This window comes from Equus asinus, chromosome 2, assembly GCF_041296235.1.
Source record: "Equus asinus isolate D_3611 breed Donkey chromosome 2, EquAss-T2T_v2, whole genome shotgun sequence".
NCBI classification, from domain to species: Eukaryota; Metazoa; Chordata; class Mammalia; order Perissodactyla; family Equidae; genus Equus; species Equus asinus.
Genome location: NC_091791.1, coordinates 100148944 through 100221032, shown reverse-complemented (window position 1 = coordinate 100221032; position 72089 = coordinate 100148944). Strand labels below are relative to the sequence as shown.

The 72089-nt window shown below is 45.7% G+C and overlaps 2 protein-coding genes and 1 pseudogene across 3 annotated transcripts in view; 1 reads left to right on the top strand and 2 right to left on the bottom strand.

Annotated features, from left to right (window-relative positions):
• Window positions 1–16524: 16524 nt before the first annotated feature.
• On the bottom strand, window positions 16525–64814 carry AP3S2 (adaptor related protein complex 3 subunit sigma 2). Of its 2 annotated transcripts, XM_014842574.3 has the most exons (6): window positions 64657–64814; window positions 61323–61414; window positions 60511–60622; window positions 47493–47564; window positions 19824–19931; window positions 16525–18234 (listed from the first exon to the last, which is right to left on the bottom strand). In XM_014842574.3, the coding sequence occupies exons 1-6, from the start codon at window positions 64723–64725 to the stop codon at window positions 18106–18108; spliced, it is 582 nt and encodes a 193-aa protein (XP_014698060.1). In that variant the 5' UTR covers window positions 64726–64814; the 3' UTR covers window positions 16525–18105. The 2 variants fall into 2 exon arrangements, with proteins under 2 accessions (XP_014698060.1, XP_044617244.1); XM_044761309.2 differs by lacking the exon at window positions 47493–47564.
• Window positions 48081–53299, top strand: LOC106831974 (arginine/serine-rich coiled-coil protein 2 pseudogene; annotated as a pseudogene).
• Window positions 64815–71448: 6634 nt separating the features above from the next.
• The window catches only part of ARPIN (actin related protein 2/3 complex inhibitor), a 9671-nt gene continuing 9030 nt past the window's right edge, over window positions 71449–72089 (bottom strand). The window contains exon 6 of the mRNA XM_044761318.2: window positions 71449–72089. This exon is cut by the window's right edge and continues 118 nt beyond it. The gene's annotated coding sequence lies outside the window, so the exon portion shown is untranslated.

Sequence of the window (72089 nt, the reverse complement as noted above, 5' to 3'; positions counted from 1 at the left end):
ACATAAAAAAATAAAAATTTCTGCATCGCAAAAACTACCACAAGCCAAGTCAAAAGAAAAACTTTAAACTGGGGAGAAACTGCAACTCATAACGTAGGCAAAGGGCTGATTTCTCTAATATATAAAGAGTTCCCAGAAGTCATTTAAAAATGAACCAACTATGACTCAAATGGAGGAGAATGGGCAAAGGCTATGAAGAAACAGTTACTGGAAAAGGGGAAATTCAAACGGGACCTTAAACACGTGAAAAGATGCACAATAACGCTCTTAAAAAGACAATTGAAAAGTATGTCTCCTAACATACTGTTCTTCACTTACCAGATCAGTGGAGATTAAAAACATGGTGACACGCACCATTTGCAAGAGCAGGAGGAGGAGCACTCCTGCTCTACCGGCCAGTGTGTAAACTGACTCAGCCGCCAGAGGCCAGTTGGCACCGTCCATCCATCGTGAACACGTGCCCGCCTTGAGCCAGCACTTCCGCCCCCAGAAACTGACCCTGCAGACACCCTCACACACAAGAGCGAAACGGTGTGTGTACAGGGCTCGTCCCTGCAACACTGTCCGTGCTGGAAGGCAGCCAAATGTGTGCCCGTTGAGATGGGGCAGCTGAACTCCGCTCCACATCCACGCAAGGGGAGGGATGGAGCTAGAAAAAAGAACTAGGATGCTCCCTAGGAAACAACCTCCAAGGCATGTTGTTAAGTAATAAAACCTGAGCGCAGATCATTGTTCAAGTAGCTTAGCTATTGTATTTTGAAAGGGGGAAAGCACATAATTCGCTTTTATATGTGTATATAATGACCCTAAAGATACACAAGACGCTGGTAACACTGGTCATTTCCCAGGGAAGGACCTGGCCAGCTGGAGAACGAAGTCTTCAGTGTATTCTTTTGTTCTTCTGAGTGTTGAACCCTGTGAATAGGCTGTCTATTCAAAATATAAATAAGATTGAAAGTGCAAGACAAAAAGACCAGAGGATTAACAGATTTTATGATAGAAAAGGTTTTAAGGTCTTGTGTTTGTGGATGAAATGATTTGATGTCTGGGGTTTGCTTTGAAATAATCCCGGTGAGGAGGCAGAAGTCAGCCTGGCTGCTCAGTACAGCGTGACTTACAACAGAGGGGAATCAAAGCCAGCTCATGTTCAGGAATGAGGGCTGGGTCAATAAACGACAGCCCTTCACATGGAGGACTGCCACGCCACCATTGCAAAAATAAGAAGTCATGTTTTAAGAGGACTAGAAGAATCTGTTTGGCTTGGTTTGGTTAATAATCGTGGAGAGGAAAGACCTCTCTGAGTAGCATATGAAGCTCAGAAGCCACAAAAGGAAAGACTGAGAAACTCGACTACGCACCAGCAACCACCTCCGGATTGCAAAAGCCACCACAAGCAAGGCTGACAGGGAGCTTCACAGTGGGCGCAAAGCTGCCTCATCTCCGTCACGGCTGGAGCTGGGAGGTGGGCGAGGGGGCAGTTCATCATGCTATTGCTACTCCTTTTGAGTATGTTTTAAAATTTCCACAATAAGAAGTTAAAAAATTATTTAAGTATATGGAAACTTCCGTATAGCAAAAGACAACTGTTACCCTGGAGTATAATATTTGCAACACATATAACAAAGGATTAATATTGTCGATGAAAATAATCCATAACCAATCTATAAATGAAAATGTGGGTGAGTTTATTCTGAGCTTAAATCTGAGGATTATAACCCGGGAGAGTCTTTCCACAAAGGAACAGAGCACTCCAAAGAAGTGGGGGTACACAGTGTGGTTACATACCCTCAAAGAGGATGTTTCACATATGATTGAAATGTCACTCCCACAATAGTCACGAGGCTGCTCTGTCAGCACAGCGATTGATGGAAACGACAGATAGGTCTGCCGTCTCAGTGAACGCCGCAGAGTGGCAGGTGTGTTGCCTCGAGCTGGGAGGTCACAGATGAGCGCTGCAATCAGTTCCCAGCCTAAAGAAAGATGCTTAATCCCCAAGGAGATACCAACGTTGGGAGGGGGAGGGGAGTTGCACCTTTATCTCAAAATGTCTAAGCAGATATACAATGCATGCTCAATGGCCAGAGTCAGGCCGTTTTGGAAAAACAAAGTCAGGCCAAATTAGGTTTATACCAAATGGCTTCCTCATATACTCCAATATATCCTATTGCTTGCCCTTTTTATTTGTCAATATCAATAATGTTCAAACTGGTCCTATAAGGTAATTTTTAAAAACAAAGACACCACAGTTGAAAACTGGGCAAAGGATTAGATTCAAAAAGTCACGGAAGAGGGGGACCAGCCTGGTGGCGCAGTGGTTAAGTGCGCATGGTCCGCTTTGGTGGCCCAGGGTTCGCCGGTTTGGATCCCGGGTGCAGACACGGCACCACCTGGCAAGCCGTGCTGCGGCAGGCGTCCCACGTATAAAGTAGAGGAAGATGGGCACAATGTTAGCTCAGGGCCAGTCTTCCTCAGCAAAAAGAGGAGGATTGGCGGCAGATGTTAGCTCAGGGCTATTCTTCCTCAAAAAAACAACAACAAAAAAGTCACATAAGAGGAAATAAAAGAGGCCAGTTGACACATGAAGAGATGCTCAACCTTAGTCGTATTTAGGAAACACAGTTTCAGAAGAATGCGCCGCCAGCTTTTGCCCACGACACTGGCACAGGTGTAGACAAGTGAGAGCGAACATCTAGGGCGGCCAGGGCAGGGGCAGCGGCACACACGGGCCGGGAGCGCTTGTGAATGCTCTGAGCACTTGAGGCAGTAAAATGGCAAGATCTGTTAAAAATGGAAATGCGCATACCCTTTGATCCCGTGACCCCGCGGTGGGGAATTTGTCCTAAGCCCAGGGGGAACCCAACCAGAACTGAAGGAAGAGTAGCAGGACGTTTAGTGCAACAGTCCTTGTCACACGGGGGAAAAGGCCGAGGTGTCCATAGTGTGCCATTTAAACAATTACACGCCCCCAGGAAGCACTACACAGCAGTTAGAGAGAAGGAGTTAACTCTGGATGCGTTACCTTGGGGTGATGTCCATAGTATATTTTTAAGTGCAAAAAGCAAGTGTCAAAGTAACGCATTTCCTAGTATCCCACCTTCCCAAGGACTCGGTGCACGCACACCGTGTCGTGTCACAAGTGTTGGGATGGAGCGGGAACGCACCTGCCAAATGATTACCCAGATGGGGCTCAGGTCGACTTGATGCGGTGGGATTCCGGAGACGACCATTCATCCTTAGGCACTGGTGTCTGCTTCAAACTGATGGAACAAACTTATACTATTTCTGCAGCGACCACCAAACCATTAAAATACTATTTAAAAAAGAAAAGCAGACAAGAAAGCATTGGGAAGGGGGAGACAGTAGGGGCTGGGCCCTGCCTGTACCACGTGGGGCCCTCAGTGCCCCTGCACCTGCTCTGAGCTCGAGGCGTGGGCAGAGCTGGGGAGAGGGCTGGACCTCAGGAAGGGCAGGGACCAGCTGGAGGAGCTCAGCCAGCCTCCCTGGAATCCCCTCCTCTGAGCTGCAGGCCCTTGGGGACAGGCCACCTCTCCCCGTGAGTTCAGAAATAGTTGGGAGTAGAAGGGAGAGGGCTGCAGACTCCTGGGCTCCCAGCCCTGAGGACCCAGGGCCCTCAGTTTCCTCACCCCTCACTGCCTCCTTCCCTACGCGCTCCTCCCTCTCCCAGGGGAGCAGTGTGTCCTAGGACTGAGCACCTCCTGTGAGCAGGTGACTCAACTCAGGCCAACGCAGCCCCTGCCCAGGAGCAGGGAGACAGTGAAGAGGGAAAGGGTTATGATTATTCATTCACTCATTTGGTCTGTCAGTCAGTCAAGAAACATTTAAGGAACACATACTGCGTGTGGCACCGAGCTCAGCTCTGGGGAGCCAGGCGGTCCCAGTCCTGGGGGACTCACGATCTACCTGGGCAATGGCAGCAGGGATCACAAACTTGAGGGTGCCAGGGCTGGGTCTGCCCTGTTTTTGCCATGCCCAGGGCCTAGCACCGGAGTTGGCACTTATCAGGTGAACAGATAAACCAAGCCCCACACGACTGTCACGACAGTGAGCAGGAGGTCTCCTGGGCAGGTGGAGGAAGGGGGTCCCAGGCGGATGGAGCAGCACACGCAAAGGCAGGGGGTCAGGGGCGTGGCCGGGCATGAGGACTGGACCTCCGAAGCTGGGATGCCCAGATACAGAGTTAAGGGTGGAGAACGTGGAGGAAAGGGCACTGATGGAGTCACAGTTGCCGTTTAGAGTCAGCCTCTGGGGACGGTTTGGGGACCGGCTTGGAGGGGAATCAGATGGGAGGCAGGGAGGGCAGGTGGGAGGGGGCAGGGTGGGGACCGAGGGCTTGGAGGAGGGGGCTGTTCCGGGATGTTTAGGCTCGGGGGCTGGGAACTGGGGCGGGGGCAGGCTCCTGGAGGGAGAGCAGGAGGCAGCTAGAGCTGCTGCTGGGGCTGCGGTGCTGGGTCAGGGCTTCCTGGAGCTGAGATGTTTTTATTATTTCTCCTGGCTGTTGTTTTCAAGAATTCAGTTTGGGTTTTATTATAAAATTAATTAAAAACACATTTTTCGAAAAAAGGAGGACAAAGAGCAGCTTTTAGAGCAATCCCTCTTGGCCAGGCAGGAAGAGGGAAAGGGCCTGCTGATGTGACGTTGGGCTCAGCGGGGTCCCAGCCGTGGAAGAGACAGAAGGGACCCGGAGCCCAGCAGGAGGGACAGAGGGCCCCGAGGCAGGGTGAGAAGGAGGGACAGGCCAGGCTGGGCAGGAAGGCGGAGTGACCCTGCACCCCTTGCCAGGCTCCATCCTCGGCTCCCTCAGCAGGCCCCACCCGTGCATGGACTGCCCCCCGCATGGCGCTCAGTAGGAGGCCGGCTTTGCAGTCGGACACATGGCTTCCCCTCGGGGTCTGACACTTACACGCTGGGCAACTGACCCCAGGTGGTGACGGACCCCAAGCCTTCACCTCCTCACTGTCAAACGGGGACAGTCCCTCAGAGAGCTGCTGTGGGAATGAAACGAGAAAACATGCACAGGGTTACCAACGGCCGCCCACGGAAGCCCACAGCAACGCACTCCAGGACGCCGTCTGAGAAGGGTCTGTCCTCAACCAGTTGGCATGGCCCCTCTGGCCGTGCCCCTCCCTAGAGGCATCAGCCCCACTCCCCAGGAATCCTCGGCTCTGGGGCAGCCCCCCTTGCCTCCTCTGCCATCCCTCCCGGGTCCCTTCCCAGGCCCTGCCATCTTTGGAAAGTGCCCCACCTGGACCAGCTCTCCCACCCTCCTCTGAGCTCCCGGCCTCTGCCCCCGTCTTTCCTCCCATCACCTCTGCAGGCCCACCTCTGCCCGCCCAGCCTGAGGCCCTCCACCTGGCAGCCCCGGTCCCTGGCTCCCCCTCAATGCCCGGGCTGCCAGCCTGTGAGCCTCCTGGCCGGAGGCGCAGCCCCAAGCAGGGGAGAGAGGTCTGTAATGCGCCCATCTTCACCCACTGGATCGTTTCCAGAGCTTCCATGACAAATTACCACAAACCAACAGCTTAGACACAGAAAGTCATCCTCTTACCGTCTGGGGCCAGAAGTCTGAAACCCAGGGTCGATCAGGGCCACGCTCCCCGCGGAGCCTGCGGGGCAGGTCGTTCCGTGCCTCTGCCAGCTCCTGGGGGTGCCAGGCGTCGTGGCCTGTGGCTGCAGCACTCCCACCTCTGCCTCCGTGGTGATGTGGGCTTCTCCGCTGTGTGTCTCTTACAAAGACGCTTGTACTGGCGTTCGGGCTCGCCCGAGCAATCCAAGATGATCTCGTCCCAGATCCTTAACTTGATGACACAAACACCCTCTTCCCAAATGAGTCCCCATTCGCTGGCTCTGGGGGTTAGGACGGGGACATATCTTCTCCAGGGCCACCACTCAACCGCCTCACCCAGCAGGGCCCTGCAGTCTTCCTCAGCCCCTAGGCCTCTCCCGGGCCAGCCTCCGTCCCCTCCCCACCTGGCTCACCTACAGCAGGCCACCTCTCACCCCACACCCGCATCACAGCCTCCCCCACCTCCAGCATCAGAGAGAAAATCAAGACGTCCTTCCACCCGCCTTGGGGGCCTCACCCTCCTGGGCCCTGGAGACCTGTTTCATCTCCTCTCGCCTCCCGGAGCTTCCTCCTCTAGCTCCGACAGCCTGAGACCATTTCTAGAATTCCCTTCTGTGAAACCCCAGACACCAGACAGGCTGGCGCCTTCCAGCTCAGGGACCTAGGGGACCCTCAGGCTGCAGCATTCCTGGAACTGGCCTCCTTGGAGCCCTCTGGAGGCTGAGGCCTCCACCAGCCCAGCATGGCCCCAGGCTGTTTTGAGAAGAGGCCCACGTGCCTTGGCTGAGGTCACAGGAGACAGGTCTGTCCTCTCCCTGGCACTCAGATCTGCACAGGATGTGGCCCCCGAGACTGGCTGTCCACGGGAGAAGTGGGGCCATGGGCCTGGTGGTCACCGAAGCCCATTCCAGGCTTCTGGGGGGCCTGGGTCTGCACCTGGCCGGAGGTTTCAGGAAAGGGTTAGGCCAGACCCCATGTCCATCACTGGTAATTTTGGGGATAATTTTGGGGTGTGGTCAGTGGCTGTTAAGTGTCAGGCTCTGTGTCCTGGCTGTGACAAACCGTCTCCACAATTAGATCCATCACCCCAAAAGAGTCCTTGTGCCCCTTTCAGTCCCTCCCTCTGGCCCCCCTCTTCCCTACCCGGTCCCTAGGCAGCCACTGATCTGCTTCCTGTCACTATAGACTAGCTTACGTTGTCTAGAATTTTATATACATGGAATAACACAGTGTGCCCCTTTGCTGCTTTTGCTCGCAGAGTTGTTTTAGGATTAACCTCACGGTGCCTGGGGCAGAGGTAACACGCAAGTCCGGGCGTCGCTGTAGCGGTCAGCTGAGGCTGTGTTATGCTGCAGTGAGAAACAGCTCCCGAATCCTAGCGGCCTACAACAAGGTTTCTTTCTTGTTCACAGGACGTGTCTGCCATGGGTTGGACGCAGCTCTGCACCAAGTCAGCTCCACCCCGTGACCCAGGTTGAAGGAACCGCCCTCATCTGGGACACGGCTGGTCTCCCAGCAGAGAGAAGTAAACACAGCAGCACCTTCCCGTGACTCTAGAAGTTTCTTCTTAGAAGTGGGGCAACTCGCTCATGCTCAGGGCATTGAGTAAAGCAAGCAGGCAGCCAAGCCTGACATCAAAGGTGAGGGGAGTGCCAGGCCCCCCGAGAGCCAACAGACATCTGAGCAGTCGTAGAGTCTAGCACAGCTGCTGTCACTGTTGTTATTGTCATTGCCGCTCAGCCCCTTCGATGCGTTGGAGACCGCACAAGGGCTCCACACAGGACCCACCCTGTGGTCTCAGGCACAGCACCCTGGGCTGCGGTCCCTCCTCCCCAGAGGCCAGGGTCCCCCCATTTACCATTGCCCAGGTCACTGTTTTGGAAATTTATGGACTAGCTCAGCCCTCCAGGCCCCGCATCTGTCATCCTTGGCCCCAGCCCACTCTGTGTACCACCCCTTGTCACCCCTGCCCGACCTTCCACTGAGCTGCAGAAACCCTCCGGGCAGGGCCCACCCTCCCCAACCTGGCGGCCTCCCTGCACACGGCTCTCTGCACACGGCTCCCCTTCCCTCCCTGACCAACCTCCACAGGCTTTGCCCACGGCTCTCGGATCTTCCTACTCTGCTCCCAAACCTGACTCTCAGCCCGCCCCCATCCTGCTCCTCCTGGACCCACGGAGCAGGGCCCTGTGTCCACAGGCTGCCCCACCCTGGGCGGGGCCTGCCTCACCCTTCCCACGCCTCCGTCCCCTCTGGACGCCAACCCCCAGGCCCTGGCCCTTCTAACCCCAGAATGTCCCACCAGTCCTCCACTTCTCCCCATCTCCACGTCCCACCCTGACCTGCTCTCGGCCACCAAAGCTCCTAATCGGGCTCCTGGAATTTGTTTTTCTCCCTTTTCACTCATTCTCCACACCAAAGCCAGGGGGCACAACTGGACACGTGACCACCCTCCCTCGTGCCCCCCCTCCCCCCCCCCACGCACACTGGCTTGCTGCCATCCTCAGGACTGACTCCGGCCCATGCCCGGCTCACGGGGCCTGGCTCCCATAACCTGCCCTGTGTCCACGCCTGCTCTCAGCTGCTCGCCAGCCCTTCATCTGAGGACTTGCTCCCCTCCTGGCCCTAAGGTAACTGGCCAATTCCCTGATGAATGAGCTGAAGTGCTGACCCAGGAGTCTGTCCCCAGCTCCACAAGGGCCGGGAGCCCTGGGCTGGCGGCACCTGCTCTGTCTGCACACAGATCTGAGGGCCGCGAACGCTGGGGTCTCTTCCAGCCTGGGGGATGGGGAGGGGGAGTGGAGGGTGAGAGAGACCCACCAGCGACAGGACACGGGTGGCAACAAGGACCTAACATTGATTCAGCTCCCACCACGGGCTGGGCACAACCCCAAACGCTTCCCATGGATTAGTTTTTTTCTTAAACCCTTTTGTTACTTTTATTGAAGCGTAACCAGCCTAGAGGAAAATACGGACTCGTAAGTGAAGAACTCAAGGACGCTTCACAAAGTGGACACGCAGGGCCCGCCGGTGCCCAGATCAGGAGAGTGACCGTTCACAGCCCCCGACGCTCTGTCTCCATCCTTCGAGGGACCCCCTCCTGGCTTCTGACAGTGCCCGCTCCTTGTACCCGGGTTTGAGCGGGGTGCAACCTCACACGGCCGACCTGGTGTCGCGCTGGCTTCCTCCCTGTGGCGTGTTGGTCAGTTATCCGCGGTGGCTCCGGGGCTGTGGTTTGCTTTCTCACGGCTGTATAGAGTTCCAGGTGCTTCTTTTCTCGAGCATCTACTGTGGACGGGCACTTTGTGTTTTCCGGTTGGGGCCATTCTGCATAGCGCTGCCATCGACATTGTTGCCCACACCTTCTGGTGGACACATGCACCCATTTGGCACCACTGGGTGGTAGGAGAGCATATGCTAACTCCAGTGGATTCCACCAGACACCTTCCCAGGGTTGCCACCAGCGGGGCACGAGAGTTCTGCATGAAGCCTTAACCCTCATGCCGCCCCGGCCTGCGCTGGGATGGGCTCCCCTCCATGGGACCTGGGGCCAGCCTCCGTCTGCTTCCTGGCCTGGCTGGGACCTGAGCCTCAGCCGTCAGAGGCACCCACCTGGGAGTCTGTCTCCTCAGGGAAGGCCGGCAGGGTCTGTGGCCCCAAGGTCCAGAGCTGGCTGTGCCAGGAGCACGTTCCAGAGGATTTTTTTTCCTGTGGCCTGCTCAGCTTGGTTTTGGGCTCTCCACCTTCCTTTTGAGCCTGTGAGAGCACCCCCGTAGCCCATTAGGATTCTGGATTGAGACCAAGAACCTGACTGATTCAACGGAGCTGTTTTAGTCCCATTTCAAAGATGAGGAAACAGAAGCACAGAGAGGTTAGGTACATTGCCCAAGGTCACACAGCTGGCAGGTGGTGGAGCCAGGATTCAAACCCAGTTTATACCTCATTCAGAGTTTTATGTCTATATAGTTAAATACTTTCTCATTCACTATTCCTACAACTAGAAATCAGCCGCTATATGACTCACTCAGGGTCACACAGTGAATCAAGAAGCCTGGCCCCATGACTCCCACCCCACAATGCTTACTGCCCTCGAGCATGGAGTGAGCATGGAACTTCATGCCCGTTGGGAGGGAAACAGGAGTGTGTATTCATTCATTCATTCGTTGAACAATTATGTATTTACTAAATGGCTATTTATTATTTACTAAATATTTAATATAAATATTAAGTATTTACAAATAAGTAGTTTACTAAATGATAGCTAAAGTGGGCCAGGCACTGTGCCAGGCACCAGCAAGACAGCAGCAAAAGATCGTGAAAACAGAGGTGACATTACAGACGGTATTGTGTCAGGTGATCAGTGCCATGGAGAATAAAGCAGAGAGAGGAGCCGAGAGTGACTGGAGAGGCAGGCAGGACAGGGAAGTCCTCCAAAGGTGACATTTGAGCAGGGACTCGCGTGAAGCAAGGGCGCGAGGAAGACCTCAAGACAGGCCAAGGGGACAGCCAGGGCGAAGGCCCCATGGTGGCTGTGAGCCTGGCGTGTCAAATAGCCCCGAGGCCAGTGTGGCTGGAGGGAGGAGCGAGGCAGGCAGCAGGAGATGAGGACAGACAGGCAGGCAGCATCTAGCTCACAGGGCCCTGTGCTCTGTTCCACGGCTGCTGGGAAGCTTTTGAACTCTGCAGGGCTGTGTTGTGGTCTGATGGATGCTTGAGAAGGTCCACTCTGGCTGCTGAGTGATGAAACGGGCCATAAGGCAGCCAAAGGGGAGGCGGAGAGACAGTTCAGGGCGGTGGTGGTATCCAGGCAGGACACGGGGCTGGTGGACAGGGGGCTCCCAGGGAGAGGACTTAAGCTTGGGGTGATGAAGGGCTGAGAATAGAGGGGCTGGGGTTGCCTGAGGCCCCAGTCAGGGACAGAATTGGGGACTGCAGGCTCAGAGCAAAGGGGCCACCTGTGAGGACACGTGGGAGCTAGAGGGCACGCGGAGGCCGTGGAGGGCGGGCCCAGCCTGGACTCTGAGGCCTTTGTGGGGCCACAGGAGCCCAGAGCAGCTCACAGGGCTGGGGTGGGGCCAGCAGTGGGGTGACCTGACAGGAAAGGGTTGTAACCCTGAGCCCTGAGGCTCAGGCAGGGGCCTGACAGGAGGGCCCACTTCAGGCTGTCGCCCTTTGCCAGGCACAGCGCCGTGCCAGGCAGCATCACTGTTTCACTCGCCTGTTTGGCAGTTTGGACCCAGGGATTTCCGTCCAATCCTGTAACGTCATCGTGCACTTTACACAGCTGAAGAGTTGGTTGGCACTTCCTAAGGCCCAGCAGGTGGAGAAGAGGCAGGTAGAGGCCGGGAAACTCAGGATGGGGAATTTGAGTAGAAAATGCCCCAAAGTGCCCAGTCCAGCCTCTGAGTGGGAGCTGCCTCCTCGGGGACCGGTGCTGAGGGGGCAGGTCCAGCCAGATCTCCCAGCCACACAAAGGAGGTCCCAGAAAAGCTGGCTTATCAGTTGGCAGTTGAGACTCTAGCCCGCCTCAGTTAGAAAAGCACTCCCCTAGCAAGAAAGGGTGACTTCCCCAGCTGAACATGTTGCCACTTTTGATTCGTGTGGGCTTCAGCCAGCTGGGGAGCCACTCGGAGGCAGGTCAAGGGAAGGGCGTCCAGGGCCGAGTGATCAGAAGCGAGAAGCTGGAGGAGAATGTCACTCCCAGGCTGCCCAGGGCAAAGGCCGTCGTCTTCTGCACTAGGCAGTGCCCTGAGCCTGTGGCTGTCTCTTGGCTTCCCCAGTTTCGCTGCCAGCTTGGGAGGGTCCAGACTTCGGTACGAGAAGGCCCCTTGTCCCTCCACCGCAGTGCCCCAGTGGGAGGAGGCATGCTGACTCCCCAGGCCACACACGTAAGCAGTGGGGCCTTATTTTGGCCTTCCCAGACTCGCAAAGGACGCCAAGTGCAGCAGCCCAGCTATGGCAGCCTCCTGAGCTCTCTCCTCTGCTGCCGCAGGAGTGTGGGGTCCTGGTGGCAGAGCTAACACGGAGCACCAGTAACACCCCCACCCCACATCTAGCTCCTGCACTGACTGCTCAGGGCCTGAGCCATGCTGGTTGGTAAATATTTTGAATATCACCTGTCTGGGGGACCAATGGACCCCAGTCCTTGAAAAACGTACCTGTACTTCCTTTATATCATTCCAGCTGCGCCTTTATCTCCCGAGTTTACAAAGGCCATTCATTGCCAGCAATGTGAAAACCACCTTCAACCTGCCCTCTTGAAGGCGTGGCCCACCCCCAGGAGGCCGAGGAGGGCAGCCCTGTTGCCAAGTGCTCTCAGGACCCAGGCTGAGGGCAGAGGTGAACAAGAACATAGGGTTTGTTCTCAAGAAGGCCCAACGATGCCACTCCTCATGGGAACTGTGCAGTCCAAAGAACCCCAACACTCAGCCAGTCCCGCTTGGCCACAGGCCCTCATTACGGTCCTGACTGCACGGTGATTCCTCACTGTGCCTGCGGGACCTCTAGACTTCCCTGCTGGTCCGGGGAAAGGGAGTTCCAGGCTGTCTCCCGCGCTTCTGGTTGTACCAATCACAAGTTTGCTGCTGTCTTCCACCTTCTCACTGTAAGGGAAGCTTCACCTCCAGAGACTCCACCACCGGAGCCCTTTGTGTTCTACACCAATTCTCCCAGTTGACCCTCACCGCAGCCCCTTGAGGCAGGAGTTACGGGCGCCTCTTTTATGGATGAGGACACTCTGTCAGAGCGGGATTGAGACCCACACTGCTGCATGACCGCCCTGAGGTTTGGCTCTGCTCCATCCCTAGGCTAGAATCCCCCCTTCAAAGTTCCCTCATTTCGCTGCCTCACTGCGGGGCTCGGGGGAGCAAATGCAAACCCAGGAGAGGCCACCTCTTCCTCATGCCAGTCCCTGGCCTCTCAGCAGGGGCCCCATCTTGTTGAAAGTCCTTGACTTGCAGTCCCTCCAGTCCCCTCTCCCTTCCCCTGCCCACAGGCTGCGCCCTCAACCCTCTCATCTCTTGGCTACGGTGCTTGTCCCCATGGCTCCAACCACCATCTCCCTGGGAAGGACCCTCATTTCCTCTCTGCCCACTCCCAGGTTCCCAGCTGGTTGGTGGACACCTGCCCCAGATACTCTCCAAGAACTCCGCCCAAATATGTCCACATCCAAACTCAGGACTTTTCTCCCTCCCAGACCACCTCCTCCTTTCTCAACTGGTCCTCCAGTCATCAGCTCTGCCTTTCTCCTCTCCCTCATCCGCCACAGGCATCACCTGGTCCCTCCCCACCTGCTGCTCCCAACGCCATTACCCTGGTTCTCCTTCCCAAAGTGCTGAGCACAGAGCCCTGGAGAGCACAAGCTGAGTGACTGCAAGAATGAATTCCTGGGGCCGGCCCAAGGGTGCAGCGGTTAAGTGCGCACGTTCCACTTTGGCAGCCTGGGGTTCACTGGTTTGGATCTCAGGTGTGGACATGGCACCGCTTGTCAAGCCACGCTGTGGCAGGCATCCCACATATCAAGTGGAGGAGGATGGGCACGGATGTTGGCTCAGGGCCGGCCTTCCTCAGCAAGAAGAGGAGGATTGGCGGGAGACGTTAGCTCAGGACTGATCTTCCTCAAAAAAAAAAAAAAAAGAAAGAAAGAAAGAATCCCTGTCTGTCTTAACCTTGCACTCCTTCAGCCCTTCTTTATTGTGCGGTACAAACCAGACACTGTTCATAGCAGCTGGGATACAGCAGTGAACAAGAGGGACAGACCCCTGCCCTTGAGGGGCGTGCATCCTAGTAGGGAACAGCAACCACAACCCAAACACACAGTACGTCACAAAAAGGACAGGCAGTGCAAGGACAGGTCATGCTGAAGTAGGGGTGCTATTTTATACAAGGTTGCCTCGGAGGCCCCTCCTCCCTACAGAGAATGGCATGGGTGCACTGGGCTGAGGTCAATCACCAAGGTCAAATGGAACATAACTCATCCAAGAAGATACACTCTTTCAGTTTTAGTAATAAAAATCCAGGGACTGTTTCTTAATCCTTTAAAATGGAAACACTTGTTGCTACCAGGCATGGGGAGCTCGGTGGTTTCCAGGAACAGGGTGGGAGTTCGGCTGAACAGCCTTTTGTTATCTTCAAGTTTGAACTACATGAAAGTGTTCCCTTTTTAAAACATTAATTCATTGAAATAGGAAAGAATTTAAAGTCTTTTGGAAATGATTAATCATTTTCATGGAACTATTTCCCTAAAGGGGACCTATCTGCATATCTGCCAGCTGTGGCCAGAACGCAGCAGATGCAGAACCCCCAGTGCTTGAGAGGGCAAAGCCTCAACCTCGAGGACAGCCATTCAGCAACCTGTGAGCACTGACGACACGCAGGTGTCCAAGTGTACGAGGAGACCAGGCTAACAAGGGCCACAAAGGGAGAGGCACCTCGCGGTGGGAGCGAGAGGGAGACACGACTTGGGAGCTGAAGAGCAGGGCGTCTGCGAGGAGCCCACAGCCCCTGGGGTCTCTCCTCCCTCAGTGGCTCTCCACCTTGGCCATCGCTCTCACTCCTGATCTTTGTCTTCAGGCATCCATCACTCTGCATCCTATCTGGAAAGCCACGGACAGATGGCCACACTAAGGAGACCCCCTACTAAAGACTGGTCCACAAGACAGAACTGAGCCAGCAGCCTGGTTTTCTCCAAACTCCCCCGGTTTCTTTTCTGGTGAAGCTGGGGTCAGAGAGCACTTCACCAGGGTGGCCCCACGCAGGTGGAGGTGGTGGGCAGGGAGGGCTGGCTCTGTATGTGGCAGAGGCCTGAATAACAGGCACTTCAGAAGACTCGAGATATCCTGACCTGCTCCTCAACGTGACAAGCACAGGGCCATGAACAGGCCGGGAAGGCAGGTGGGTAATTAGGTATACCGTGTGGACTGAATGTTTGTGTCCCCCCAGATCTCTATGTTGAAGTCTAGCGCAATTGACTTAATCTGCAAGGTGACAAGCACAGGGCCATGAACAGGCCTGGAAGGCAGGTGGTAACTGGGTGCACCGTATGGACTGAATGTTTGTGTCCCCCCAGATCTCTATGTTGACTCTAATACCCAGTGTGACCTTATTTGGAGGTGGGCCTTTGGGAGACGATTAGGTTTGGATGAGTCCATGGGGGTGGAGCCTGCACTGCCTGAGAAGGCCAGGAAGAGCCCAGAGCTTTCTCTCTGCTCTCAGGACACAGCAAGAAGATGGCCCTCTGTGGCACAGGAAGCAGGTGCTCACTACATCTGGATCAGCCTGCAGAACTGTGAGAGATGCTGGCTGCTTAAGCCACTCAGTCTATGGTATTTTTAGGGCAGCAGGTTGAACTGAGGCAGGCTGTTTGGAGCACGGCCCAGCAGGGCATGATGGCGTCAGCTGAGGGTGGGAAGTGGGGTATTGTCCCGTAAACATCCCATGTAACACAAAGGCACTGACTCCAGTCTCCACAAGTTCAGGCTCCCAGTCAGACCCCGTCTGAGCATTGAGAGATCTCAGCACAGACAACAGCAGGAAGCAGAGCCTTGTTTCTCTCTCTCAATCTTCAGCGCCTAGAACTGAGCCCGGCAGTCACCAGGCACCTAGAAACGGCACAATGGAAGAACTTTAGATTTTCCTTAGTGGCAGGGAGCACTGAAGACCCAGGATTCTGTACCACTTCAGGAAATCCTCAGTGTAACTATTTGGGCCAAGGATGCCCAAATTCAAGCCCGGCCCCAATTTTTATAACTGACATGTCTCGGCAGTAATATCTATATCCTCGTCCAAAGAAAGGCCAATGAGGATTTACTCTTACTTAAAAAAAAAACACAAAAAATCTTATGGCTTTGCTGATTGCAAGCAAGAAAGCTAGTTGGATTTGAGGCAACCTCAAGCAGTTAATGAACAAGTATTGTGGCTTGTCCAAGGGATTGAGTTTTCTGAATAACAAAGCAGACTGAGGTTGTAGGCTGTTTCCAGGGGCAGTGTGAGGGATGTCGTTGGGATCCCACTGTTGAAGTCTCCAGGACCAGTCAATGGTTTTTGGGAACCATTACTTTCTGGCAGGCAAAACATGTGAAGACCATCCCAGGAAAGCCAGGACATGCGGAAGTCCTGCATTAAACCACAAAACAAATAACTCAAGAAAAACGGCGTGGTTCTAGCTTTGTAACCCTCAACACAGCACTAGACACTCTGGGCGGCCACCTCCTCGTCAGCACCCTGGGGACGAGCAGAGCACCTCCTGCTCACACTCTGTGGTGGTGTCACCCGCCACCTTAGAAACCGAGCCTGTTTCCACTAGAGCTTGTGAGGAGCTACTTCACCTCTTTGAGACTCAGTTTCCTTATCTGTAAGAAAGAACATAAAATTGGGAGAAGCCATCTTGAGCAGGGAAAAACACAGACTTTGGAGACAGGCAGACAGGCAGTCTTAAATCTCAGCCCTGGGTGACCCAAAGCAGGTTACTTGACCTCGGAGTTTTACTTCCTTCGCCTGCAAAATGCAGATGAGAATGTCTGCCGTAAGGGCTGTGGAAGGACTGTGGTCATGCCACCTCTCAGTAGGGGCAAAATAAACATTGGCTTCCTTCCTTCGTTCCTGTTTCACATTCAGCAAATCTGAGAGAGAAGGATGTGAACATACTGAAATGTTTGTGGGGGAAAAAAAAAATTAGGGGCCAGCCTGGTGGCATAGTGGTTGGTTCGGAATGCTCCACTTTGGTGGCCTGGGGTTCGTGTGTTCAGATCCCAGGCGCAGACCTATACACTGCTCCTCAAGCCATGCTGTGGCAGTGACCCACAAACAAAATAGAGAAAGTCTGGCATGGATGTTCGTTCTGAGCTAATCTTCCTCAAGCAAAAAGAGGAAGATTGGCAACAGATGTTAGCTCAGGGCTAATCATCCTCACCAAAACAAAATAAGTTAAACCCTCAACAGAATGCTATCAGAAGCTTTTACATCAGATATATTCGCCCACATTTCCCTCTTCCAACATAAGAGGGCCCACCTGCTGACCAACACTGCCCATCTCTGAGGTTATCAGAGGGCGCCTGAAAGAGTGAGGACAAGAGGCTGCAGGGAGCGATGGGCACCAAGCACAGGAAGCACTGTTCCAAGAGGGAAAATACGTGGTCCTGACACACGGTCCTGTTGGGCACCATCTCCAATGGGCTCTGCGACAGCATGAGGAGGCCTGAGGAAACAGTCTGGGTCCCCGGCCAGCAGGTATGAGAAGTCCCCAGGCTGGGAGACTTGACCATGAAGGAGCAGTGAGCTCCCTAACCTCAAGGCAGCTCCACAGCAGAGCTGAGACCTGGCCTCCGAGGCAGCGCAGGAGCAGGAGGTCTGACTCTAGGAGCAGTTTCAGCTCTAACTTCACCACCAGAAGAAAGACTCTTATCACACGAAAACATTCACAGGCTTCCAAAGCCAGCTCTGGGAGAAGGTCCCCTCAGGGGAACAGGCCATGCCCGTGAGCAGAGCTCAGGGAGGGACCCCCTCACAGCAGGGAAAAGATGCTGCAGCGTGACCAGTCTCACCAGCACGCTTCCTGGGTCCCCAGCCTTCCCCTGAGCCAGGTCTGGAACAGGTGGCCCAGCCCAGGCTGTCCTGCTCCAGAAGCAGCTCCAGGGGCAGTGGGTTCCCCGCACTGACAAGACTCATCATTCAGAACATGGCCACAGACCCGTCTGCTCCTCGTGAGGAGAATGTATTTCAAACCTGGAGAGTCGGAATTCGGAGACGGTCCACGTGTTCTACAGACACAGGGCCTCTTCCCTGGGAGGGCTGGGGTGTGCTGGAGAGGTGGCCGTGCAGGGGCTCTCTCCCCGTTAGCAGAAAGGTGGTGCGCATGCCCCAGGGTTACAATTTGGAGTGTCCTGCACAGAACTCCTGTGAGAGCAGACCTAGGACTAGGGCAGTGGGCACGTGTATTCTGCAGGAGGCGGTGATCAGAAAGCTTGGCTAACACAGAAGGATTCTGGGTATGATAACCCTACTAGAGCCAGGGGGCAACTCTGGTTCTCCTAAAATCCCGCCTGGTGTGCCACTCAGCACACCCCCAAATCTGAAGCGTCAGCCCTTTTTGAGCTATGGCACCTCACCAGCAAAAGTAAATGCTACAGGAGCTCAGAAGCCTCGTGGTGCTAAGGATGAAGCCTCCAGTCAGAGAATGTCCTCGTGAGGGGGCTCTGGGAAGCAGATGGGCTCTCAATAGTCCCCAGCCCCTGGGAGTGGCTGCAGGCGGGAGGTAAAGGGTGTGAGTGGCTTGGGCACGCGGACCCCCCATTGAGGAAGCCAAGGACCCCACACATCGGCAACGGCCATGTGCATCAGAGACCGGCAAAGCTGCACATGTGAGAACCGAACTCCGGCTGGCAGTGGACACAGGACTCCGGTCCCCATGCTGTGACAGCAGGGTCTGAGCCCAAGGCCTGACTTCTGAGGCTGGGAGTGGGTGCCATGGCAGGACAGGCTTGGCTTTGCTGGTTTCAAGGACTCCAGTTCAGTCCAGTCTTTGACCCTCAGACGAACTGGGACAGGTTGGGGACTTTGATGTTGAGATCGCCGATGTTGATGTTCCGAGGGATCTCTGGCAGGTTGATGTTCTTCACAGCAGACACGGCCCGGGCGGGGGCTGCCGAGAGGCCACCCTGAGGAGAAATGAGAGGTGGGCATGAGACAACCCTGTGTCATCTGTTTAATGCTTAAAAAACAAGTGAAGGGGTCTAGAAAATGTCCAAATTGAGCACACACAACATGAGTGTTGATTTTTCCTCCCTATTCCTCAAGGGCAGCCAGCAAAATGATCTTCAGGTTAGATGGGGACCACGGTGTAGGACCCAAACTCTGTGCTCCGAAAAGTGGGGTTGCAGCTCATGCAGTTTTATCGCCCCAGCACCTAACAGTGCCCGGCACACAGTAGGTGCTGAAATAATCTGAGATGGTTTAACCAAGTCCTGTCCACTATTGGGGCACTCTTCAGGTTACAAAACAAAATAAAATGAAACCCTTTCTCAAGAGACTGAAGACTCACAGACAAGCGCAGTCACAGGGAAATTCTTAAGAGGAAAAGGAATGTCGCAGCTCAGGGCAAGTGCTTGCCAACTAATAATGTGCCTGGAAAGAGCTGGCTTTGGAAATGTCACGTGGCACAAGATGGGAAGAAACACATGGAGGTGGAGGAGCCCACAGACACGGAAGGACGGGAGACAAGCGCAGAGAGCCACTGGGACTCTGGTCAGCCCTCACCCTCCAGGCCCAGCCGTATGCAGAGAAGGGGAGAAGCTGACCAGGACGCTCTCAAAACCACTTCCTCTGCACTGACTGCTTTCGGGATACCACTCCAATTACCCCTCACCCAGCAAACGCCCACTCATTCTGGTTTCCAAACCCCCTGCCTCTGACTCATTCACTATTCCTGGAAGCATCCCAGCCTGCATTTCTAAAGGAACGACAGTTGCCACAATAGCTGTGGTCTGGACAAGCTTCTTCAGCAGGCCTGCCAGCCCTCACAGCAAGAATTCCTGGTTTTGCAAGATCAAGTTCCTTTACACAAAGCAAGGCAGCTCTTTAAGACACCCAGGTAATTAAAGAGGTAATCTGCTCGGGTGTTTCTGCCACATGTGAAGGAGCATCCTGTAACCTCTGCTCCCCGAGCAGGCGGACAAGGCAATGGAGAGCCCTCAGGGGGACAGGACAGAACCTACTGTGAGCATCTGGACCAAGCCCCGCACCAGGTCGGGGTGGATCGGGGCACGTTATTTTCAAACCCAGCCAAACTCTACTGTAGCTTTTTATAAGCCCAACTGGAAATAAGGAAATTGCTAACTCTGAGTCTAAAAGACACCACGAGAAACGGCTGCTGGGAGACCAGACTCACACAGCACACAAACAAGGCAACCACACTGGAATCGGAGAGGAGGATTCTGGGTCCCTCCAGGGAACGTGTGGCTGTGCGAGGAGGAATTACAACCACAAACATGGGCCATGACCCCCAAGCCAGAAGCTGTCTGCCTTCCGTGTCGTCTGGCTTTCCTTTCACACCTTTAGCTTCCTTCTTCCCCGTTTAATTCTCAGGACGGGCCTTCCAATCGATGAGGTTTGATGGACTCAAGGAAGACAGAAGATGAGTAGGAAACGCTCCTATGGCCCCACAGAGACACAAACCAACATGCGGATCCACTGCTCCTCCCCCAGGTCTTCTCTAACTGCCAGGGCAACAGCGCAGCTGCGCACTCACCTCGGATTTCTCCAGCCTGTTCTGAGCTTCCATCTGAGCCACGATTTCATTCATGTTGGTTTCCAACACCATCCCACCCATCACCACCTCCTGGAGGATGTAGTGTACCTAAACAGGACGCAAAAACAAGGAGATTAGAGCACTGGGTGGTAGGCAGGGGGTGGCCCCAAAGGAAACCTCGTGGGCTGTCCTGTGGCGGCAGAGTGGCCAGACTGGGCACAGCTCCTGCTTCACAACACACACCTGAGCCCCCTGGACGTGAACTGCTCAAGTGAGACCACAGGGGTCTCCCCCATGTCCCCGTGGATCATGACATGAATCCCACCGAGAAGTACTGGAGGCGCCTGGCTATACAGTCAGGAGGGGAGGTGGTGGCTGAGAGCACAGCCTCCAGAGGCAGACAGACCTCGTGTAAATGTCAGCTCAACTCTCTCTCAGGTGGCTGACCTCGGGCAAACGATCCGTCCAGGGCTTCAGCTTCCATCAGGACTGAGGTGAGGACGGAATGAGATGAGCGGTGTCGAGCACCTAGCCTGCTGCCTGGCACACAGTGGGTTCTAAAGAAACACCGATGTCCTTCACTACTAATACCATCACCATCAACACCGACTGGCACTAAGTGGGTCCAGTTATGGATGAACCTTGAGGACACTATGCTGAGTGACAGAGCCAGACACAAAGGACAAATATGGTACGATTCCACTTCTATGAGGCACCTATGGTCAAAACCATAGAGGCAGAAGGAGAATGGCGGTTGCCGAGGACTGAGGGGAGGGGGAATCGGGAGTGGTTGTTTAATGGGGATAGAGTTTCAGTTTTGCAAGATGAAAAGAGTTCTGGGAACAGGTTGCCCAAAAAGTGTGAATGTACTTAACACTACTGAGTCGTGAACTTAAAAATGAAGACGGCAAACTTTAAGTTACGTAAATTTTACGACAATTAAAAACCTAGGTCTCTACACCAGTACTGTCAGTATTCGTTCCCTCTGTTTAACAAAGCCCTTCTTCCTGGGGGAAGTCGCACTTGCTGAGCATCCACTATGTGCTCAGCACGTGAGACGTAACTTATTTTAATTTGACAGCATCCATCTGAGGCAGGTAATGCTATCTCCACCTTATACATAAAGAAACCGACACTTGGCAAAGTCACCAGACTATCCCAGTGTCACGTATATGAGCAGCAGAGCTGAGCACTGAAGCTGGAGGTCAGACTCCAGAGCTCACGTTCCACCCCTTCCACCAAACCGCCTCAAAATCCCACACTGTCTTCCCCTCCGTTCATCGCTCACCCCCGGGCCTGTGGAGTCATGTGTCAGACTCGCCTTTGTGTGTGAAGATCTTGTATGAATCCCCCCACGCTTTCTCCCCAAGGCCTGGAACAACGCCCAGTGCAGAGGGGGCATGCGCAATGAATGAAAGGCGTTGCGTACGTCTGCGGAGCACATGCCTTGGGCTTCAGGTGCTCGGAGCCGGATGACAGTGAGGTGGTGGAGGCTGTATGGAGAAGGTGTAGGCAAGGCTTAACACATGACATCACGGGGACCAGCGGTTGGTTAAAAGAAAACATCAGTGAAGACTTGTGATTTGAACACTGCATCAGGAAGTCAGAATTTTAAAATGCTATTTAAATGTACTCTAAGCGCAAAAAGGAGAAATTAATAAAAGCACAAACTCCATTTTCAACAAAACTAGAAGATAACCAGAATCCCAGGCCCCGAAACAGGTGGAAAAGCTGCCAAGAGCAGGGAACCCAAGCAAGGGCTCTTCCTGTTAGAGAAGGGAAAGAAGGACGCTATGGAAAGAGCACACAGGGGCGGGAGAGCTCAGACAGACCTGTAAGAACATGCTTCCTGGGGGTGAAGGACACACCCTCTGGGACCAAAGGGACTGCTTGTTTCGGGAAGGCAGGAACTGCCTTGGACCTGGAGCTGGGGCTAAATGAGAAAGCACACAAACAAGGGGTATGCGCCTCACAGTCGGTCTCTGTGGCCGCCTCTGCATTGTGGAAAAGCTCGCAGATGCTTACCCTTCACGGCCGGATAGAAATAACGGGGAAATGCACTCACCCAGGACCCCAAATCATGAGAACTGCAGCCAGCCTGGAACACAGACTCGGGCCCTCCCCTAAACAAGCATCCTGCAAACAGCTGGTGCCTGAAAAACCTATCTATTTAAAGTTGAGTTATAAACACGAAATCGGCTGAGGATCCATATAAAGACACAACAAGGAAAAATTAGGAAAGAAACAGGAACACCAAACGGTAGGCTAAGACTACACACTGGAAGAATGCTGCCAGGGAGCAGGTGAAATAAAATTAAATATTTTGCAAAATCAAAAAAAGAAAACTATGAAGCAAGAGGCCAAAGCAAAAGTGCAAGAGCTTACGAGAGAAGCAGGGAAGACACATACCAGCACAGCTCAGGAAAAAACAGAGAGAAATGAAGAGGAAACTGGAAGGAGCGAAAGGCAGAAGAGGCGCTGCTGAAAACACAGTAAGGAACAAAAAGGAGAGAAACGGAAAAAGCAAGTAAAATGAAATGAAAAAGAGTTAAAAGGAACAGAGAGAAAATGAGAGTATAGAAGACAGCAAAGGAGACGGAACATACGCATAAAAAAAACGAACATGGAATGGAGCAAATATGTAAAGATTAGTCCATAAAGATTACATAAAGATGTAACTCAAGATGTTTCTTGAAACAAAACAGGATTTAGCTATGAAAGGGCACTCTGCGGCTCACGGAACCCCTACCCAGATGAGTCAGTGCCGAGACAGATGTGAAGGCAGATGTCGGGATTTCTGCAACCAGGCAAAAAGATCAAGTCACTCAAGAGAGGGACGAAATCTCGAAAATTTCCACAGTAAAATTCATTGCTAGCAGAAAAAGGAGCAACACGCACAAAATTCCCAAGGAGAGAGAGCGTGACCCAAGAATTTTATACCCGGTTAACTGTCAATCAAGAGTACCGGGAAATATTGTTCCCATGAGTCTTTCTTGAGGAATCTACAAAAGGAAACACTTCTGCCAACGAAGGAGTGACTGGAAAAACTATGGCAGAAAGACTGGTGGTGAGCACGGAGTCTACTTGATGGTAGGACTAAGACTAAAATGGGATTAAAGGGACAACAGAAAGTCAGTGCTGTGTGCTTTGACAAGGTAGAAAAGCTGCAGCTGGCAACAAGGAGGAAAAGGGAGGAAGAAGGTGGGAGGTAGAATAAGAACACCGAGTTCCTCATCCGCCATAACTGAGAGCCGATGGATAGCATCTAAAACCAACAACTCACGGAATAAAGACACAGTTATTAGGACTTACATTGTGACTTTTGTGCCAACGTCCAAGCCCACAATCATCTGCCACAAGCAATACTTCGAGAGCCACCAAACTTCTGACTTAAGACCAAAGAGCTCTTTCCTGCTGACTGGAGTTCTATGTCAACTTTTCTTGCATAAAATTCTCCCATAAAGCATCCTCTGCGATCTCCAGCTTCTCTAAGGTACAGGGAGAACTCAGACTCCTGTGAAGCAGGAAGCACAGAATCATTCTAGAAGTTTAGGCTCCCTCCACCTCTAGTCTTCTATAGTATCTTGCCCAAACCTGATTCAATTTCATTTTCTTTTTTTCAGTAAACTTGCCTTTCCAAAGTATTCACAGAACAGTTCTCTTTTCTCACTCATGGTATATTATTAATTAAGTTACACAATTATAATACCAGTAACAACAGGTCTGAACACATCGCAACTGACCTTCGGTCAGCATAGTCACTCATGTGGTGTCAATGAGCAAAGGATGAGCAACTAGGGATCAGCTTACCAGCTGCCATGTCAAGCTGACAAGTCAGCAAAGACTCTTCCACTGAACATGAAGTAGACCATGGAAGATGCATATCATTTTCCCAATGGAGACAGAGGGTACCTGAGAAAGCTGGAGGTTGGGCAGCCAAGAATCAATACTAAACTCATGTACCTAAAATACTAGAGACACAGTCAGATCACAAAGAATGGTTTTGTTAAATGACAGGAGTTGCCTGATGGACTGATCTTGAGGATGCAGCAGAAATGTAGGTAAATACCTTAGAGAACACTGAGAGTTAAAGTACCAAACCGCCAAATGGAGGTGGGGGAAAGGAAATCTGAGTCATGTTGGTGCCAATAAAAACCACGAGAACAGAAGAAAGCAAAGACGTAAAGGTCCTCAAGAGCCCTAAACCCAGCCTAAGACAGCGTGCAATGAACAAATATGAATTATCAAGTAATGATAATTCACAGCTTTCTGCTAGGTCAGCAACCATCTAAAATAATGAAATAGCAAAATTCATTCAGCAGTGTTTGTTAAAAGAGTTCAAACAAAAGTGTTACTGATTTCTTAGCTCCTGGCAAATCTAATGGTGATTTGACCCAGGAATGATCACAACCAGGAAGAGTTTCATTTGAACATAAGAATTAAGATAACGCCAATAAACCTAAAGGTTATCTCGATGTAAGAAGGAGGAAACTGAGAAAATACTTTGCGTGATGAATCTGAAATCTCAACAGGGAAACGGCTGGGTGTAAATCAATGCTTTTCAAGACCAGGATACATATATTTATGGCCACACTTTAAAGAATGAAAGTTGGTGTTTATAATTTTGTGCTATTTAAATTTTTCTTTTAAAACCCCTCAAAACAGTCAAAAGTAGGAATGATTACCTAAAGCAAAACACCTATTCCTCTGAAGGCAACCTAACCTGCTAGCAAGCCTCTATTCTTTCCTCTCAACACCTCTGGACATCTGTCTTCCTTTCCTTTTCTTTCTTAGGAAGCTGTCACATCGTCCTCCCTCCCAGGAAGGTACTTGCTTGTATACCTGGATCCACTGGGCATCCAGTCTGGCCCCACTATTCTTTTCTGTCCATATAAGTTAACTGACACCCTTCAAATCTCATTCCCTGAGGCTGTATGAATGTCCTGATCAGGATGGGGACCTGTACGTTTGTGCCCTGGGCTGCCCCAGGTAGTTTCTCCCTGACCCAGTGTACTAACAGACGAACAGCAACAACAAATCTGGTGCACGCTGAGGATTCAACAGGGCTGAGGTACAGCTCCGGGACTCCTGGAAGGCGGGACTCTCCTGTTCTGAAGAGCTTGAATCAGGGGTTTGGTGCCAAGAAAAGCTTTGGCAGCAAGCCCACTGTGAAAATGCACAGAAAGGGAAAAATAATACTGGGAAGCATGAGGGGCGAGTTAAACGACTGTCTAGGCTGCTCGGACTTCCTGATGGAGAGAAAGCACTGCTCCACGTTGGAACAAGGGCTTGTAGTGCGGCCGATGCTCCTGGGATGTGTTAATCCTCATCCTCACTACCTTCTACCGTGCTCCATGCTGATCCTGGGGAGCAGTTCTGTAAACTCGGAGACATCCTTCCAGGACTCGAGGTGCTGAATACCCAAGGCTTGGGGGGAGCAAACTCAAGAAAGGCTAAGAGCCCTCTAGGCGGAGACACTCCCCTCTTCTCAGTGATACTTCTGAGCCCGGTACGCACTTCCACTGAGGTACTTCGTTCAGTGCACTGTCATATCTTCTGTCTCCTCTCCTCGACTGTGATTTTCCTTGAGGCAGGTTCTATGTCATATTCATCCCTGGGTCCCCAGTGCCGAGCACTGTGCTTGGTAACAGCCATACTTCATAAATGCAGGCTGAAGGGATGAGAGAGGCTCATCTGGTTCAAAAGTCTTCACTGTGAGGAGCCACAGGCCTTTCGAGGCAGCCCAGCTTCCCATTCGGGTACTGAGAAATATGCTCCACTGCCTGGGACATGGCCTGAGTTAGCCTCTGCAGAGAAAGTGGGTTAAAATGAGGTGGCCAGTCAGGATTGATAGAGTCTAAGTGGGAAAATAAAAGCGTCACTTCAAGGATGGAGGTGCTCCTGAGGGACACAGCTCTGGAATCGATGGAGACGGAGACAACTCGGTTCCCACAATCCTATCCAAGGACAGAGGAGTCCGGGATCCTCAAGAGTTCCATCCTAGGTTATGTTTCTCACTGAAGCCAAAAAGTTCTGAATCCAGTCCCCGGTCAACAGAGACCATCACGAAAAGCAAAGTGATCTGGAGCCTGAAGATAACAAACAAGACATGACAAGACATATAGTCTCCAGACCATAGACTGGCCGTGTTCCAAAAGTTTATTTTTAAACATTAAATGTACAGCATATTTCTCTATAGACATAAGTAAGGTTCTCCTACTAGCAGCTCAAGAAAGCTGACTTAAATCCATGATGCCATCTAGAATGTGGTACCATCTCTTGCAGCTATAGCTAAGTACCATAAATAATCCTGCAGTGAAATGCAGTTCTACACCGGGATGGCAGGAGCACATCTAGCGGACGTCCATGGGCAGAGAGGGTACGTAAGACCTTCTGAGACACGAGTGGCACACTAATCGCACCACACCCCAAGCTCTATCACATCCCTAGAAACCTCTAGCCTGGATCGATCCCTCCCCAGGTGTTTTGCTTTGGGGGACAATAGGCTGTTGCACCACCAAAGACAAGGGCTCAGACGCCCACTGCCTTCTCATACTCCCACATCTTTCTTAGAACAACTGGATGACCACAGAAGACAATCAAACACGGATCAAATACAAAAGAGCATGGTCACAGCTCCTACACCGGAACACGAGGATGCCAACATTGCAACACTCAAGTTTTAAAAAGGAATTGTTAGATAAGAGACCTCGTTTACCTTACAAAAAACTAAATGCTATTAACTTTTTCTTCCCCTTCTTGGCTTGGTTGGTTTCATTAATTCCCAGGAAAGGCCTCCAGAGTGCAAAGAGGGAAGAGATTCTGGGTAGGTGGGGTGCGCATCATCTTCTTGTCCATGCTAGAGGGCGTGGTGGCTCTTAATAGGCCAAGGGTAGGTGGACACTAAGCAGACTCGGCACGGACAGGGGAGGAGAAAATCATTTGAATCATCTTGGCCCAGAGTCAGTGTCTAGTTTCCAAATTATTTATTTTAGAAAGAAATGAAAAGCGGAAGAAGGCATAGAAACGCCTTCCAGAAACCTGGTGAAATGTGCCTTCTTCTCTCTTATCCCGACTTTCACTGGAAAGTCCGATGTTTTCTCAGTGTTTTAAGACATGGTAAGGATGGCCTGTCCTCACTCCCTGTGGCATGCCTTCATCTCACATGTCTACAAATGAACACAGGGTCACTGGATTCAACAACTGTTGGTTCAGTGTCTAAGTACATAGAACTGCAATGAACAATACGGAGACACAATGAAACACCAGTTCCACTGGGAAGCTGACTTTCTAGCCAGGGAGACAAAACGACGCATGGAAGAGTCAAACATGAAAACACCAGTCATCTGTCTTAATGGAAACCCTCCGTGTGTACACACTCCCATGACTTCTAAAACAGAGTATTCTGAACATAACTTAGCTGTTTCCTTGGCACTCGTTGCTAATGTCGATTAAGGAATCCCTCTATGCTGAGACACCCTCGGGGACTCTCAGTGGCACAGGGTTGCTTGTTCCCAAGCAGCTCTGCCGAAGTAAAGAAAGCAGGCAAAGAAAGCAACCTGCTTTGTAGACGTTTCTTTTTCTCCTTTCCTTGCTATTAGTGTCTCCTGAACCACTTTTATGACCTTCCTCAGTCTTCAGACAGGACATTTCCAAGGTTTTCCCCAGATGTCTTCTTGCCATGAAATTGCAAAAGACGTGATCCCTAGCCCTTGATTTGCTTTCTTTCTCTTTCACTCATATGACCATACATTCTTTCAATGGAAACAATGACTCTAGTGGAATCTCACTTTATATGAGGTTTAAGTTCCAAAGTCACCAAGTAAGACATAAACCATACATTGCTGAAAATTCTTTTTTTTAAAAAAAAAAAAAGACTTTTTTTCCTTTTTTTCCCAAAGCCCCCTGGTACACAGTTGTGTATTTTTAGTTGTGGGTCCTTCTAGTTGTGGCATGTGGGATGCCACCTCAGCATGGCTTGATGAGTGGTGCCATGTCTGTGCCCAGGATTTGAACGGGTGAGAAACCCTGGGCCACCGAAGTGGAATGTGTGAACTTAACCACTCAGCCTCAGGGCCAGCCCCGCTGAAAATTCTTTAAATCACCCATGCAGTCCAACCCGGCTTGTTTTTCCTCCACTGATGGAACTGATCACTCATTTTCTCCAGTTGAGCACTAGACGAAGGGGCTGGCTTGTTTAGGGAGCACAGAGACTGAAAATCTGTGTTGTATCTTTAAGGAGTAAAATCACAGTAAGGACCGAAAGATGCTTATGAGAGCACAGGCACGCGGTAGAGGCAGAGAAAGGCCAAGTCAAATCTTCCACCTCATGCTCACTCCAGGCATGCAGTGGAGTGCCTGTCCACGCTTTCTCTTTGCCCAACGGTTAGAGCTGAACCCATATAAGCTAAATATGTGTCTGTGAGTCCCCACTACACACGAGATAATGTGTTAGGTTCAAGGAATTCACTCATTTTCACCAAAAGAATGTGACCTGTTACAATGTCTATTTTCAAATATGCTTAACATCATAGAATGTTCAGAGCTGGAAGGAGGAAATGAAGATAAGATGTGGACCCTGTCCTCAAAGGGCTTAGAATCAAGTAAAGAAGATAAAACATGTACGGAATTACCTACAATAAAAGGAAGACCTTGATAAGTACCATGACCAAGCACAAAAAGCCATGGAAGTTCAGAGAAGGGCGGGCCTTACACTAACTGGTGTATGGGGAAGGCATCCAGAAAGAGGGAAGGGCAAATCGCCCAGCAACTCATTAACGACTGTTCATGCTCATCTAACAATAATTCTTCTTCTTTAATACAAGTGTCGCTCACTCTCCAGCTTCATCTTATGCTCTTTCAATGTGTATAGTTGACTGGAGCAAAGTATACTCATGGCATGTTATTCTGTCCTTTTTTAAAAAAAGAATTCCTATTATGACTCAGTTCTCTGTGAAGTAATTTTTTAAAAACGTTCCAGCAGGACTTTTTCTTTCTTGTCTACTGTTTCACCCTCTCTCATTTGCTGCCTGTCTGCAATCCTGGTCCCAGATGCTAAGCACAGCACTAGGTAAAGAAAACGACTGTGTCCTTGTCCTCTTGAATTCTATCTTCTCTCTGGCTGGTTATCTACTAACAAAACACGACCCAAATATGTCTCTTTCCACAAGGAGAATACTAAAGCAGGAGAGAACACGAAGGGCAGGGCAGCAGCGTGGAGAGTGGAGGCCCTGGAATCAGAGTCCAGAGTCTGAGTTCCGTCTCTGCCACTCACTAGTTGTGTGGCTGGAGAACCAGAGGCGTCCTAGCTCTACACCTCAGTTTCTTCCTATAGAAAATGTGGAGAACGAGACTTCTTACCTGACATGCCTAGTCTAAGGATAACAGAAGATGATGCAGGAAATAAATGAGACACTGTAATGAAAGCCCTTAACTATTATGAGCCTGATGCTTAAGTAAGTACTTAATGAGTACTAATTAATGTAGGAATTACAGTCAAAGTCATCTTGTCCAACCTCCTTCCCAATGCAGGAATTTATGCTCTGGCTGCTGAGACAGAATAGATGCTTCAGCCCCGTGAAGGGAGCTCACTGCTGTTCCTAAGCTGCCCAGTCTACTGTGGAGCAGCAGTAATCGTCACAAAGTTCTTCACTGTGTTGAGCCACAATGCGCATGGAACTGTTTCCATCCCCTGGCCCTATACGCGTCCCCTGGGGAAGTAAGGAATAAGTCCCTGCCCTCTACCCTGAGAGTCCATCCCTCTTCCTAATCTGACCAAAGGGCAAGCAGTTAGGTAAGTGAAGCACGATTTATTTGACGATCAAGAAAAAATTCCATGGGGCCAACCCCATGGCCAAGTGGTTAAGTGCGCAAGTTCCGCTTCAGCAGCCAAGGGTTTTGCCAGTTCGGATCCTGGGCGCAGACATGGCACCGCCCGTCAGGCCATGCTGAGGCAGCATCCCACATGCCACAACTAGAAGGACCCACAACTAAAAACATACACAACTATGTACTGGAGGGATTTGGGGAGAAAAAGAAAAAATAAAATCTTGAAAAAAAGAGAAAAATTTCCAAAAGCCATGCCTGGACCCACAAACATGCTTCTGAGATGATCTCCATCCCCACAGTTTCTGTTCCTTCTAAAGTGCTGCTCCTGGCATGGCCCTGGGCCCTGCTCCACCCACTCTAGCCCTCTGCATGCTGGGTCAAAACTTACAAAGCTAGAACATCCTTCAAGACAAGTGACACAAACAGCTCAGTCTTGCTGCAGCACAAAGCTCAAAGCAGGAAATGGCAAGAGGTGAGGCCAGAGATGCAGCAGGCTGGGAGAGATCTCGGAGGTCTTCATAAATGATGTTAACAGGCCTTAGCACCATTCTTTAGGCAGCGGTCCTCAACTTTTTTCTACAATCACAAGAATTCACTGGCATCACACACTTCCCTCGATCACTCGGTGTCATCAGGCATTCATAAGGGTTTGGAGGAAGGCAGGGGAAGGAGTGAAGCAGGTTCTCCTTCTCCTTACGAATTACTGCTATGGGGAATAGAGAGCCACTGAATAATTCCAACAGGGGAGGTGCACAGTCAAAAACATTCTCAATATGTCATTAGAAGGGTGTATCAAAGATAGATTAAAGGGGATAATACTGGAGGCAGAGAGAACAGTAGGGAAAAAAGTAAATATCAAGACAAAATCACCATTTATTGAGGTAAGCAATTATTTACTAACTCAAACCCTCAAAATAACGATGAATGGTGGATGGTACAGTATTTCATTAAAGCTAAGACTCCATGGATTATAAAACACACTACCATTTTATGTTCCACTAAAAAAGAACAATGTTGCTAATTAAACAATGTAATGCCACTGATTGTAAGACAAATCTTGACTTGAGATGTTAAAATCTCAAGCATTACCAAAAAAAAGGAATCTGAGAATTGATGAAATATGGTATCACCCCTGTGCAATGACTGGAGAAACAGAGGCACAAAGATGTCTTTAAGAGGCTGCCTACAGGACGGTGTCAAGATGGTGGTACAGGCAGACTCTGAACTCACCTCCTCCCATGGACATAATAAATTTAAATGCAGGAGGAAAGGAGTAAAAGAGTGGAGCTTTTAGCAAGAGGTTAAAACTAAAGAGACCATCAATTCAATACAGATTGCTAAGTACATAGGTTATTATACATGAACCTCATGGCAATCAAAAACCAGAAACCTATAATAAATATACAAAAACATTAAGAGAAAGGAACCCAATCATAATACTAAAGAACACCATCAAACCACAAGAGAAGAGAGCAAGAGAAGGAGAAAGGAACAGAGAAGAACTACTAAAAACCCAGAAAAAAAGTAACAAATTGGCAATAAGTACATTCTTATCAATAGCTACTTTAAATGTCAATTGACTAAATGCTCCAATCAAAAGGCAGACAGTGGCTGATTGGATAAAAAAAACAAGATCCATATATATGCCACATACAAGAGACACACTTCAGACCTAAAGACACTCACAAACTGAAAGTGAAGGGAAGGAGAAGCTGGGATAGCAATACTAATACCGAACAAAACAGATTTTAAAACAAAAACTGTAACAAGAGACAAAGAAGGGCACTACATAATGATAAAGGGAACAACCCAACAAGAAGATATAACACTTGTAAATATCTATGCACCCAACATAGGAGCACCTAAATATATAAAGCAATTACTAACAAACCTAAGAGGAGAAATAGACAGTAACACAATAATAGTAGGGGACTGTAACACTCCACTTACACCGATGGACAGATCATGTAAACAGAAGATCAATAAGGAAACATTGGCCTTAAATGACACATTAGACCAGAGGGACTCAGTACATATATACAGAGCATTCCACTCAAAAACTATAGAATACACATTCTTTTCAAATGCATGTGGAACATTCTCCAGGATAGATCACCTATTAGGCCACAAAAGTAGTTTCAATACATTTAAGAAGACTGAAATAATACCAAGCATCTTTTGTGACCACAGTGGTATGAAACCAAAAATCAACTACAGGAAGAAAATTGGAAAAGTCACACAAATGTGGAGATTAAACAAAATGCTCCTGAACAACGATTGGGTCAACAAAGAAATCAAAGGAGAAATCAAAAAATACCTGGAGACAAACAAAAATAAGATATGCCAAAATTTATGAGATACAGCAAAAGCACTTCTAAGAAGGAAGTTTATAGCAATACAGATCTACCTCAACAAACAAGAGAAATCTCAAATAAAGAATCTAACAGTGCACCTTAAGGAACTGGAAAAAGAAGAACAAACAAAGCCCAAAATCAACAGAAGGAAGGAAATAATAAAAATCAGAACAGGAATAAATGAAACAGCAACTAAAAAAAAATAGAAAAAAATCAATGGAACTAAGGGCTGGTTCTTGGAAAAGATAAACAAAATTGACAAACCTTTAGCTAGACTTACCAAGAAAAAAATAGAGAGAAAGCTCAAATAAATAAAATCAGAAATGAAGAGGACAAATTACAACAGACACCTCAGAAATACAAAAGATTATAAGAGAATACCATGAAAAGCTATACGTCAACAAATTGGATAATCTAGAAGAAATGGATAAATTCTTAGAATCATACAACCTTCCAAAACCGGATCAAGAGAAATAGAGAATCTGAATAGACCAATCACCAGTAAGGAGACTGAAACACTAATCAAAAACCTCCTCCAAAATAAAAGTCCAGGACCACATGGCTTTCCTGGTGAACTCCACCAATCATTCAAAGAAGACTTAATCCCTATCCTTCTTAAACTCTTCCAAAAGTTGAAGAGGAGGGGAAGCTTCCTCATTCTACAAAGCCAACATTACCCTGATACCAAAACCAGACAAGGACAACACAAAAAAAGAAAATTTCAGGGCAATATCGCTGATGAACATCAATGCTAAAGTCCTCAACAAAATACTAGAAAATCGAACAACAATACATTAAAAAGACCATACACCATGATCAAGTGGGATTTATTCCAGGTACGCAGGGATGGTTCAACATCCGCGAATCAACCAACATGATACACCACGTTAACAAAATGAAAAACAAAAATCACGCGATCATTTCAATAGATTCAGAGAAAGCATTTGACAAGACACAGCATCCACTTATAATAAAAACTCTGAATAAAATGGATATAGAAGGAAAGTACCTCAATACAATAAAGGCCACATATGACAAACCCACAGCTAATATCATTCTCAATGGAGAAAAACTGAAAACTATTCCTCTAAGAACAGGAACCAGACAAGGATGTCCACTTTTACCACTCTTATTTAACATAGTATTGGAAGTCCTAGCCAGAGCAATCAGGCAAGAAAAAGAAATAAAAGGAATCCAAAATGGAAAGGAAGAAGTGAAACCATCACTATTGCAGATGACATGATTTTATATATAGAAAACCGTAAAAAATCCAGCAAAAGACTTTTAGAAATAGTATTTGAATATAGTAAAGTTGCAGGATACAAAATCAACATACAAAAATCAGTTGCATTCTACCCACTGACAACAAAGTAGCAGAAAGAGAAATTAAGAATACAATCTCCTTTACAATTGCCACAAAAAGAATAAAACATCTAGGAATAAACTTAACCAAATAGGTGAAAGACCTGTTCACTGAAAACTATAAAATGTTGAAAGAAATTAAAGACACAAAGAAATGGAAAGATACTGTGTGCTCTGGGACTAGAAGAATTAACTTAGGTAAAATGTCCATACTTCCTAAAGCAATCTAGATTCAGTGCAATCTCTATCAAAGTTCCAATGACATTTTTCACAGAAATAGAACAAAGAATCCTAAAATTTATATGGAACAACAAAAGACCCCGAATAGCCAAAGGAATCGAGAAAAAAGAACAAAGCTGGAGGTATCACACCCCCTGATTTCAAAATATACTACAAAGCTAGAGTAATCAAAACAGCATAGTACTGGCACAGAAACAGACTACACAGACCAATGGAACAGAATTGAGAGCCCAGAAATAAACCCACACATCTATGGACAGCTAAATTTTGACAAGGGAGCCAAGAACATACAATAGAGAAAGGAAAGTCTCTTCAATAAATGGTGTTAGGAAAACTGGACAGCCACAAGAATGAAAGTAGACCATTATCTTACACCATACACAAAAATCAACTCAAAATGGATTAAAGACTTGAATGTAAGACCTGAAACCATGAAACTTCTAGAAGAAAACATAGGCAGTATGCTCTTCAACAGTGGTCTAAGCAGCATATTTTCAAGTACCATGTCTGACCAGGCAAGGGAAACAATAGAAAAAATAAACAAATGGGACTACATCAAACTAAAAAGCTTCTGCCCAGCAAAGGAAACCATCAACAAAACGAAAAGACAACCTAACAACTGGGAGAAGATATTTGCAAACCATATATCTGCTAAGAGGTTAATATCCAAAATATATAAAGAACTCATACATCTCAACAAGAAAAACCTAACAACCCAAGTAAAAAATGGGCAAAAGATCTGAAGAGACATTTGTCCAAAAAAATATACAGATGGCCAATAGGCACCTGAAAAGATGTTCAATATCACTAATTATCAGGGAAATGCAAATCAAAACTACAAAACAAACACTCACATAGAGACAGAGATTGGATTGGTGGTTACCAGAGGGGAAGGGGGGAGGGAGGAGGGTGAAAGGCCTGATCAGGCACATGTGTGTGGTGATGGATGGTAATTATCAGTCTTTGGGTGGTAAACATCATGTAATCTACACAGAAATCGAAATATAATGATATACACTCAAAATTTATATAATGTTATAAACCAATGTTACCCCAATAAAAAAAAGAAAAGAAAGAGGCTGCCTAAGTCACCCAGTTAGAACCTGGTAAAGCCAGAAGCTCACAAAGCCACTGCAGGCAGACTCCCACTTGAAGAACACATGGCTCCTCCTGAGCCCGTCCAGCAGTTCTCTCCCAAAGGAGCAGACGCAAAGCTGCCTGAGTCCCACCGAGACCCACGAGCATGCTTAGGTCATCACCTTGAAAGTCAAGGTCTAACTAGAATCTACTTTTTTAAAATAGGCCTCTAGCTGCACTAATCGACATTCATCTGAAAAGTACTTTGAAAATTTTTTTTAAAACCCACACAGAATTAGAACACGTATGTATTACACATCCACCAATCAACTATTTGAGCGCCTGCACTGTTCAGACAACCAAGCAAGTACCACATGCTGACACTATTCCAGGACTTTACAGTCTGCTGGAAACAGTTAGGACTGAACACTTCAGAGCACGAGCAAGAAGACGAATAGCTTGGAGAGCCACACACTGGAGCTCAGAGAGACTTCCTCAAACGTAAAACTTGCGCTGGGCCCTGAGCCTGGAGAGGCTGCTAGAGGAAGCTGAGGGTAATTCAGGGTGGGAAGTGGGCTGGACAAAGGCAAAGAGGTGGGAATGGGTATGCATGGGTGGAAGACACATCAGATGGGCATGAGGGATCTGTGTCCCTGAGCAGAGAGAGCCTGAGAGCCGAGAGAGTCCATAATCCAGAGATCCTCGGAGGCCACAGGGAAGAACACAGACTGAAGGGAAAATGGCAGAAATGTGTTCTATGGGAGATGAGACCAGTGAGGGATGTCAGGGGAAGACTGTACAGAGCTGCAGTAGTCACCTAGAGCTGATCTGTAAGTTTCTTGGATTCAAGGAAGGGGAAGAGAAAAGAGAGAAGAAAAGAAAAGAGAGGTGGATCTAAAGAAAATATTGGAAGAAGTCGTACATATCCAGTAATCACTACGAAACAGAAAGTAAAGTAGGCGTCCCTGAGTCCAGGCCTGGGAGAACGATGGCACTGCTGACACAACTAGGAAAGTTCAGAAGAGAAGAGAACGGTGATGGTTAAGTGGGTGGCGGGCAGGTAGGAAAGGAGGTGGAGCAGGGAGGAGAACAGGAGCGGGCTGGCGCACACTAAGTTGGAAGTGGTGACAGGTCATCCAGATGGAAAGGTGCTGGACACTCCTGGAAACACAAGCTTTGAGCCTGGGTCAGAAGGACATGGAGATGTGTCGCCCATCTATGTCAAAGCAGATGAGCACTCAAAGGGGAATGCATAAAGAGAACGGCAGCAGGGTGCCAGGGACAGAGCTGTGGGGAATGTGCCATTTCTCTCCCTCTCTGGGTGGGAAAAGGAGCAGCAGCCTTAAAGCCCAAGGGTCAGCCTGGTGAGCAGGGACTCTTCCCCTCCTTCCCTGAAATTTCCATAACCAACATCAAATGTGACACCTACGCGGTAAAGTCAGGTATATGGATTCTGAAAATCTAAAGGGACACACTCATGGAGTACTTGGGCAAAAAAACCGGAAGTGCTCAGCGCCAGGCTGTGACAGGATGGCTTCCCTCAGTGCTACCAGCAGTTAAACTACAGAGAGGATGGGCCCGGGCAGCCCCGTGCTATCAGCTGCTGGAAACGTCTCCTGGTACAGACCTGGCTGACTTCAGAAACAGGTACAACAATCTGTTCTCTACAGAAGGTGAACCGTACTTCTTGACGTCATAAGCAGATACGGCCACAAGGATTTAACAAGGACCGACATGTCAATGTCGTGTACGGTCTTCACTAAGCTCACAGATCATCTGCTTTCAGACTCTCATCATGTGTCCTAAGGCCACTCTGGGCCATTACCCTTGCTGTGCACACCCTCCCATGGGCCTCCCAACGTGTGCTCCAGGAGTTAATCACAGCTCCCAGGCTAGGGGGAAGGCATCATTTGCAGACCATCTATCAGCTTCTCTGGTTTCAAGCTCAGCCTTGGCCTCTAAGCAGCTGAGAGTGATTTAAGTGTTTACTGTGCCACGCAATAAAGCTTGTCTAGAGAAAGGACTCTCTGTAGTCTCCAGTGCATGGGCCTAAAAGATGCTGGGTGGCAACAGGTAATTCAGGCCGATGGTATGACATTTCTGAAAAGTCAGTCCCCACACTTACCTTGCTCCCTCCCCTCCCCGGAGTCAGTGACTCTTATCAATTTCCTCGGGAACAAGGACCTACAGTGACCCATCCGATCCTCTTGCCCACCCCTAGCTCATCTCCTGCTACTTCCCACTTGTCCCACTTCTATCCAGCCATACTGGAATCACGGTCTTTGTACTTGTTCTTCCAGCTCCCTGGAATGTTCTTTTCCAGAGAGCCAAATATTTCTCACTTCTCTTATTTCCTTCAGGTTTCTGCTCAAACACCATCTTATCAGAGATGCTTTCCCTAACCACCTTACATAAAATCTGAAGCCACATCTCCCATCCCTTAGCCTGCTTTATTTTCTCCCCCGCACTTATCACCACCTAACATTTCATTTGTCTCCCCTGGTAGATATAAGATTCACAAAGACAGGAACGTTATATTAACTATTTCCCCAGCACCTGGAATAGTGGACGGATAAATGAATTCAACGATAATTGAGCAACCAGTATGTGCCAAGTATTGGCTAACATCTGGAAATGCAGTGGTGAACAAGACCGTCTGATCCTTACCTTAATAATATCGGGAGGGTGGGGGCGGGGGGGTGGTGGGTGGGAACCAACCAAACAATGAAATACTTACCAGGCACAGGTACTGCTGCAGGTGCTTTCGACATATTTAACGCTTACATCCACCACAGAAGCCAGGTGCTATCATGATTCCCTGTCCAGATCAATTCCTAAGGCACAAGTCCTAGTTTCTAAGTGGCAGAGCCAGGATGCAGCCCAGCCAGGAAGGCTCTGGAGTTTGTGCTCCTAACCCCGTGAATGAGCCACAGCAACATACTGTGTTAAATGCAACAGCAAAAGTAGCCGAGGGTGCTGGGGGAACAAGACAAGTGTACCTAGTTCAGTCAACTGGCAAGGACAGGAACGTCAGGAAGGTTCTTCGCAGACTAACTTCCTTGAAGGGTGAGGCCGAATGTCAGCCTGGAGCTGCAGGGGCTGCAGATGCAGCTTTGGATTTAACTGAGTTTGAAGGGCACTGAGTTCAGATGGTAATTTAGGTTTCACAGCAGACACATAAACTGAACTCATGGGATTCTATGAGATTTCCTAAGACAGTGTCTAAAAGCAAAGAGACGCGGACCATTTAAGAGGCAAGAAGTGCAAAAGCCCAGATGCAATGGTCAGAAAGATAGACAAAATACCAGGTGAGTGGAAACTAGGACCAAAGAATGGTTTAACAATAAGAAAGTGTGAAAACTGCTTGGTGAGAAGGGCACTGGGAAATGTCCACTGACTCAGAAATGCAGAGGACAAGGTTCTCCACAGTCGGGTCGCCATCTACTTCTCTCTGACTAATCGCTTGCAAACATCTTGAACTCTAACCCAGTGCTCTTCATCTAGGACGGTACCACTCCCACCCCAGTGGGCATCTGAAAATGTACCAGCCAGCAGCCCAACTGGCATTTAGTAGAGGAGGTCAAGGATGCAGGGATTGCTAAACACTAGTAATTCCATGAAAAACGGTCCTGCCCAAAATGCCACTAATGCCTCCACTGGCTGACCCTTTGTCCGAATCTCCAGTGGCTCTCATCCCTAACGTTCACACATTCCTCCCTGCTCCTCGCCACACCTTGAGCCTCTGTCTCCTAGAATTCTGGTTTTGGAAACAGAAATCAACAAATTCTTTAAATTGTTACATATCACATCTATCATAACATTCATGCTTTACAATTCTCAAATTGTGGTTTAGTGAAAAGAACATGGATTCTTTAAGTTTCAGGCACTTTAGCCTAAGCCTCAACTTCCTGATGTGTTACATAGGGATATCACTCCTTTATAAAAGATTACTGGGCATATGGTACCTAGCCTGGCACTTGGCAGCTACTCAATCAACATTCATTTCCCTTTCTGTGACTACCTCTCCCCTTGATGACTGCTCTACTCAAAATTTATACAGTCTTCATTGCTCTTCTACCTAAATTACTAGTGTTTTTCCCCAGCTATCTGACTTGGGGCCATCACACCTGTGGGGCTCGCCCAGCCTTGCCTATGTTGGCACACACACAGCCCAGGGCACCGCATTCGGTCAGGAGGCTGCCTCACATGCTTCCATATCTAGGACCCCAGACCCTCAGCCAAAGGCCGCAGATGGGCCACTATCTACCATGTCCACCTCCACTTCAGAGCCTAGCCTCAGAAACAGCCACATCTTCCAAGTCCCACTCTTTTTTCTCTACCTCTAATCAAATATCATTAAATAGAAGAGCTCAGGATTAGATACTATATTATTCCATATAAATAACTTATACATACTTTAGTTTTATGAAGTGCAATATGCAGATATACCATATATATTTGACTAAATGCAGTGTCTGTGATCACTTCTATAAAAAGTAGTGCTAGGGGCTGGCCTGGTGGCTCAGCGGTTAAGTTCACATGCTCTGCTTTGGCAGCCTGGGGTTCACCAGTTTGGATTCCAGGCGCAGATCCATGCACTGCTTATCCAGCCATACTATAGCAGGCGTTCCACATATAAAGTAGAGGAAGATGGGCATAGATGTTAGCTCAGGGCCAATCTTCCTCAGCAAAAAGAGGAGGATTGGCAGTGGATGTTAGCTCAGGGCTAATCTTCCTAAAAGAACAAGTAGTGCAAGATGACAGTGCCCTCATATAACACCATGCCTACTGAAAAATTACATTCAACTTATGGTACCTTTTCCAAAAATGTTGCTTACTCCAAGATCAAGGAATGTCTCTCTGTGACCCATCTTTCTAGTTGGACTATGAGCTTCTTGAGGATAGGGCATTTGTCTTTTCCATCGTTGTATCACATCTTGCACAGTCATTTTCATTAATAATTGTTAATTTATTAGAAATAATTTACCATAAATAAATTGTGGTTAGTCTAATAATCAGAGAAAAAAAGACAAAAACACTGTCAACAGACACTAGTACTTTTCCAAGATCAGAAAGCCAAGGTAAGGACATGATTTGAGGAACGTCTCTGTAAGGAGGGAGGTACCTGCCTCCCAGATATGGAGGCAATTATTCTGCTAGGCAATTTTAATTTCTTAAGTCATCTTAAACTTATTTGGTAAGTATTTAAGACATGAACACCACAAAATTCTGTTAGAGAAATTGAAAAGCTGCTACATGAGATGTCTTTTTCTAAGATTCAACCATGTTTCCTTCTTATAAGAGCATTCCTCTATTTTTCTATACCAAAATTTCTAGGATCCCACCTATAGTGATAAGAAGCAAATGTCAGCTTTTTCTCTAAGAAAATAAATGAAAAAACGGTAGTAGTCATTAGTAATACTCAAAGCTATTTCAGGTTCTCCCCATCCTGGCCACACAATAGGACTACATGTCCCTTGCCCCTTAGGTGTGGCCATGAGACTTGCTTTGACCTATGAAATGTGAGTGGAATGGGATGTCCCAGGTGGAAGGACATGCTGAGAAGGATTTCCATCAGCCTGGACCCGAGTGACTAGTGAGCAGAGACACCACAATGGCCACATGAATGAGTGAGAAATAAACCTTGTTGCTATAAGCTATTTCAATTTTGGAGTTATACATTACCTAGTCTACCTAGACTAATAAAAACATGAAGCCTGGCAAAAGGTTCTCAATGAAGGATCAAGAAATTCTGCTTTTTACCTCAGAGTAGGCCAATCCACTTCTGCATCATAAAGGATAATAGTAAAAACAGTAGAACTGAATCTCAATTCCAGCCTTTTAGGGCACCTACGCATCAGCAATGAAAGCGATATACAATTTGTTTTATCTGCAACACATGCAAGTAATACCATTGGTAATAAGCTTTGCTATTGACTACAATCCTGATGAACACTAGGTTTCATTGAAAAGGCCAGATAACAAACAGCTCTAAAGCTCACGTTTTGCTTTTTTGTGTACACTGTCATCCTAATGCCTTTAACCAGTAATAAGGAACAATTAAACAAACCAAAAAGGTTCTCTGTAATTTCGATTGGCCGGCAATCAATGATATTGTGCACACAGGCAGTGCAAAGTTCAAGTAAGGAAAGTAAGAGTGTGTACTATAGCAGAGAGTAAGTGTAGCTTGGCACAATCTTAGCTTTTCTTTCTTTTTTAAAAACAACGTATACCGATATTGGAAATTTAAGAAATCATTATTGCTAGTCTCTGTCAGTTGTCCTGAGAGAATAAGATAGTGGCCAATGAAAAATATTCTGCCACAAATTCTTACCTATCAAGCATTAGCATAGAAGGGCTCAAGATGCCATGGGACAAAAGGCAGACCTCAGCTCCCCTCATCTCTCTTAGGCATGTCCAGAAAGTGAAACAGACGTCACCAGGGACAGTGAGACAGGCCAACTAGCACCTTTCACAAGAACTAAAACTCAAACAGAATGTCTTATTCTTCTAGGCCAAAGCAGCTCGTCCTTCATCACTAAAAACACACAAAACATGTGTCCCTCACTCTTTCCTCCACTCCTGGAGACTAGCAATCAGGATACCTGCTTCAACGTCATGAGGGTGTGGACGGCGTTAATAAGCTCTGTTATCACAAGCTCTTTTCCCAGATGGGGCATTTAACAAGCACCATCCATTATTACTGTTTATGATCCTTTCATCTTAAGGCTCACTACTTCATTTCGATTTTGAGCCTCAGCATTTTCCCATTTCTGTACCCTATACTTAGCAGAGATTTTAAATTCTATACTATGAGGTTTCTCGGGCTCAGATTCACCCAAAAGCATATGTTCCAACTCTCCTGAGATAGCCCATTGCAGACTGAAATCTATAAAGAGGCTGGATAAATTCCCTTGACATACCCACTGAATTGTGATTCTGATGACCAAATCTTGAAAGCCCAACTGAATTCCAAATTTTGCTTTGCTGTTGAAATATTTGTAGAGCAGAATATTAGGCTAGTCACATGGTTTTCTTTGAACAAAACTCAATTCACCATAATTCACATCAATACCCAACTCAGTCATGATGCTGAGCTGTGTCTGGGGATTTCTGAAAGCAAAAGGGAACCACCTGCCCCAGGCAAGATAAGCTCCAAATGGCACAGTCTGGAGAGCAGGCGACTACCCCTGAGAGGAAACCAGACTGCTCCCAGAGAGGAAACCAAACTGCTCCAGCCGGCAGCAGTTTCAATCCTGAACAACTTTAGAGGCTAGAGACCTGAGAAGTCTTTAGTGACACTCACCTGAAGACTACCTCACTCAGTACAAGGCACCATGCCAGAGCAAGTGAGGGGGACGAGGGCAAACACAGAGATAAGGATGGTCTAACCAAGTTGGGAAAATACACTTACAGAAACTAAGGTACAGAAGGACAGAAACAGCACTATATATGGTCCACAGAGATCACGATAGGCCAGGGTGATGAGGACAAGCTTTAGGGTAGCAGGATTTGAGCTCAGATTGAATGACAAGGCTGGATTCAGTTATAAAAAGGTGTAAAAAGACAATTCAGGCAGAGGTTCTGAGCAGGAATTACAAAGTGACTAAGACTGGTCCACTCTGGCTGGAGCAGAAGGTATCTGGGAAGAAGTAATGGTAAGTAAGGCCACGACACAATGTGGACAATTGTGCACAGCCTTCAATGCCTGGCCAGGGGTCAAGGCTTGATAATGGCAGACCAAAACAGGTCTGTGGCCAAGGGAAGCCTACGGGGTGCTTTAGGAAAACAAATCTAATTCTAGTGTGCAGGATCAATAAGAAGGAAAAGAAAATAAGGTTAGAAAACCTGATAGACACAACTGAAATCAAGAGGTACCGTAACTAAAGACAGTGTTTGACTCAGTCAGAACTAGGATTAAAAAAAAATCTATATAAAGGACATTACTGGGACAAGTGAGGAAATTTAAATATGAACTATATATTGAATAACAGTATTTATTAATGTTAACTTTCCAAAATATGCTAATTATGTTTTGGTTTAATTGTGTCGTAATTAAGTATGTTAATTAGAAAATTATGCACAAAATATTATATAAGACAATGCCCCTGTTCTTAGGGGATGTCTGCTGAAGTATTTAGGAATGAAAGTTATGATGTCTGCAACTAACTCAAATGGTTCAGGAAGTAAATACCCATATAGAGTGATATAAAAGCAACTGTATCAAGTATTACTAATTGGTGACTCTAAGAACAAGATATAAGGATTCTACAGGAAGGAGAAACAGGTTTTAGTTATTGAGCAGGGAAGAGGGAGGGAAGGTTTTGAGTGTATCTGACAGAAAATGGTGGTAGCACCACTGGAAAAGGGAAGCTGGGGGAAGAAACAGTTTTCAGGAGGCACATGCTGAATCTGGCTGTAGACAAGAAGTGGCAAGAGGAAATAAGATGCTAGAATGAAATGAAGAAATGTCTTCAGGCAGTTGGAAATACAGGAACAGGACTCAGGCCATACATCAGGACTAGAAATTACCTAGATAGATAACAGTTTCAGCATGAGAAATGAATGAGATCTACAGTAGAAACACAGGAGGGAGAAGAGCAAGGAAAGAGATGCTTGACAACATAATTTAGTGATAGAAGGTGGGAAGAAAGTAAGAGTAAAACCAGGAGGGTTCTATGTGACAGAAACAAAAGTGGAAAAAGCATTAAGAAGGCAGTGCTCCACAGAATGACGAATAGCATCAAATACTGCAGAAACACTGGAGAAGGTGACAAGTGGCAAAGGGGATTACAAAATCATCAGTGAATTTTGGGTGGGAGTGAAAACCAGGCTAAAGGGCTCCAGAAAGGGAACAGAGGAAGTAGAAATGCAAGGCTGGGTGTAAATCACTCACTCATTGAAGTTTACCTTAAATGAAACGATGGAAATGGAACTATAGGTAAAAGGGGCAGTAGAAACACAGGAAGAGCTGTATTCTGTGAGAGACTGGGGCCATCTGGAGAGATCTGTAGTTACAGAAGAAGGAACAAACAAGGACCCTTCAGAGACGAGTTGAAGAAGTGCGATTGTGCTGTACGTTGGGGAAGCATAGGAAGAACACTTAGCTCCAGAAACGGAATGCAGCAAATCGTCCTTTAAGACAGGAAGAAAGGAAGAGAGAAGAAGTAAAGAGAGCAGAAGTGATAAAAAGAGTATTAACAGAAACAATTTAAGAAGCCGAAAAAGAAATCTCAAGATTAGAGATAAACAAACTGCCAGGGCAGCCAGAATCCAGTCCTGCCTGGTCCTTACAGAGGCCTGCTACTCCAGCCACACCTGCTCAGGGCAATGGGGCAGCTCTCTGTGACAACCTAACGCAGAGTGCAACGGTCTAGGGACTGATGGGAGTTCTGCCTTCAGGTGGAGAGATTCCTCAATTAAGAAGGAGGGAGCTCAAGGTGATATTCCTATTGTCTTATCACAGGTCCTTGGCCTGAGTAAAAAGACTATTTTCTACTGTCAGTCGGAGGTATGTCTGAACTAGTAACTGCTCTATGTGAGGGCAAAGCTAAGCTGGAAATCCCACTAAAAGAAAATCACCTGCTGCAAGGTACCTTCGGACATTCTAAAGGTGAGCAGAGTGAGATTCTGACTCCTTACATGGTCACTTTTCAAAAACCTCAGCAGATACAGAGAGTAATTTCCTGATGTCATGTGAACTAAAAATAAACAGTTTTATAAACTGTAAAAAAAATTTGCAGCGGCAGCAAAATATTTTATGGAACTTATTTGAAGATAAGACGTATGAGAAAGAACATTTTTATGGCCTTTTATTTCCTTTTAAAGCCATGCCCAATAAAATAGTTAGGACTGGAATTACTTTACTGCGTTAGCAGGTATCCTTACAAATATTTAAAAAACAGTACTAGAATGATAAGGAAAAAACATCATGATTACCTCAGGAAATGGAGAAAAAGGTTTTGATACATTTTAACACACTTTCCTGACTCAAAACTCCTGGACACTAGGAAAAGAAGGGAAGCAACTTCCTTAATCTGATAAAGAATATTTACCAAAAACCTACTATACTTCAAATATCATATATATAACAAATATTATACTTCATGGTGACCGGAAGAAAGCTTCCCTTTGAAATCAGGAACAAAATGAGATGCCCACCAGCACCACTTCTATTTTCATTACACTAGAATTCCTAGTCCACAAAGTAAAACAAGACAAAGACCTGAAAGGTACAAGGATTGGAGATGGGCAAAACGTTTAAAGACAAAATATCAGAATTAATAAGCGTTTAACTCAATATCTGGATTCAACATCAACAAACAGAAATAAAGTGATTTCCATATAGCAAAAATAAACAAAAAATGAATATTTAAAATATCATATACAGGGGCTGGCCCCGTGGCCGAGTGGTTAAGTTCGCGCGCTCTGCTGCAGGCGGCCCAGTGTTTCGTTGGTTCGAATCCTGGGCGCGGACATGGCACTGCTCATCAGACCACGCTGAGGCAGCGCCCCATATGCCACAACTAGAAGGACCCACGACGAAGAATATACAACTATGTACCGGGGGGCTTTGGGGAGAAAAAGTAAAAAAAAATAAAATCTTTAAAAAAAAAATAAAATAAAATAAAATAAAATATCATATACATAAAAAACAGGTATCTAGGAATAAATTTAATAAAAGGTATGCCTCTGTGGGGAAAACTACAAAAGTTCATTGAGAAACCTCAAAGAAGACATAAAGAAACAGATATACCATAATACAGATAAAACTCAATATTGTAAATTCTCCTCAAATGTTCTATAGATTCAGTGCAATTCCAATCAAAATCCCAACAGGTGTGTGTGTACGTGTGTGTGTACGTGTGTTTGTGTGTAACTTATAAACTAACTCTAAATTGTATATTCAAATGCGAAGGACCCAGGCTCAATTTCCCACAGGACCTGCAACTGCTTCCCCCGGGTGTACCATCCCACAGGCCCCAAAGTTTTCAGGTGTTGGGCAGCCAGCACTCCCAGACAACTTCTATAAACAGCTAGCACCCAGATACAGACTGCCTGGTGTCCACACAGTCTGTGTATCTCCTCACTGGTAAGGTTACTCCCACAGTTGCCTGATAAAAACAGAGGGCACTGGGAGAGGGGGGCGGTGTGGGGAGTCACTCCAGCAGAGACTGGCTCTAACACCCCTCTCTGTGAGGACAATGGGAGGATGGGAGACCTGTGCCTTCTCTTCCCTTGCTTAGGAATTTCCCCTTTTTCTAGGGGAAAGCCTATCCCTTAATCCATGCTTTGAGATGTGGATTCATGTCTGGCCTGGTAAGCAACAGGTGGCATCTGCAAAGGAATCCACTTTCAAACTAGGTGGTAAGCCCAAAAGTAACATCTTGTATTTCACAATAAAAAAAAAATTGTTTTAAAACATTAACAATAAGGTCTATAAAAGACGTTCTTTTATTCCCCCCATATTCTCAAGTCTCTTTAACCTTAACCTTTTCTCCACACTAGTACAGAAAGGAACTAGATTTGAACTATGGCTCTCCTTAACAGAAATTACAAGATAGCAGCACCTTCAACAACTGACAAGCCTCAAGCAATTCTAAGTGCTTGCAAAGAGGGGGCTAGGAGGTCTCTGAAATTTCTCAAATCCTTTCATATGAAAAGGCAGCATGACCCCTCAAAAGCACAGTGAGCTCCGGAAGCCTTGTGAGGCTGTCAGGGAGCCCCAAGTCTGGTATCAACAGAAGGAATGGGGTTCTGTGATTCTCCCTCATCAGGCTGCTCATGGAGCCACAGAGCCGAGCCAAATGTTGAGAGAGAAAACGTCACTCCTTTCCCACATCCAACCTTAAGAACGCGCTCACTGCATAGGGCCAGAAAGTGCCATCTGAGAGCCCTGAGAGAGTTAACTGAGACTGAAGATCCTATTGGGAAATGACAACAAAGTCCTCTAGATGGATCTAGACACCTACCTCATCATGATGAAAACAAATTAATAAAAGATCACGGTTTAACAATGAGTAGTAGTCTCCTAAAAATCATTCTCTCCCTCCAAGGGCCATGAATCACAGTGACAACGATCAGTTGAAGAAAAACCAGGATCAAGCAAACCTACAATGCACCAGCCTCCACCAGGGGATAGCTCTGGGTACAGCATGTGCCTAGCTGAACAAAACAAACGTGGCAGTTCCTATCCCCTTGCTGGCTGTCTCCCATGTTTAATTTGGCACAAGAGGACACAGGTCATGTCAGTTATGCTACTAACACAAATCTGAGAACAGGTACTTTAGAACATTTCAATTCTGCATCTGACAGCTGGCATCCCCACAGAGTATCACCTGACCTCAAACTATGTTATCGATGTCTTAGTCACTCTATTGCTCTTTAGGAAAAATATAAATTTTACTAGCTAAGTTAAAGCCCCTGCGCCATGATTATCCCAAAGCTTCACTGTCATTGGACTATGCCCAGGAAACTCATTTTATAATCAACATAAAATCAACTATTTATCTCAACTTTGGCCTGGTAGCCAGTCATTCTAGTGACATCATTGCCCTATACCAAGAAGTCTGTCTGTGAAAACATGAACCATGATATAGGCCCAGTAATAATCTTGTGTGTGTTAGAACTGGTAACAGATCTTAGCAAAATACCCCCAAAACTATTACACTCAAGTTATTAAATAAAACCGGTTCTAGGACTATCCCCAGAGTAAAAACATCCAAAGAAAGAACAGGAAAGCAGAGAGGTGGCTAGAGGTGTCCTATGCTCTTAGTTTTCTAGTAACCTGGTTTGGGAGAGAAGGTACCTTATCCATATGGAAGATCAAATCCAATTCACAAACATTTTCGAAACACTTATCCAAGGTCTCCACAAAAACCTAGGAAACAAGGAGAAACAGATAAAGGAGAGCAACAGGGACATACTCACGTCTCCACAAATGTCACACGTCAAAGTAGAGGGGGCAGTCGTGATAGTACTTACCTCATGATAAATCTACAAACAACTGCCAGCATTAGCTGATCACTCTACTTATTCCAGTTCTGAGGGGAAAATCTAGCACAGGACAATCTTGTTTTGAGAACAGCAAGACAACCAGCAGACACATGTGGCTTTCTTTCCTTCTTTATAAGATGCTAATTTACATAAAATAATAAAATGAAATACCAATTACGTACAATACTATGTCCTTTCCCCAAGCCTCCATGTATACACGTACAAATATTTTTCACTATTACAGTGTTAACACAGTTTTGTCCTGCTAATTTCAATTAACACTAACATTAAAACACCTTTCCATGAATCAATTTATATGCTTACAATTTTAACTTTTTAATATAACATTTAAACAGAAAAGTGGACAAATGATAAGGGCAGCGCTTAAAGAATTTTCAGAATGTACTATCACGTCACCACCATCTATACACTGAAATGGAGTACCACTAGCTCCCGAGAAGCGCCCTTCCTGCCCCTCAGACACTACCCCCTCTCCAGGGGTAACCACCATCCTGACTGCTATCAGCATGCTTGAGTTTTGCCTGTCCTTGAATTTACACAGATGGAGTCATACAATATGGACTCTTTTTATCTGACTTCTTTTACTCAACAATGTTTGTGAATTCTTCCATATCACTGGCTGTCACAGAAGCTTGTTCATATTCATTGCTGTATGGTATTTCATACTAAAATTTATTTATCTATTCTCCTATAGATGGCACATTTGAGTTGTCTTCAGTTTTGGGGTATAAATTGATAGAAATGGACATTATATTTCCAAGCACTTGGAAAACTATTTGACATTATTTACTAATATTCTATGACCTAGCAATTCTATCCCTAGGTCCATACTCAACAGAAATGCATATATATATATATGCCAAAACCACATACAACAATTTCATAACAGTACTATTCATAACTTTAACATTTTCAACAGTGACGATAGTTCACTGTAAGGATTATATACTAAAAATGGGCTTATTCTCAATCACTGTGCTGGGCACTTGGTAAATCCTTATAATCCAGCAACTCAAGTCCTTCAGTGTGGGGAAAGTTTATCGAATAATTTTTTTGAGAATTTCCTCCCTTCCATGTTCCAATCTTTTTGGAGCTACTTATATTAGAATATTGGATCTCCTTATTTTATCTTTTGTCTCCCATTTTCCATCTCTGCCCATTCTAGGAGAGCTCCTTAACTTGACCCTCCGATACTTCAACTGAGGTGGGGGTTTTCCCCCCATTTCCCTTTCAGGTTTTTAATTTGTAAGAGACCACTTTGTTCTGTGTTTCTTATTTGTTTGGCAGCCAGTTTTTGATGATCTTCTTTTATTTCTCTGTGGCGTAAGGACAGGGTTTTATCCCTTTGTTTGTTTCACTGTTTTCCTTTCTCTGCACGGTCTCTAGCTCCTCTAAGTGGTTTTGTACTGTCTGTTAGTTTTAGACCCTATCTTCTACGTTAGAGGCTTTCCTCAGATGTCTGATTATCTGGGTTTTTTTATTCATAAGAAAAAAAGGCTGATTGGAATCTCTGGAATCATGGCTATTTGTTGGAAATCGTCCCCCCATCCTTATGGGTTTTTTTTTATCTCTTCCCCCTTAGATTGGTCAGATTTCCCAGAGAAATTTTCTAATCTCCTGCCTGAAGAGTAAAAGACTAGCTGCCAGAAATTTAGGAGCCGAGCAGCAGTAAAAGGGCATATATGCTCACCCATCCCCCTGATGTGCACCATCAACCATGTCTGCTGTCCCCCAAACCAGACGCTTGCTCTCACCCTCTGCAGAGAATCAACCTCTCGTCTTGTGCTGGAGGAGGGCAATTGCCCAGAGGACTGGAATGGGGGAACGGACTTAGGGACCTAACTGGCTCTCAGACAGCCTCCCCGTCCACTCTGCCCCCACACCATAGCGAGACTCTGTGATGCCAGCTCCGTGCCTGCCGAGGGTTCTGCAGTGTGGAGCAGCTGGGCCGTCGGCTTTCTCTACTGCTGGCCCAGCATGTGGCTTCCTCGGGTTTGCCAAGTCAATACCAGGCATTCCTACTCTTTCCTGCTTTCAAACAACTGCTTGCTATTGTCTCCTCTCCTGTTCTCTCTGTGCTTTTATGTATATATGTTCTTTCAAAATTCATGTTCTATGGTTTTAAAAGAAGAAAATAGAAGCATAGAAGTTCCCAAAAGGGCGTTTAAAAAACGAAACTGACAAAATCTAAAGTTCTTACAGAAAATAAAATGTGAAGATACTCTGCCAATAACATTTGGAAAAATAATGATAATAAAAAATGACTTGCCTTACTAGGTATCAAAATTCATTGCAAAGTTTTGGTAATTAAAATAGACTAATACTAAGATAGGAATAAAAGTATGGCTCAGTGGGACAGAATATAAAATACTGAAACATACACGTTTATAAAAAAATACATTTTTTTCCAGATGTGGTAAATCATTTTCAAAACTGTTAAAGGCAAAAACTAGATTTGGGAATTTGTTAAAAGGCTAAAAATTCATACAAAATCTGCTGCAAATTTAGACAAAAATAGATGAAAATACATCATTATCTGTCTCTTAAATAAAGTAATATTTTCCATAAAAAACAAAGGTGGACCTTTGCCTTAAGTCTGAACAATGCTGGCTCCAGAATTCTGTGCAATTCTGAACAAAAATACATTCTCTGAAAATTATTTTCCACTTATTGTGAACTTCAATATGACCATGTTCAAAGGCAAATCATGATAAAACTGCCATTGTCTTAAATTCTGCAGGCTAAGAGTTTCAGACAAGCTGCAGTAAAATGCCATGGTTGAGAAACCCAGTGAAGCCCAGGAACAGAGCATGAATACTTTGGGTTTTAAAGTTCAAGAAAATTGGAGAAAAAAATGTGACGTGTTTCTAGGGACACCCAAAATCATGACAGCCAGAGCAGTCTGTGAAAAAGTCACTGCAGCCTGCTGTCACTGAGTTGCCTCCATCCTGCAGCTCCCACACCCCAATACCCGCCGTGACACTCATGTACGCACCATGGTTGGCGCCACCAAAGCCTCTTCCCCGTCCTGGCAGGTTTGGGGGTGGGGGGACTTCATTGTGCATGCGGCCTCCCATGCCAAGAAAATACAACTTTTGATAAAGAGGGTATTTTAAATTGGTGGGGGAAAAGATGAACTAGTTGATACACTAGTTGTTGGGACAAACGGCTACCCTTTGGGGAAAAAATTAAGGTAGTTTACCTAGCTCGATGCAGGCATAAAAATGCGTTACAGATATTAACGAGCCAAATGTAAAAACAGCAATGGCAGATCCCCCTTGTGCCATCTGGGTCTCCTGTGGGAGCGAGTTAGCCAGTGTGTGGGAAGCTTCTGGGCGGTTGGTACTGTTAAAAGCAGAAATTGGAGGTGCTGCCCTAGCAGCCGGGACTCTGGACTGAGATGCTCAGAGCATATGTGAGGACAGGCAGACCATATTTCTCAGCAGCACTGTACTAAGGGGCTGTTTTCATTAAAAAGGGTAATGACATTAAGACTGGTGTATTAGTCTGCTTGGGCTGCCATAACAAAACACCACAGGCTGTGTGGCTTAAACAACAGAAATTTATGTTCTCACAGTTCTGGAGGCAAGAAGTCCTAGATCAAAGTCTGGCAGGACTGGTTTCTGGTGAGGACTCTCCTCCTGGATTGCAGACAGCCACCTTCTCGCTGTGTCCTTGACAGGGCTTTCCTTAGTCCATGAGTGTGGAAAGAGAGAGATCTCTGGTGTCTCTTCTTCTTCTTATAAGACCACCAGTTGTATGTGGTCAGGGCCCCACCCCATGACCTCATTTAACCTTAATAACTTCTTTAAAGGCCCCATCTCCAAATACAGTCACATCAGGGGGAATGTGAAATGAATTTGGGGAGACATAATATAGTCCATAACAACTGAGTTCTCAAATAGGCTAGTGATACAGAATAAGATGGACTAGCTCCAAAAAAGACATTTCCCCGAAAAGAGTAGTCAGATGTATCTGTTTCGCCTAGAGCCTCAAAACATCATTATTCATGGTCACAATCAAGGTCAAGAGAAAGAAAATAAAAGTCAGATAATGAAGGAAAAAACGCAGGAGCCAGAGTACAAGCAAAGAGCATGCTAATGCATGAAGAGACTCAACTGAAGATGCTGCAGACTCAGGTAGTGAAATAATACAACATGAATCCAAAAATAAATTCTCTAAGAAAAACAAATCTGAGGAATGTAATGCAAAGAATATTCTTCTCATACCGGAAGAGAGCAACTAAATTCATCTGAAAATGGTGAGGACAGACACAAATGCAAAGAAAGTCAGTCATCAAGAGGCAGAAGTCAGGGGTTGCCCAGTGGCCGAGTGGCGAAGTTCGTGTGCTCCGCTTCGGCGGCCCAGGGTTTCGCCAGTTCGGATCCTGGGCACGGACACGGCACTGCTCATCAAGCCATGCTGAGGTCTCATCCCACATGCCACAACTAGAAGGACCCACAACTAAAAATATACAACTACATACCAGGCAGCTATGTGAGGAGAAAAAGGAAAAATAAAATCTTTAAAAAAAAAAAGAGGCAGAAGTCACTCAGGATGTAGGTCTCATAAAAGGTGTCATCACAGTAGAAGCAGGGAATGGAAGAAGTCTCGATCCAGGAACAGAGAGCAGAAGAAGTCAGGATCTAGCAGCAGAGAGAAGAAATCATGATCCAGAAGCTGGGAAGGAAAACTGCAGACCAGATCTCGCTCCTGCTCAAGATCGAGGTACAGGCATAGGGGTAGAAGCAGGAGTGGTACGAGAAGTAGAAATCGAGACAGAAAGGAGAGAATGGAAAACCATGAAGATTTAACAAAAGTTGAAGCCGGACTCCTACTCTGCCTCTCTTCAGAGGAACAAACACAGCAGTGGATGCACAAGAAGCTTTAGCTAGGAGGTGGGAAAGGACAGAGAAATTACAACAACAGTGAGAAAAGGAAATGGCTGAAAAACAGAAACAATAAGAAATAGCTGCAGCTACTGGAGATTTAGTCGTCAGTATTGCCGCCCTCTTGGCATCAAGAACACAAGCAACTTCTCAGGGAGCTACGGCAGCTCAAACGGCAGCCCTGCAGGCTAGAGCTCAGGGACCAGCACAGCCGTTTCTAGCTATGATGGCCCAGCAGCTGTGAATCCAAGAAAATTTGCTGAACAAGGAAAACACTTTGGCAAGGTAAGAAAGAAGGGGACAAATCCTAGCTTGCTTAAATATGGGATAAATTGAGTTTTGAAAACCAGGACTAAAATGTCAAATTTAGAAAATGACTGGGTATCAAGAGTGAAGACAAAGCTGGATGTAGCTCAGCTGATGAAGAAAGTTCTGACTTTGAAGCAACAGGAAGAAGTCTTTGGAAATCCAGATGCTCAGTATGAAATGCCAAGATCATAAACCCATACCCAAAGAGGAATGGGATCGGGTCTCACATCTTCATTGTGAGGAATGGATCGAGTTTGAAAAGATCACACTTACAAAGCTTGGGACTTTACAGACTTCTTGTTCTGATGTCAGGTCCTTGTCCACCAAACAGCTAACATTCTAGCTTGCATGGATATCGCACTGACTTTACTGAAAAATATGATTCTCAACACAAAAAAGAAATGGTAATGATCTGACGTGACAAGAGGTGTCAGCTAGCGCTATGGAGGTGATCCCTTTGTAACATAGAAGTGCACCAAATGAACACATGGTCCACCTTAAACTTACATGCCACGTCTCAATTATATCTCAATAAAGTTGGAAAAAAAGGAAAAATATGATTTTTTGTAAATATCAAATCAGTGATATTGGAGTTAGTTTTGTAATCAGGTTAAATCCACTTCCATTAAACTTGACAGGACACTATTTTTCAGTTCATGAATTCTACTTTTCAAATATATAAAAGCTGCAGGTGTGACAAAATCTCATACATAGATTTTTTTTGTGTCCACTGTCTGGTGCACTCTTGTACTTCACATTTTAGTTATTTTCATCTCTTGAAACATGAAAGAAACATTATGGAGATGTTCTTTAGACAATCTGGCCATGTGCTACATAATCCAGTACAAATAAGCTGGGTGGTAAAGATAAAAATGGTTTTCTCAAAAGAAACTAAAAACAATGGCAATATTGGAGAACTTTTTTTTTTTTTTTTTTTTTGGTGAGGAAGATTGGCCCTGAGCTAACATCTGTTGCCAATCTTTCTCTTTTTGCTTGAGGAAGATTAGCCCTGAACTAATATCTGTGTGAATCTTTCCTTATTTTGTATGTGGGACACCACCACAGGATGGCTTGATGAGTGGTGCACAGGTCTGTGCCCGGGATCCAAATCCATGAACCCCAGGCAGCCAAAAAGGAGCACACGAACTTAACCACTATGCCACTAGGCCAGCCCCTTAGAGAACACTTCTATACCTTGGAGCTATAATTAAAAAGATCAGTAGCCCTCAGTACATAAAGTTAAAAGACCAATGGACTAGGAGAAAATATTTGCAATGAATAGAAAAAGGATTAATATCCATAAAGTTAGGAAAAAACTCAACACTGACAAATGAATAAAACAAATGAGCCAACAGAAAAGTGGACAAATCCTGTGGTCAGACACTTTCAAATACAAATGCCAGTAAACACTAAAAGATATGTAGTCTCACGAGTACTCAAGGAAGGCCTAGGGAAAACAATGAATTTCTATTTTTCACCCATCAGATTGGTAAACATTTGAAAATATTCTTAATATTTAAAGTTGGTGAAGTAATGAAGCAACAGGCCTTTTTTTCTAGGCAATCTGGCAATATCTATCAATTTAAAAAGCACATATCCTTTAATTAAAGCAGTATCTATCCTAAATAAACTAACAGGTGCATACAGATGCGTGTGCAAGGCTATCACTGCAGCATCACCTGCAATAGCGAGAAACTGGCAAAAGCCTAGATGCCCACAAGTAGAGTACTGAATAAAAGATTATGATACTTCCACTTTATGGAATACCACGCACCACTAAAAAGAATGCATGAAGTGGAAAAAGCTACAAAAAATTCAACTATTATTCAATTGAAAATTCAATTTACTATTAAGTGATAAAAAAGCAAGTTGCAGAATTATGTATATAGTGTGATTACTTGTTATTTAAAAAATTAAATAATGTAGATGACACGTGTGTGTGTGTGTGTATGTGTGTGCAGGCATTTAAAAGACTTAACAGCAGTCACCTATAGAAAGGAGACTAGGGCATGAGAGAAAGGGGATGATACTAAGGAGGAGGACCTCTCCATCCTACTTAATAAACTTATTGTTTGAATCTTTTATAAAAAGAATATATTCACGTACTACTTATATAGTTTAAAAAAACCCAAACAAAACAAAACAACATACTTGAAATTCCAGATACAGGCCTAAGTTTATACAGAAATGTAAGTTAAACTAGGAGTAGTAAAACAATGGGACACTGAATAATTTGGAGAAACTGGATAACAATATGAAGAAAACAGTTACTTGATTCCATATTGTAGCATATATTGAAATAAATCTTTGTGTTAAAAAGCTTATAATATATATTTTTAATTGGAAACAGTTTAGAATTTTGTCCCAATTGTGACAGGAAGATAAACTTATGACTAGCGAAGAAGTAGAGGAGATCAGCATAAAGCAAATAGTTTCAACTATGCTGAAGTGCAAATAACGAACATGGTAAATTAACAAATTAAGAATTAAAGTGGGGGCTGGCCCTGTGGCTGAGTAGTTAGGTTCGTGCACTCTGCTACGGTCGCCCGGGGTGTTGCTGGTTTGGATCCTGGGTGCAGACATGGCACCGCTCGTCAGGCCATGCTGAGGCAGCGTCCCACATGCCACAACCAGAAGGACCCACAACTAGAACATACAACTGTGCACTGGGGGGCTTTGGGGAGAAGAAAAAAGATGACGACTGGCAACAGATGTTAGCTCAGGCGCCAATCTTTAAGAAAAACAAAGAAAGGGAAGGTTGCATAACGGTAAAGAAATATTTATGAATATAACGATGAATGAAAGTTTAATATCCTAAACTCCAGAATAAATCATGAGATATTACGACCTTTTTTCAAAACAAAACTTTAACGTAAGATTCGAAAGAAGAAATGAATATGGAAGGAAATGCTACTTTTAATTCACTTCTAATTATAAATCCAACAGGGACTTGTGGGACTTTTATAAATTATTCAAGAATGTATATGGATGAACAAATGGTTATAAATATCAGAGAATATAACGAAAAAGAACCCAAGGGGAATAACCGGTCTTACTAGATACATGAACCTCTATTAACAACAATAAATAAAACAGTGTGAAACTAATACAGAGAGAGCAACATAACTCAGTGGAACCCAATGAAGAGTAAAAACTAAACCTAACTATCTATCAAACGTCTATTCAATCACCGCACAGTGAGTGATGACCATGCACTAGCACGTACCTTTCTACCCCAGGGACTCCAAGGTCAACAAGTCATGTCCTCATCTGGCATATATTCTGGGCGTGAAAGAACAGGAGGCAAAGAAACAAGATCTTTTCTACTGTCCTAAGTGCTCTGAAGGAGGTAAAAAGGATGATGCGACAGGGTTACTTCAGAGGGTGTCAGGAAAGTCTCTGAGGAACAGTATTTGAGCTGAGTCATGAAAGATGAAGAAGCCAGACATGTGAAGAGCTAAAGGGTGAAAGAACCTAGGCAAGAGCACTCTAGGGGACAGAACAAGTGCAAAGGCCCTGAGGCAAAAATGTACTTGTGTTTGAGGAACAGAAGGAAGGGTGGGACAGCTAGAGTACAGTGAAACTGAGTGTGTGTATGGTGAGGTCAGACGGAGAGAGATGAAGGAGCCAGATCACGTTGGGCCTGACAGGCTGTGAGAGGGAGTTTGGCTTTTACTGTAAATTTAATACATTATACATTGAGGTTTCTTCAACAAGGGGAGGTAAAAATGAATTATTTACATTTAATATAATTGTTTAGAAAAAATAAGTTAGTTTTGAAAAAATTAGTTTTACAATAAACTAAGAAATACATTGCAAATTACTTTTTCATTGATTATAAGACAGAGTATTATTTCTGTGTTAAGAAAAAAATCCTGTCAATTGTCATTGTAAGATGTCATCTATTGTAATACACATCCTGATTTTAGTTATTAAAGTGTGAAAAAATGCGCATCTTAGAATAGATGAAATATAGTATTATAAACCAGGATCCAGACTTCACTGGACAAGTGGTTCAATTATCTACAAAACATTTATGTGAAAAAGAACATTTCCGATTACACGTGGAAAAAATAGGCATGATTAATAAAATAAAAACTCAGCCATTTGAGAGGTACCACTCTACCTCTGCACAGAAATTTAAAATGACATATTTCAATGTTGGAGCCTGGAAGAAACATAAACTCCCAAGTCCTGGAGGTATTATAATTACTACAGCCTTCCTGAGTATCTACCAGCAACATGCATTAGAAATAGAAATATTAATTCCCTTTGACCCAAGAATTCTGCTTTCAGCAGAGTGTGAACAGGCACAACAGTTTGTGTAAAGACTTAGAGTAGTTTTATTCATGTTAATAAAAAAAAAAGGAAAATGGAAACAATCAAACTATCTAGTACTGTTCTGCTGCTCTACTGCCTGGATCAGCTGAGAACACTTGTTTTACCCCCACTGAAATGTTCTGCTTTGACCCACTCTTGAAACAGACAGGTAGGTCATGGCAAGCTGAGCAACAGAAAACGAGAGCAGTCCACGTTCCCGCTACACAGCCAGAGTCCAATGCCCGACTGTGGTGAGCAACGTTCCCCGGGATTCCCTCACATCACCCTGCCCTCAGACTTGCCCAGATGGGGCTCCTAGGGACTCTCAGCGACACTGAAGCCAGACCATGACCCAGAGTCTCTGTTCAGCTTATCTTCTCTTGGAAGCCTTCATCTAAAAGTGGCAAATTAACCCTTCCGTACACAGCTAAGTCTGTGCTTGCCACTCAGTTTTTCCAAACTAAGCAAAATCTCATTTAGGGAATATCCGTCACATGGTAAGACTACAAATAGAAGCAAAGGAATGATCAACTCAAACGTCTGAGGAGGGAAGCAGTGAAGGAGGGGGATGGAAGTGAGGTTGGACATAAGGTACTAGCAACGTACTGTTTCCTAATCTGGGTGATAGGTACATGGGTGTTCATTTTACTGGCATTCTTTAAACTGTACAGGCATGTTTTACATATTTTTTTGTATAACCAACGTGTTTCACAATAAAAATAATTTTAAAACAACAATAATCTTACTGGGATTCTGACTGGGTTTTCAGTCATTTATAATCCGGAAGTACTGACATTTTAATGAGTTTTCTCAAGAGGCAAAGGGTATGTTTTATTCACTTATTTTGCTCTTTTTTCATATTTTTAGTAGAGTTTGAAAGTTTTCTTCGTATAGATCTTGCACATTTTTATGTTTATTCCTGGGTATCTTATGGACCTTTTTGCTATTGTGAGTGGGCCCTTTTAAATACTATATTTTCTAACTTATTATTGTTAAAGGTAGGCTAATATTTATATGTTAAACGTGTATCCAGTCCCCTTACTGGGCTCTATTATTAGTTCTAATTGTTTTCCAGCTGATTGTTTTGGATTCTCCAGACAGACGATAAATTTACTGCAACCATTATATATTCTGAAGCCTAGTAAAGCCAATATCGCATTACTGCCCTTTTTCCCTCAGATCACATTTTGCCTTTCTTGGCCATTCATTCTTCCCGATAAATTTTCCCTTTACCAGGTTCTATGAGATCTCCTGATGGAATTATACTTGGTTTCCCATTTAATCTATTGATTACTACTGTTATCTTTGCTTGACTCTTCCCAACAAGAGGAGGGCTTATAGCTCTATCTTCAAGTATGCCTTTATGTTTTTCCTTTAAGATTTTACAATTTTATTGGAATCAATGTCACGCATTCCATACTAAATTAATTTCCAAACACTACATATCCTTTGTCACTACTGTAAGTGAAATTTCTTTAATTACAAATTTTCTAGCTGTTTTCATAGAAACAGGAAATTCAATTTTGATGGACTTACCTTGTATTCTGCCATTTTGTTGATATCATGCATTACTTATTACGATCTTTGCTATTTTTTTAGGTTTTCTAGGTACATAATTAGAACATCTTACAGTGATAACTTTCTCCTCCTTTATCATGTTACTTCATTTCTTTTTTTATCGCTCATTACAAATGTTTGTTCAAATTAGAGTAAACGAGACACCCTTGTACTCACGAAGGCCTGTAGACTTCTCCCCCAGGAAGGGGAAGAAAGATAGTTTCACTGTATACCAGACTTGATGTACTCTTTGAATTTTGAACCACATAAGTATTATTTCTTCAACAGTTTACACTAAATATACATGCACTAAATAAGCAAATAAAAATGCTTCCTATGCCAATTTAAGAGTATTTCAGGAATATAATTTGGATAATCATTTCTCTTGGCATCTACTGATGCAATTATATCAATTTCCACTATTTTTCTTGCATTAAAACCTTCTATTGAGTGTTTTTTACTTAAGTGGCTTATTCAAGTCACTTAAAAGAAGCCCACCTAGAATTTCATGAATAAAATTATGGAATTTTACTAAATTAATGGTTCCCAAGCTAGGGCCCCTACACAATTCAGTTTCCATGAAGGTAATGAAAAGAATCTGTACGGCATTTCTAATTTTCAAAAAGCCTGCCAAAATCATGTTTCACTATGTCAAGATTGCACAGACTAACTAAAACATCAAGTTTCTTTGCTTTAGCCTAGAACTACAAGTGAAAATATAAAGTAGAAATTATTAAATGTCATTTGGTTTGATACTTGAAAAAAATTTCAAAGCATGATGTGATACTGTAATTTATAATAAAAAGTATATATTTGATATTCACCTCCATTTGTAGCACAGAGCTCCTAAAAACCTTGGTATTTCCTAAGTGATAAAGGTGTCTTTTGCTTCACCTTATTAAGGTGACTTTTGGAAAGCAGCTAAGGATGAGGGCTGACTGCCAGGGAACCAGCCTCGTGATGAGAGGGCTGGAACTTTCAGTCCCATCCGCCCCTGACCTCCAGGGAGGGGAGAAGGCTGGGAGCAGAATCAATCATGCCTGTGTAATGAAGCCTCCACAAAATCCAGAAGGAGGGGGTTCAGAGAGCTTCTGGGTAATGAACATGTGGAGTTGTGGGGAGAGCGTCAGCACTCAGAAAGTACGGAAGCTCGGTGCCCCTTCCCACATACCTTGCCCTATGCACTTCTTCCATCTGGCTGTTCCTGAGTTACATTCTTTACAATAAGCTGATAATCTAGTAAGTAAAATGTTTCTTTGAGTTCTGTGAGCCACTCTAGCAAATTAATTGAACATGAGGACGAGGTCATGGGAACCTGCAACCTATAGCCAGTTGTGAGAAGCACAGGTGACAACCTGGACTCGTGACTGGCGTCCATCTATCTCTAGGTAGACGGTGTCAGAATTGAGTTAAATTTATGGGACACCTGGTATCCTAGGAGAATTGAGTTAATTTCTCGGTGGTAATGGGAAAAAAACACACACATTGGAATTTGTGTCAGAATCGTATAGGAAAACCAAGGGCAGTGAGAGGGCTGAGTATAAATGAATGAATCCAGAAGCTCTAAGAGTTTTTGAGGACTGCTCAGGAGCTTTCTCACAGCACCACCTGGTGGACATCTGGCAACTTTTACCAGAATCAATAAAGCGACTGACAAAAGGATCTACAGATCAGTTACTAAAAAATCCAGCACAAACTCTACAGTGGCTGCCATCATTAGCTGACTACACATACCTGGATGAGGTCCAAGATTCCAAGTTCACTCTCCGATGAATCCACACAAAATACAAAGTAGAGGGTAGCATAGTGCCGGTAAATCAGCTTGTAGTCAGAGCCGCCAATCAAACTGTGGAAGACAGAAAACATTTAAATGGCTGCATCTCTTTTTTATTTTTTTAAAGATTGGTACCTGAGCTAACAACTGTTGCCAATCTTTTTCTTTTTTTTCTGCTTTTTCTTCCTAAATCCCCCCAGTACATAGGTGTATATTTTAGTTATGGGTCCTTCTAGTTGTGGCATGCGGGATGCCGCCTCAGCGTGGCCTGATGAGTGGTGCCAAGTCCGCGCCCAGGATCCGAACCAGCGAAACCCCAGACAGCCATAGCAGAGCGCACAAACTTAACCACTCGGCCACGGGGCCGGCCCCAAATGCCTGTATCCTAATTAAACATATCAAAGAGAAACCCTGTGCCAAGGAATGAGAACAAGACCAAGAGAAAGGGGGAGGACAGGCCAAACAACAGCCCACGTCTCCCATGTGAACGGCAACCAAGTTTCGCAGAGCTGTCTAAAGGCACTGTACCTCCTCCATTCTTCCGCCCAGCCTCCCAAGAACCAAACACCTAAACAAGTAACAGCTGAAGCATAAGCATTCCACAGCTTCCAGAACTGGGTCTCCAGAATCGGGTCTCTCCCTGAGCAGACCATGCTAAAATCAGCGCAAGTTGCATCAGAACCCACCTGACACTTGAGTACTGACTAAAGATGCAATGATAAGGCCACCCAAAAGTGGACGCATGGGGAAAAGGCTGAAGCTGACTGTTTACCTTCCACCCTCCAAGAAGTTACAGATGTTGTCATCCCGCTTGAGAACTAGGTGGAAGGTCTCTCGAACAATCTGCTGCTGGATTTCTTCTGGCTATGGAATAAAAGGAAGAAAGAGAATCAGTGAGGAAGCCTGAAAAACTACATCCCCTTGACAGGGAGGGGCAGCAAGAGAAGTGCTTCCAAGCCAGGAACAATCTGAACATTTGGTATTGGTTTCCAGAGAAGATAAAAATGATGAGGAGAGAGAAAATAAAGAGTGAATCTATGGGAAAATGGACGACAAGGCTCTGTTACAGGAATTAAGACAAGGTATATTTACCTAGATAGACAGTCACTAGCCATTACTGTCATGATAGGTAAGCTGGTATTTCTTTATACTAGTTAATAAACAAGGAAAAGAGAACTGATAAACTCTCATGCAAGGTCAAAGAGTAAGTAGAAGGCCTGGTCCTGAAATGTTTTGTCTTCCCTTAGAAAACATCTATACCAGGTACACAACAAAGGTCAACAGGTCTAACACTTCAAGGAGGTCAAGATGCAATCGTGTACACGTTTTAAATAACTGAATTTGGACCTTTTGTGCTGGTAATATAGGTATTACATGTACGATGCTGTGCTGCTCACCAACAAAGGATTACTGAGAAAGACACAAAAAAAAGTTGCACTTACAGATTAGAACTTTGAACACTCACAGAGCTACAAATATTTTTTTTCACTTACTATTCACTTACTACACGTGAGAAAGCTCAACTGTGATGGAATCTCTTGATAATTCGCATTCAATTTCTATTTATACACATGAGGTTCATAGTAAGTATGGTTAAAAAAAGAACGATAGGACAGAGAGACCAGTCAAGACAAAAAACAATTACAAGCTCTAGACCAGTGCTTCTCAAATTCTAACGTGCAATGAATCACCAGGGACTGATATTAAAATGCAGATTCTGATTTAGCAGGTCTGGGGTAAGTCCTGAGACTGCAGCTCTAACAAGCTTCCAGGTGACACCAATGCTGCTGGTCTGGGCACCATGCTTTGAGCAGCAAGCTTAAGAGAAGCTTCCCCTAAGACTCAGAAAACAGACTCAAAAAATGTTAATCTCCTTCTTTCAACAGCACTGAACCTAGGTTTGAAATGGTTAGTTCTTTAAAAGAAATAGAGGGAAAAAAACAGGGGAAATGTCATTGTGGAGAAATTATTTTTCATAACTTTGACTCAACGTGGGTAAAGAGTGGCTCTATTATTTACTGAATGGACAAATGCGAACTTGCTGATCACTGGTCATTGTAATTCGGGTAAATCAATCACTATTTTCCTGGTTTCCATTTAAAAAACTTACAGAGCTCACGGATGCCAGGATGCTGTAAAGGATTAACTAACTCTATGTCTAAGCATCAGCACTTTTTTAAACTGACAAAAACATCTTTCAATGTAAGGCCTTTTAGACTCTAGGGGGAAGTGGCAGCAGTCAGTGGGAAAGTGGCATGAAATGACAAGGCTACCAAATTTCTAATTCAGCAAAAAGGTAAACTACCAATTGCTTACATGACTCACTTATTTTAATAATCCCTCATATCTTTTATTATTCTGTAGTTTTCAAGGTAATTTTCACTCATGAGCTAATTTGGTTCTTTCAAAAACCTTATGTTCTCCAAAGATGATATGCAAATAGTCAATAAGGACATGAAAAGACGCTCAACATCATCAGTCATTAGGGAAATGGAAATTAAAACCACAATGAGATACCACTTTATACTCACTAAAATGTCTTTAATCAAAAAGATAATCACAAATGTTGATGGGCAGGTGGAGTTGGAACTCTTATACATTGCTGACGGGCACGTAAAATGGTGCAGCCACTCTGAAAAACGGTCTGGCAGGTCCTCAAAATGTTCACCATAAAGTTACCATACGGACCAACAATTCTCCTGGGTATATAACCAAGAGAAATGAGGACATATGTCCACACAAAAACGTGTACGTGAATGTTCTTAACAGCGTGACACACAAGAGCCACAGGTGGAAACATCAACTGATGAAACGTGGTACAGCCACACAGCAGAATGTTACTGGGCAATAAAAAAGAATGAAGAAGCGATAAATGCTACAACACGGATGAAGTTTGAAAACATCATACGAAGTGAAGGAAGCCAGTCACAAAAGACCACATATTGCATGATTCCATTTATACGAAATGTCCCGAATAGGCAAATTTAGAGACAAAAAGTAGATTAATGGTTACCTAGGGCTGTGGGAATTCAGGGGGAAATACATAGTGGCTGCTAGTGGGTACGGGTTTCTTTTTGGGGTAATGAAAATATTCTAAAGTGGATCGTGGTGATGGTTGCATAACTTTGTGAACATACTAAAAACCATTGAATTGTACACTTTTAAATAGGCAAATTGTGGCTTATATCTCAATAACACTTAAAAAACGGAGGGGGGAAAAAAACACACACACCCAAAAATTGAAATACAAATTGAACAGCTATATTGAATGCTGATATTTTTACCTTGACATAATATTTAATAAAAGGTAACTAGCTAAAAATATTAAAGTCCTAGGAAAAAGGTAAAATTATTTTTTCATTTCTATTCGACAAAAGAGGAAATAATGCCTGAAAGAGTCTGTTAACGTGTCAACAGACACTAGGCTAAAAAAGGCGGAGCTGAGACCTAAACATCAGTTCTGCGACTCTTTCCCCTCCTGGGTTTCACCCGTCTCCCAGTTACGGGTGTGACATTGTGACACCTAGTCACAAGGAAAGAACACGTTGGGGGAGGAGGAGGGCAGGAGGCAAATAATGATGTTTGCGTTTTCCCAGAAGAGCGTTTTAGGAAAATTCACATTCGCTTTCTGATGTCTCGGGCCTCACGCGGCAGCATTTATCCTTTCTCATCACTTGCACTTTTAAACTGACTTTCACTCTGCAGAGCGCGGGGGTACGTCCCCGGGCAGCCCCAGGCCACACGGAAGCGAAGTAATTCCAAGAAAGCCCTTCTCCAGACCCTCCGGCTAAAGCAAGACTGTAAGAAGCTGCGTGTTTCTTCGTCCTCGGGAAACGGCCTTCAGCCACCCCCAGGACTACAAGAGCCCACCCCGCCGTCCCTCAGGGGGCCCGAGACCCACAGGAAGGGCCCCAGGGGGCCCAGAAGCGGGTCCGGGAGCACGGGGGCAGCGGGGACCGGTCCGGGAAGGAGGTCAAGGGGTCCGGGGGTCATGCAAGGCGCAGGAGCCCCGGCGGCCAGCTGGCGGTGCCCGGGAGCCGGAGGGGCAGGAGGGAGGGGGGAGCGCGGGCGCCCTGAAGGGACGTGCGAGGCTGGGCCGCACTCACGAAACGCTGGTAGAAGCGGACCAGCCGCGGCTTCCCGTGGTTGTTGAAAACCAGAATGGCCTGAATCATCTTCGCCCGCCACTCTTCTGTCAGCCGCCGCGGCTCCCAGAGAGCATCTCCTTCCGCCACAACACGAGCACTTCCGGCTGGTGCGCCGCTGAGAGGGGCCAGGGGAAACTTAGCCCGGTGCCCGGGGGCCCGACCGCGAAGGGTCCGGCCTCCCTGCACGCCTTGGACAAGGCTCCGGACACCGAGGCTGGGGAGGGTCGTCGGTCGGCCAGTGGTCATTGGACGCTCAGGCCTGGCCAGGGCGCAAAGTCCCCGCCTGGGCAGCATGCAGCTCATTTTTATTGTCCAGCGTTACGTACAATGCTGCAGTGAATTAGATAGATGTCTCCTCGTGCAAAAGGGCTATTTCTCCATGGGAGGTTGTGAATAATGGGAATTAAGGGATATTTAATGCGATTCCATTTAAAAGGTACCGGCGATCCCAAATTGGTAGTTTTTTTTCTTATAATGACTTAGAGGGCGTGAGATGAAACACGTCCCTATCCTGCAGATGGAGCTGGATATTGGAATCGCCTATCCAGAGGACTGTTTGGCAATATGTATCAAAAGCCTTTAAATATATAGAACATTAAACGCAGAATTCCCACTTTTAGAATGTATAATAAAATGATTGTAGATAGGTGAAAAGATTCAGGCTCAAGAACGTACATCCCAGCAGTGTTATTACAGGAGAAAATGGGAAGCAAACTAATTATGCTGAAATGAGAAATTAGTTAAATGCATTGTTTCACATGAGAAATATTCAAGTTATTAAAAATAATGTTGTGAAGATTTATGGTATAGGGAAATGTTCATGACATACGTGTAACCGAAAAGATTATACAAAGTATGTACAGGGACGTGCCGCTTGGTAAAAGATTGAATGTAGATACAGCAAAATATGGATAATAGTTGTGTCGGCTGGAATGGCAGCACCATGCCGCGCTCAGCACAGGCTCCTGGAACCGGGCTGCCCTGATTCAAATCCCCGGCCTGTTTATTTTTTGGAAAAAAATGTTTCTACTTTCCTCACTTGTTATAAGCAAAAGGAGTTAACATTCGTAAGTACTTGGAGCAGCGCACAGCGTATGATGGAGTCCTGCATAAGCGATTGGAAAAACACCTTTGGGTGGTGGAATCACATATTTTTCTTCTCTAAAATAAATATGTATTACTCTTGTAACCAGTGTTTTTTAATTTAAAAAAAGCCAAAGGCAATAAATGTGCACTGAAACCTGGCAAAATGTTTCAAATGTTGAGGAGGAATATTAGAGAAAATTCTAAAACAGAAGGATAATGAGGAGGACCTAGTTCTGTCAACTAAACCTACTATATTAGTTCAAATTGTCGTTATAGGGAGACTGATTGAAATATAATAGATAATTTAGGTATAAAATAATTTTAGTATGTGATTTAGCAGAAATCATAACTTGATAGTGGGAAGGATTTAGTAAATACGCCAGGATAACTGGTTGGCAATTTGAAAATAAGCAATTTAGTTATCTCACTTCATACTCTCCCACAAGTTAAAGGCAGAGTGAATTAAAGAGTTAAATATAAAACCAGATAATAGCCAAAATGGAAGAAAATGAAACTGAGTATCTAACATCTGAAAAGAGAGCATAAACTTAGAAGCAATAAAAATCACAAAAAGTCAACAGATACATCTATATAAAGATTTTGTTTGTAAAATCAGTTTTTAAAAATGGCAAAGAAGTTGTTAAAATATGGTAAATGGTTATATTTAAAATATAAATAACTCTGACAAACCAAAAAGACTTCTCCCCCTCAGTCAATAAATGGCCAAAGGAACTGGGTTAACAAAAAAGGAAAATATATTCAGGAAGTGAATATGAAAAAAATGTTTATGCTCACTATTAATGGGGGGAAAGGCTATATAAAGTATTAATTTTTTAAATTAAATGTAAAAAAAGTAATAAGACTACTCAAGAAGCCATAATCCCAGAAATAATCTTTTGGGGGTTTTTTGTGGGGTTTTTTTGCTGAGGAAAATTCTTCCTGAGCTAACATCTGTTGCCAATCTTCCTCTTTTTGCTTGAGGAAGACTCCCCCTGAGTTAATATCCATGTCAGTCTTCCTCTATTTTGTATGTGGGTTGCCACCACAACATGACCACTGATGAGTGGTGTAGGTCCGCACGCAGGGAACCAAACCCGGGCGGCTGAAGCAGAGCACACTGAAATTAACTAGGCCATGGGGCTGGCCCTCTCTAGAAATAACCTTTTATTTTCTAGAAGGTTCTGCAGTCATAGTACTTTGTACTTACACTATTATAGCACTCATTTTCTTTCGTTTTTTTTTTTAAAGATTTCACTTTTCTGTTTTCTCCCCAAAGCCCCCCAGTACATAGTTGTGTATTTTTAGTTGTGGGTCCTTCTAGTTGTGGCATGTGGGATGCTGCCTCAGCATGGCTTGATGAGCAGTGCCATGTCCATGCCCAGGATTTGAACTGGCGAAAACCTGGGCTGCTGAAGCAGAGCACGCGAACTTAACCACTCAGCCACGGGCCGGCCCCTCATTTTCTTTTTTTCCCCCCACTTTTAAAGAGTTAGAATGTGGCATTTTATTTTCATTATTTTAGAAATAATAGGTAGGCATCAGTGTTTTTATATATATTATATATACCTATGTCATATACATTAGCATATAAATATATATGTATATATATATGTAAAGTCAATATTTTGAATATGATTCAAAATTTGTTTTATTTTACATCAACTGCATTTTTTTCTTTTTACCTTTTGACCCCCTTCACCCATTTCTCCCACCCCTCACAGCCCCCATCCTCCTGGCCTCTGGCAACCAACAATCTGTTCTATCTATGAGCTTGGTTTCTTTTTCTTTTGCTGAGAAAGATTCTCCCTGAGCTAACGTCTGTGCCAGTCTTCCTCTCTTTTGTATGTGGGTCACCACCACAGCATAGCCACCAAGGAGTGGTGTAGGTCCACACCTGGGAACAAAACCCAGGCCACCAAAGCAGAGTGCACCAAACTTAACCACTAGACCATGGGGCCGGCCCATTGGTTCCTTTTTGTTTTATAAGATTCCACATATAAGTGAGGTCACACACCATTTCTCTTTCTCTGTCTGACTTATTTCACTTAGCATAATGCCCTTGAGGTCCATCCATTTTGTCACAAATGGCAAGATTTCATTGTTTTATGAGTGAATAATATTCCATTGTGTGTGTGTGTGTGTGTGTGTGTGTGTATACCACATTTTGCCAAGCGGTGCCATGTCCGCACCCGGGATCTGAACCAGCAAACCCCGGGCCACCAAGAAGCAGAACATGTGAACTTAACCGCTGCGCCACCAGGCTGGCCCTTTATTTCTTTTTCTGATAGTTCATTATTAGTGTACAGAACTACAACAGATTTGGGGGTATTGATTTTGTATCCTGAAAGCTTACTGAATTCATTTATTAGTTCTAACAGTTTTTTGATGGGAGTCTTTATGGTTTTCTATATATAATATCATGTCATCTGCAAATACTAACAGTTTTACTTATTCCTTTCTAATTTGGATGCTTTTTAGTTTTTCTTGCCTAATTGCTCTGGCTAAGACTTCCAATACTATGTTGAATAGAAGTGGCAAGAGTGGGCATCCTTGTCTTGTTCCTGATCTTAGAGGAGAGGCTATCAGCTTTTCATCATTGAGTGTGATGTTAGCTGTGGGCTTGTCATATATGGCCTTTATTATGTTGAGATATGTTCCCTCTATACTCACTTTGTTGTGGATTTTTACCATAAAACTTAGTTATTTACATTCCACAAATTTTAGTATATTTTCATTTTAGTTTGTCTCAAGATATTTTATTGTTTCTCTTTTGATTTCTTCTTTGACCCATTGGTTGTTCACTTAATCTCCAAATATCTGTAAATTTTCCAGTTTTTCCCCAGTATTAATGGGGGTAAAGGCTAATCAAATTTCAAATATTAATATTAAAATTAAAATATTAATCTCACCTTATGAAATATCACTTTAAAAATGTTATTGTACCCAATTTTGACAAGAGTGGCATGAAAATGGTCCTCTTGGGGGCCAGCCCGGTGGCCGAATGGTTAAGTTCGTGTGCTCTGCTCCAGCAGCCCAGGGTTTCGCTGGTTCAGATCCTGGGCACGGACATGGCACTGCTCACCAGGCCACATTGAGGTGGCGTCCCACATGCCACAACTAGAGGGACCCACAACTGAAAATATACAACTATGTGCTGGGGGGATTTGGGGAGAAAAAAGCAGAAAAAAAAAAGAAGACTGGCAACAGTTGTTAGCTTAGGTGCCAATCTTTAAAAAAAAAAAAAAAGGTCCTCTCTTACATTACTGGTGAAATTATAATTTAGAATAACCATTTTAGAAAGCAACTTGGCAATATAACAAGACTTTAAAAAAAATTCCTAGATTCCCAGTAATCTGACTCTTGGGAATCCCTCCCTAAAGAAATAACCCCAAAATATAGTGTGTGTGTGTGTGTCTGTGTGTTTGTATGTGTGTGTGTCTGTGTGTGTGTGTGCGTGTGGTGGGGGGGCGGTAGATGGGTGCGTGAGATTGAGGGAACTATATAATTTACAACAGTTTTTGACACATTATATTAGCTCCAAATAGGGAATCAATTATCCAAAAATTGGATAAATTGAGCTATTAAATGGTAGTCAATCTTAAGAACAATGTGGCAATATGGAAAGTGATTATATAACGTTAATGAAAAAGCATTATCAGATTCTATGTGTAGGCACAGTGTCACAACCAGCATGTAAATAAACTGCAGAGCTAGCCCTCATGGCCTAGTGGTTAAAAAGTCCAGCATTCGCTCTGCTTCAGTGGCCCAGGTTCGGTTCGCAGTCACAGAACCACACCACTGTCTGTCAGTAGCCATGCTGTGGCAGTGGCTCACGTGCAAGAACTAGAAGGACTTACAACTAGAATATACAAGGATGCACTGGGGCTTTGGGGACGGAAAAAAAGAGGAAGATTGGCAACAGATGTTAGCTCAGTGAGAATCTTCTCTAGCAAAAAAAAAAAAAAAAAGAAATAGCATATTCTGGAGCAGGCTCTTCCCTTACCTCCATGTTTTTTCCTGCTGGAAAGTCCCTTTCCTCCTCTCGTCTACCTGAATTTCTTCCCATCTCCACTGCCACCACTCTATGCCAAACCACTCTGGCTCTCACCCTGACCACTGCCACAGTCCCCTAGTCGAGCTCATTGCCTTCAGCTTCTCTGTAGTCAAGTGATCTTTGAAATATACAAATCAGATCTTATCACTCTCCCCCTGATCACTGGCTTCCAGGATGTTAAGGATAAAGTCCCCAAATACTTAAGATATTGAAGATGCCATGCCCCATCTCCAGCCTCACGTCTACCCCCACCCATTCTCTGAGCTCCAGCCACAATGGCCTTTTCCTTCCAGGGAGCCTCCCCAAGACACCAAGCCAGTTTGCTGCCCAGGGCTTCCCCCACTGGCACACTGGGCCTCCTTGTTTGGAATGGTGGCCCACCCCTAGGAGCTTGCCATACTCTTTGGCCATGGTGCTGTGGGCAATGAGATGCCCTCACTAGGAGCCTCTACCCCTACTCAGTGTCCCCAGTCCTCCTCCTGCATAACCACCTCCCTGGTCACCCCCATGATTGAGGTCCCAACAAGCTCACCAGTAAGCCAGCCCCCTTCAGACACAGCACCCCAGGGAGGCGGCTTCTACAAGAGTCACAAAGGGAGAGATCACAAGGAACTGAACTAAGAAAAGGGCGACAGGAACAGAAGAGACCTGCGAGCAGTCCAGTAACCATGACTTCCGGTGGCCTGACTGATGTGTGAACCCCAAGCCTCACAGCCATATTGTTGAGCCCAGACTCAAACAGGCAGGAAGGCAAATGAAAGTCAGAGCCATGATAACAAATGAAAGAAGTGCAGTATTACCTGCTCAACTGCTGATACCAGCAGGGCTGGCTTCAGCCTGGGCAGATCAGCAGTCAAGGGCTTAGGCAACGTCCCTAGCATCTGGGAATATAACCCCGCTCCACAGGGCCGGGCCCTCCTCTGGCCCTCGTGCAGGCCAAGGAAGCCGGGCACAGGGGAAGGAGCATAAGCTTTGCTTTTGACAGCTCTGGATTTGAATCCTGGCTCTGCCACTTAGCTGTGTGACTCTGGGTAAGTTGCTCACCTCTCTGAGGCCCCTTTTTCTCCTGTAGTATACACGTGGAAGCAGAATAATCCAGTAGTTAAGGATACGGACTTGGAAATCTGACAGCCTGGGCTTAAATTCCTCTCTCCTCTAGATGCTACTCCTGGAGGCTCTGAGCATCAGTCTCGTAGGAAAACCATGGGGAGAATATCACATGTACCTCATGGGATCGCTGTGACGATTAAGTAAGATATTGCAAGCGCTCAGCACAAGAACTAGCAGCAGGAAGGACTCCACAGTCAGTGGCTATAATTACTGTCAGGAAAGCATCCACTGCTGTGTTTAATACACGAGAGGACTCAGTAACTGGTGGTTTACCACCACCCCATCTGCTCCCCGAGGCAAGCAGGATCCGCATGCTGCCAAGCGCCTGCCATTCTTGGGACAGGCAGATTTCAACTCCAGATCTCGTCACAGATCGGAGTGGGCACCATACCCAGCAAGGCAGTGCTCACGACCAGAAAGAAGTGGCTTCCTCCTTACAGGGACGTTGCCCCGCTGGAAGACTGTTTACACCTGACGACAACTCAGTCACTGTAGAGGAATTCTTTTCTGAAGATTTACTCATTTATAAAAAGTTCTCAAGGTACAAAACAACAACGAAAAAGGTGTTATCAAAAACGTGGCCTGGAAGAGTGAGTCTGAGAGGCGGGGACCCAGCCACACCTGGGAAGGCTCTAGGCTCCCTGAGAACAGCATCCCCAGGAGAGCAGCCAAGGAGGTCAGGAGACAGGAGCCCCCAGGTGGCAGAGAAGCAGAGGAGGAATAAAGAACCAGCGGCCCTGGGGGAAGGAGGCTGGAGCAAGGGGGCAGAGGCCACAACGCGGAGCACGGGGCAGCAGGCGGAGGTGGAAGGAAACCAGGAAATACACCAAGAGCAGAGGAAGGAGACTGGGTAAGTTCTCCTCTGAGCCACTCTGCATGCAGATGAGGGATAGTCCCCGATTCTGCACCAAGACCAAGGCCAATTCCTCTGATTGCCTTGGGGAGTTGCCTGCCACCTGCCCCCAGAAACAAGGCTGCCACTCAGGGCAAGAGCCATCATGAAAGTGTCTAGGCAGGCTAGACTCACATCCAGGGAGGGACCCTCCACGAGCCACGGCATGGGGCCCACTGCCAACATCATGGGCTTGGATTCGATTTTAGCAGAGCTTGTTCAAAGGGTATTCCACGCGGCTGTAGGGAA

Excerpts from the sequence above, each read along its gene's own strand:
- AP3S2 (XM_014842574.3), bottom strand. The coding sequence starts at position 64,725 with ATGATTCAGGCCATTCTGGTTTTCAACAACCACGGGAAGCCGCGGCTG. Across the intron at positions 61,415-64,656 it reads TCCGCTTCTACCAGCGTTTC|CCAGAAGAAATCCAGCAGCA; the intron begins GTGAGTGCGGCC and ends TTTATTCCATAG. Across the intron at positions 60,623-61,322 it reads AACTTCTTGGAGGGTGGAAG|TTTGATTGGCGGCTCTGACT; the intron begins GTAAACAGTCAG and ends TGTCTTCCACAG.